General features: G+C 41.5%; 1 long non-coding RNA gene across 1 annotated transcript; it reads left to right on the plus strand.

Annotated features, from left to right (window-relative positions):
* The first annotated feature begins 16,686 nt into the window (after positions 1-16,686).
* LOC117098951 lies at positions 16,687-51,353 on the plus strand. Its single transcript, XR_004443657.1, has 3 exons — positions 16,687-16,770; positions 48,645-48,777; positions 51,268-51,353. It is a non-coding gene; the product is annotated as an uncharacterized LOC117098951 (long non-coding RNA).
* The last annotated feature ends 20,736 nt before the right edge of the window (positions 51,354-72,089 follow it).

The raw sequence follows: 72,089 nt of genomic DNA on the forward strand, positions 1-72,089 counted from the left end.
TAGACCAGATCGGAACGTGACACAAGTGTTTGTCTTTACACGGTATTCAGTTAATCAGTGCTCACATCTTATCCCTTCTTCCTTGAAGTATTTCTCCAGTGTGTGACTTCCTTTCCATTGTCCTGGCGTTAGTTTCCTCCAGATCTTCTCCTTTAGAGGCCTGTATCTCTTAACTAGATTCCTTGGTTTCGCCTTTCCCACCTCCTCTTTCATGCCATTTCCCATTTAATATTCCTAAGATTCTGGGCCGGGGGTGGTGGCTCACGCTTGTAATCCTAGCCCTTTGGGAGGCTGGGCTCCCATTCCCTGGCTTCTCTGTGAATAGAAGAACTTTCACTCTGCTTTGAAAGGGCCCAGTGACTGATACTGAACTCCTATTTGAAAGATTGTCCTTGGGCTTCTGGAGCTTTCTCCACACATGCAGAAACCTGAGACCCCAGGATTTTATATTCACCTGGAGGAGCTTGCAGCCAATGGCTGAGCCATGTGGGAGTTTGAACACTCAGCTTCCTCGCCTCAGGTTGAACAATTCTAAGACATAATTTGCACTCCAGAATTCCCCTGCAGGGTTGGGCTTGGGCTGCTCTCCTGTCTTGGTCTAAACTTATATCCTTTCCTGGCTCCTTCTCTTTCTTGTTCTGCCCACTCTCATTTCCTTGCCACTTTCTCCTGGGAGGACTTTCTTAATAAATGTCTTACATGCAAATTTTCATGTCAGGTTCAGTTTAGGGAGAACTCAAAGATAGTTGGTACTGGGACTAGTGCTTGGAAACCGACTTTGAGGATGCGATTCTAGAGGTAGATCACCTACAAGCCAGATGGTAGCAGGTCCTTTCCACTGGTGGTAAGTGGAGTATTGATCATCTCTGGCATGTGGTAGTGTACCGTTGCAATTCTTAGGAGTTTCATGAGTGATGAATTTAGATGAGATATAGATTACGAGGCTGCATTTACTTTTGTGATATCTCTGTTATTTGAGAGAGATGAGGGAAATGGTCACTTTAAGGATGGGAAATTATTTACAGCTGAGTAACACTAATGGATTGCAGAGAGATCAGCCAAATACAAAGTTAAGGCAGTGAGAGAAAGCTGGAAGGTCTCCACAGAGCATATAAAAGACCTTCGTCTTTGGCTGCCAAGGAGGAGACTGTGCGAATCTCTAAGACCAGGACCCTAAAGAGAACCAGAACCTCAAAGTTGTCTGAATTTTCAGCCTTTGGCCTACACTACTGTTAGAGAGGAAAGGGAACTCTAAAACTTGGGGTGAAGACACATGCATTCTAGAACACCGGGCCCCTGTATTCCCTGAGCTTTCTGTGCCTGCAGAACACTCATTTCTTTTTTTCTTGCAACCCTCTTTGTCTGAAGACTATCGAGGTTTCAGTTGAGGGATATGGCTTGCAGAAATATGCTTGCCCAACCCAAGATCTACCTTAACCTTCCCTCATGACCATTAGAGTCATATTTAGTGTCAAATTGTTTAATGACATGACTGGGGAAGTAGCATCCAGCTAAAGGGAAGAAGAGATTATTCACATGACGACTTGCAGGATTGGCTAAAATATACTGCGAGAAAGTGGTAGCATATGACTGAAATAGACCTCCAGGGATCTGCGTGCATGAGTGGATGTGTGCGTGGAGGGGATGGATATCAAACTGTATACTGTGTAAGGCAGCCTTCATTGATAGGAATCCTTAACTCAGAAACACCCTGGAAAGGACTCCTAGGCCAGTCCTATTGTGCTTCTGGGTTGACTCTAGAAAGTTTAGGAAAAAATGACAGCCTATAATAAGTGGGCTGCCAGAACTACCTTGGCAGGATCTTGAGGAAGGAATCAAAAGAGTCTTAGAAAGGAGCATGCTGCAATGAGTCACTGTAAGACCTGAGAACCCTCCAGCCATTGCTGCTTCTTGAGAAGACACAGAGGACTTTGCTTCCACTGAGGAGGTAAGGAATGCACCAATAGGGAGTTTTGGAACCACTGAGAAGCTCTAGCAGGGCTGATAAGAGGGGTTGCTATAAAATAATCAGGTCTCCTAGTATTATGGAGTTCACAGGATTGCAGAATAGCAGTGGCCAGGAGGCAGCACGTGCCCATCAGAGTCAAGGTGGCCATGATTACCATAACAGACAGCAGGAACAGAAGTCACCATAGAACTTACCTTCAGTTATCTAAGAAAATGGATAATAGACCACCCTCAGTTATCTACGAGAATGAATAATAGATCACCCTCAGTTATCTATAAGGATGGATAGTAGACCACACTCAGTTATCTATGAGGATAGATAATAGACCATAGGCTTCCCACAGACAAGACGTATGTGCAGCTAACAAGAGTATCACTTTACGTAATAAAAAAATCAAGAGTGGATGAGCAGTAAGCTAATGCTAGTGACCCCACTGTAAGACAGGATCCCTCATCCAGTTTCCAAGTCTGAGCCAGTTCTCATTCCCAGAGCTTTGGATGGAAGGAGAAGTGGGGTAACCTCGAAAAAGAACCCTGATCTCTGCTAGGTATGCAGTAGCAGTTTCTGAGGTTCTTCTCCAATGGAACTTTCAGACACTGACCTGAGTAACACACCACTTAGAAAAAAGACAATGCCACGTCTTTCAAGGCCTAGTGAACATGAGGTCTTTCGGGATACCGGCTCCAGGGAACCCAAAGTACCATCACAGCCACCTGTTGGAGGGGGTCAGGTGACATATGAAGTCCTGACTCAGGACTGTCATATGAATGGATCCACGAATTGTCGTTATTCTAGTTCCCAAATGCATAAGTAAGATGGACATTGTTAGCAGGCTGCAGTACCCTCACTGGTTTCTTGATCTGAAGAGTAAAGAGTACCATGATTGGAAAGGCTAAGAAGAAACCCCTTTAGTCCCCAGGCCCCAGTCAAGATAGTGTGGGAGAAAACGGACCTCAGCCTGGGTGGAATGGCAGAGTATTGCCCCTCTCAAAGACTTAACCGATGCAATGTGGTGTTTTCTGTCATATCTACAGTACTGAGTTCATCAGTCTGGCCAGTAAAAAAACCTGATGGATCCTATGAGATCAACATGGACCATCACAAACTTAACCAAATGGCCACTCCAGTCTCAGACTGGAGTGGTAGATGTGGTATCCTTGCTGGACTCTGGTTTGTGGTATGACTATGGAGTTAGTGAATGCATTCGTTCCTATACCCATCATAAAGGAGGGCCGCAATCTGCTTGTATTCACCAGGAAGGTCGGGCGGTTTACACCCACGGTCCTGCTCCATGGTTGTGTTATCTCCATCACAACACAGCCTGAAGGGGCTGGACCTGCTGGGCATTCCAAAGTATCCTGTTGGCCCATTATATTGATGACATGTTTATCGGACATGATTAGCAGAAAGTGGTGACCCCACTGGTTGTGCTTCATAGGGTAGGAGATAAACTCTACAGAATTTGAGGGGCCTGCTATACTGGTGATTTTTCAGGGGTCCAGAGATCTGGGGTGGACCAGGCTTTTCACTCTTAGGTAAAAGACATGTTATGACATCTTGGACCTTCTTCCATTAAGAAAGAAGATGGACTCGAAGGCATATTAAGGTTTTGAATATAGCACATGCCATATTTGGAAATACTCTACTGACTCATTTATCAAACAGCTTGCAAAATGACAGTTTCGAGTGGGCCTAGAGCACGAGAGGCTCTGCAGCAGGTCTGAACTGCAGTCCACACAACACTGCCTCTTGGGCCATATAAGTCATCCTATTCCATGCTGCTGGATGTACCTGCCATACATGTAAATATCATGTGGAGTCGCTGGCTGGGCCCAATATGAGGGCTGCATTGCACATCCCTGGAGTTCTGGATCAAAGCCAGGCCCCCTGCAGCAGAGGGACATGAGGAAAGCATCTCTTGGCTTGGTCCTGGGCCTCGGTGGAGACTGAGTGTCTGGCCATAGGCATCACATGACCACGCAAGCAGAGTTGTTCATCAAGATCTGGCTGTCTTTAGACTCACCAAATCATAAGATTGGACAGGCACGGCAGCAATTTTCATGGGAGCAAAAAGATATGCCCCAATGCATGGAGATGATGAATGTAAGTTATAGTCTTAGACCAATGGCTGCAATGGGAGCTATAGGTCATCCTACTAACTTTCTCCTTGTCAATTTCCCCCAGACATTGTGACTAACAACCACCTTGAAGATGTCATGACAGTATAAAGCAAATGTAATGTGAGTGGATTTGAGCAAAGCAAGGGGTGAAGTGTAATGAATATTGTCAGTGCTTCTCCCATATTCCCTAGAATCCCCTCTCGGTGTCTTTCCCCTTGCCCCCACCCCAGCATCTGGATGTTTTTGCCTTTGATGACTGCTACCTGCAATGCTTCTTTGAAAGATGGCCCTTGGGCTACTGGAGTCACTTTTATTACATGTGCAGAGAGCTGGAAGTACCTAGGAGTTTCTGTTCCCTTGATGCAGACCTTAGCCAATGACTGAGAAGTTCAAGAGTACAGAAACTCAGCTCCATTGATTCAGATCAAGACAACTCCTAGGTATACTTTACACTTTTGAATTATCCTGAAGGACCAGACTGGAACACTTGCTGTAGGATTTTGCCTGAAATCACATCCCTGTTTGGCCTTCCCCCTTCCCCACCCTGCTTCCTTCTTTTTTTTCATTAGTTTTTCCAGGGAACACTTTCTTAATTAATAAGTCATTGCACATGAAGTCTTATCTCAAGTTCTGCTTCTGGTAAAACTGAGCTATGACACTGTTTGTCTCTTCTTCTTAACCAGGATTTAAGATCCTGGAGAGCTGAGATGGTTTCTTATAAATTCTTGAGTTTTCAATCATTATGTGCAGTACAAGACATGGATGTCATAGACAACCATTTGAGTCTCAACAAAATCCTTGAATCACTGTAACAAACTTCAAATGATTATATATTTATATATAATTTACAGGAAATGAAATATTTGCTTACTATATTGAGATGTGATTTGTCTTTTTTTTTTTTTTTTGCAAAATGATGGGAAGCTATTCATTTTTGAAATCTTCATTTTATTTTGACATCTTCCAGCATGATTCAGATACTACTCATTATAAAGGGTCCATCACTTTCTCATCAAGGTGAGGAATGACACAAAAGAAATGCCTCATGGCAATAAAAATTTATTTTTAAAGTAAAGTTTGATTTTCTAAGATCTCACAGCATACAAATGAATTTCCCTTTCCATTTGGCTATCATAATATTCACAGAAAATTACAATAAGATGAATCATTCACATCAGTCAGAAATTCATGATTTTAAGATCTCATACAATGCCTCTGATAAGATAATGTGTAAGGAAAGAACATAATTGAAGTAGCAGACAAGGCTCTCCCTTTGATAAAGATGACAAAACCCTCCCATCAAAAACATGGGACCCCTCATTCCCCATTCTCATTCCAAACGTTTTTAAAAGATATGTTCTTGGCTTACTTTGGTAATATGATATATGTGTGTGATTGAAGAGAAGCTGACCTTCTGAAAAATAACAGTTTCAGAAAGTAATGTGAACAGCAAATGGGGCAATGAACTGAAATGCATTGGAGGGAAAGATGCTCTCCTAAGTGTGAGCAGAACCAAATCCAGACTCTGTGAAGATGGGCAAACACTGAGAAATAGGCAGTGGGTGAATCTTCACTGGCATCGCCATGACATTGTTCTTTCTTCTCACTTTGGGTTCATGCCGTAGATTTGCACCTTCTGTCCCTACCTGAGGTTGGTCCTCACCTGTAAGTTACGGTCAGTGAAATGGGAGCAGAATGCTGTGCCACTTTTGGGCTGGAGCATTTGGTGGCCTGTGGGAGACCCCCTGGAGCTCTCCTTGCTTCTGCCATGACAGCTGGAAATGTGGGAGATTGTGGGGACATTGTCAGCCTGGAACCCAAGGCAGGGACCATGCTGAGCACAGAGCCACCTTTAGCTAAAGTGAGGATATAGTGGGAATAAGAAAAAAAAGAGTTGAGATGTGGGTCAAAGGTACCAAGTTTCAATTAGATGGGAGGAATAAGTTTTAGTGGTCTATTGCACAGCATGGTGACCATAGTTTATAGTAGTTTATTAACTATTTTAAAATTGCTAAAATAGTAGGTTTAAAATATTCTCATCAGAAAGAAAATTAAAAGTAGGTGAGGTGATAGGTATAATTAGCTTGATTTAATCTTTCAACAATGTAGACGTATTTCCAAATATAACATTGTACTGCATAAATATGTACAATTAATCTTTGTCAATTAAGAACTTATAGTTTTAAAAAAAGAAAAAAATATTTGTAATGTTAAGCTACTGAGATAATAAGATTGCTTTCACAGAATACCAGCCCATCTTGCCTGATCTGGAAGGTAATGTTTACCTTCCCCTTGATTTCCTACCATTCTTCCCTAACTTTCTCCCCTTCTACATTTCTTCCAGTCAGTCCTCCAGGCTCCCATGAGTTCTGTCTCTCGTTTCTCCAAACAAAACTTATCGAGAAATTAATTTAGACTAGGGCATAATGAAGCTTAATTTATTGTATCTTTCTGTGGTATTTTTGTAAGTAAGGACAAAACTTAAGGCAAATAAATACATAATGGGTAATTCAGATTCAAGATAGACAAACACATTGTTGGGAAAAGAAGGTCTGGCATTGTGAAATTACCTGCACAAGTCTTCCATCACTCGTCTGCTGTAAGCCCTAGCAGAGCATTAGGATTCAAACATGGTCTCTGGCACTTGGCAGAACTGGGTAGAAATGCTCTTACTGTCATTAGTTTTGTGACATTAGGAAAGTCATATTAATATCCAAGCCTTAGTTCTACATCTGTGAAATGGACAAATACATATGACTTGGGGTTGTTATGAAGATTTAGTGGAAATAATGCATATGTTCTTTGTTGAGTGTCTAATAGTTACAAATAAATCTTTTTATTATTACTCTTCCTATTACATAACAAGCTCTTTCACTCCGCTGTATGGTAAACAACTTAAAAGGTATTATGATTGATATTTTAATTTGTGATCACTTAGGAAATTACCCTGACTTTTCATGGTTAGTTACCATGTGTACTGAGTGCTCTTAGATCTTTAATTTCTCAGAGCTATTCTTCTCCTGTCTAAATGAGGAAAATCAGTCTCATTAAAAAAAAATCCATAGCCTATATGTCTTTTTTTTTTTTTGAGACGGAGTCTCGCTCTGTCGCCCAGGCTGGAGTGCAGTGGCGGGATCTCGGCTCACTGCAAGCTCCGCCTCCCGGGTTCACGCCATTCTCCTGCCTCAGCCTCCCGAGTAGCTGGGACTACAGGCGCCCGCCATCTCGCCCGGCTAGTTTTTTGTATTTTTTAGTAGAGACGGGGTTTCACCGTGTAGACCAGGATGGTCTCGATCTCCTGACCTCGTGATCCACCCGTCTTGGCCTCCCAAAGTGCTGGGATTACAGGCTTGAGCCACCGCGCCCGGCCAGCCTATATGTCTTATAGATGCATTTTTATTCTTTTTTTCTCCATAGAAGGCTAAAGGCTTAGCCCATATATTCCTTGGCATTTTCTAACAATCAAGTGGGTCATGCAGTTTCCCTGGGTCACAAGACAGTTCATGGCAGTGTTGCTCAGTTTTATACCATCCACTAGCCAGATAATGAATTTACATAAGAATCCAAGATGGAGGGAAGAAGGTTTTAATTTCATTCTAAATATACATATACATACACACACACACATACACCCATACATATATATACACACACAGATATATACATATATACACATGTACATACATATACATACAAATATATTGTACTTAATAAAGGGAAGAAAGTTATAGAAGAAAGATATTAAAAGAAGGGTAGGAAGGAAAATGAAAGATAAACACTTCCTTCCATATCAGGCAAGATGGGTTGGTATTTTGTAGAAACAATCTCATATATATATATAAAATATGTATATATGTATATATGGTGTGTATATATATACACACACTATTCTACTAGGTATAGTAGAATATATATTATATATAGTATATATACTAGTGTATATAGTGTATATGTATAGCATACATAGCATATATACTAGTATATATGGCCAGAGTGGCCAGCACTGACCAGAATGAAGTCATGGGATCCAATAAGTGAGAAGACCCAACAGGGAGGAGTGCAGGGCTGGCAGCTCTCAGACGATCAGAAAGTATATGTGGTAATCTTTGGTAATGAGGACAATATGATCATTTGTTGCTTTTTAAAATAAATTTCATAGATACTTTAATTTTTAAAAATTCCTAAAAAAGGCACAGTAGTTCTACCCCATTTTCTTGGTACATCTTTCCAACATCCCATGGGCCCTCAACTTACTAGGCAAGGGCAGTTCATATATCTAAAAGTTTAAACCCCTGGGAAAATGTTTTCCATGCAAATTGTGAAACTATGACAATAAATTATTCTAAAGAGAGTGATTAAATTAAATAAACACATTTTAAAGATGTGACTTTTAAATGGCAAAAACCACAATTACTTTTGCACCAACATTTACTATATATCTAGAGATGGATACAGTAGAATCAGGTCTGACTTCCAAAGTGAGTCTAACTTATCTTTTGGATTAAGATTTTAACCATGATAGGATATGGTGGAGGTTTTCAAAACTTTGAAAACAGGATTGTGAGTCAGAAAAATCTAGGTTTACTCTTCCTTAATGGCCATGTGACCTTGAATAGCTCAGTTTTATGAACGTGAGTTTAGTTTCTTTACTTATTAAAAATGGGAGTAATAGCTGTCTTCTTAATGTTATGGGTTCTTCCCAGGTATCAAATGACATATATATGTGGAATATTATGCAAATGAGGCAACTGTTATCACGCTTATTATCTTGAGGGAAGTCCATGTCATGTACGGAGTAAACATGTGGATTGGCTGAGTGGGATTAAGAGCATGAGAATCTTAAGGCTAGTAATTCCATTTTGGTTGGTTCAAGTCAGAACTTGAGTCAGTGTCTTTAAAATGTACTAGTTTAATCACTCCCTTTAAAAATAATTCATTGACACAGTTTCACAATTTGCACGGAAAACATTTTCCCAGGGACTTAGACTTTTAGATGTATGAACTGCCCTTGCCTAGTGAGTTCTCAGGCCCGTGGGATGTTGGAAACATGTACCAAAAAAATGCAATGGAGCTACTGTGCATTTCTGAAGGTTTTTTAAAAATTAAAATGTCGATGAAATTTATTTTAAAAAGCAACAAATGAGTGTATTGTCCTCATTACCGAGGATTACCACATTCTAAAACGACTTTCCTTCTAGAAGAAAGGCTTTTCATTTCCCCCATCCCCGCTTTCTCTCCCCACACCCACCGTGAGTGTGTTTGTCTAGAATGTTGGCCAAACCAGAGTTTAAACCCGTAAGAGACTGTTCTTTTATTAAGACTTAATTCAATACAGGCTTAACTAATCTAAAACTTTTTTGTTTTTCACAGTAATCCTAATACATGTGCACTGGAGCCAAAACTTTCTACGGTGTTTTCAGCAGAATGCAAAAGAGTGGCACTGATAAAATCTCTTTAAACTGGAAGGGGGCCTAAGGTGGGAACACAAGCCCCTTAGTTGTAGCGACATTGATGATGGCTGGGGAAAGCTTGTCATTTGGCAACTAATAAGAAAAGCAGAGGGTTTCTCAGTCATGGCTTCTTGCTTAGGACTGGATGGAGACTGAGGAGCATCACTCCAACAATGTATGACTGATGAGGACAAATTGAGAAACCGCAGCTTAGTGCCCATCCTCCTGAGAGAAGGCAAAATATAGGCCACATGTCCCCCAAATTCCGGATGCTTGGAAGACAAGAGCCTATAGAAATGCCAAATGGATTCTTAGCATATTTTACAGCAGCTTTGAATAATGTTTTCCTTTTTCATTCCTAATCCATCTAAGCTTTCTTTAAATATATATTTTTCCCTTCTGCATAAAATCTTTCTGAAAGGACTGATGGATGAGAATTCACAGGTAAATTCTTTAAGTTCTTTTTTTTTTCTGATTTTCCTTTCATTCCCTTGCATTTGGAGAGTCCTTCAAACTCCCAATTTGAATGGAAATAGAGTTTGGCAATTCGGGAATTTTCTATTGCCCACAAGAATCCCCAAATGAGTGTTTGCTCTGTCAGACCCTGTATATCACAGCAACCTCAAACATAAAAACGCACTCTTTCCAAAGCTGATGTCCTTCAACATTCATTATGGTGGGTAAACTTTAGTGGTTCAAATGCTCATGATACACATTGTAGAAGAGCTGGCACGCTTGAAGTCATACTCCACCTTGCAAATGCAAACAGAAAATGCCAAAGGGATGTGAGACACAGAATGATCAAAATAATTTTCGTATTATTCACTCCAGGAAAAACAGCTTCTTCGGTTAAAAAACGTAAATTGCCGGTCAGCTTAATCTGCTAAGATTGACGGCAAGTACAGCTGCCACACTGAGTCAGAGAAATAAACTTTGACTCAAACACAAATGTGGTTTTGTCAGTGCATGTTTAGGGTAAGCCACAACTTTCAGTATCTCTGGATAGACACAACCACGCTCCTTTCCAACTCTCTTACTCCGAATTCCTGATTTTTGCAGTTTATTTTCTCTTCATATGACTCAAGAAATACATTTTTAAAAATATAATCACAAAAAGGAGGCAGGAATGTTTAATAAGGTTTTTATTTGTGTTTGTTTTCTCCAGTGTTTGTCCTTTTCCTGTTCCTGACAAGCCGCTGTTAAATTTCTTAAACCAGGGCCTTCTCAAGGGCAAAAGCAGAGAGTTCTGGAAGACATGATGCTTTTTGTCTTTTGTAAAAAGTCTGAACTTGGAACTGAGTACAGAGATCATGAGATGGAAGTGATTGAAAGGAAGCCCCTTCAGATCCAGAGGGAATGAACTTGCATGGCAGCCAGGCCCACCAGGGTGGTGCCGGGCACGTGGCAAGACCTGAAGACACAGAGGCTCCACTTGCTTAGGGAGGCTGGGCCCAGCTCTGCAGATAGTTCCTGGACCCCAGGTTTGACATGGGAGCCACAGAGAGCCTCTTAGGAGACCACACAAGGAGCACAGACCAAAGACCAGAGCTTCCTGGGTGGCACGCCCTGCCCAGGGCCCCTGCACTGCTCCTGTCCTGGGTGGGTGAGGTGGGGACACCCTGGGATGACTGAGGCTGCATAAATGCACTGCAGCTCCCCTCAGTGTCCTGTGTAATCTGGCATTAGGAGAACAAAGGTTTGAGCATTTCTTAAGCATCCTATTATTTAAGAGAAAAGTATGCATATTATTAAAGAAGTTAAAAAACAGTACAAAGCACTTGAAAAAGTCATGAAAGTTAGTGAATGATTAAAATCACCCCTAACTTCACTGCTTAGAGATAGTGATTGTTAATGTTAGGGTGTATTTCTTCCTAGCTTATTTTTCTGTGTATAAATATATGAATATATATATATATTTCTTAATAAGTGAGATTTTACTTGATACATAATTCTGAATCCTCTTCTCACATAATAGGTAACAGGAACTTTTAAATTCATTATTAAAAAGAGGTACCATTAATGGATAAATGCTATTCCATCATGGGTTATATGGGTTAATCTACTTTCTGTCACTCTTTCTTTGGCTGATATTGTAGCTATGTGGGATGACCGCCAATGAGCTGTGTCCATCCTGTGGTGGGATGGGCCAGACAGAGTCCAGTTCCACCAGAGACCGAGCACATCACTGGATGTCAAGGCCATCGTTGTTGAAGGGGAAGAAGGAGCTTCTGGAGTTCCCTCTCCTGGCTGTTCCTCTTAGCCTTCCACAGACCAGTATTTGAGCAATAGCAATGAGATACAGTCCAGGTAGCAGTGCTTCCGCCTATAGCTCTGTGAGACTCAGACAGTAGAGTAGAATACAATCAGGCTGGATTATTATTTTCCCTACCTCTCTCTGGCTCCCTTCCATCAGCTTTGAGAGATTTTGCACAAAAGTGGCTAGGCACAGTGGAAATGGCAGCAGTGGGCTCAGCACTGCACTGTGAATGAGGCCCCCCATTTAGCAGCTGCTCCCCGCTGGGCCATAGCCCCTGGTCAAAGTGATGATGATGCCTGGAGGAACTCCAGTGTTCAAGGGAGTCGTGCTGGGACAACACTCATTGCTGGAAATATGTTGAGGAAGGACCAAGAGAAGAGGAATAAATGAGGATATGCACCAATAATTGATTGGTGTGTTCACAAGCTAATGGCAGATGCTCCTCATGGATGACCCCAGTAACAGGCCCTCTTAGGCACTGGATTCTGCACTAGTGAAGGAGGACACCGGAGAGATAGAACTCTGAAATGAACAGCTTTGCATGACATTTGATTCTTGTGTGAAGGTTCTTAGGAGGGAGGTTATTAGGTCCTAAGATCATGAACACATTTAAAGCTCTTGCATCATCTTACTGATTTGCAGAAAGAAACCAACTCACATCTTTTCAGAATTTTGAGAGATTTAAATTTCACTACATCCTTGCTAGCATTGGCAGCTAGACAGGAGGGACAAAAATGAAAAGGAGCTTCTAAGAATAAAGCTATCAGATAGGAGAATGAGAAGAATGAACTTGAGCCGAAGTTCTGTGGGGAGGATCATGGCAAAGCTAGGGCAAACCTCATTCAGGAGATGGGCATGGCGATGGCTCATTGGGTGGCACTGGCCTATTTTGGGACGGATATCTTGGTGGCACGGGATACTTGAGAGAAGAGGAAGTAAAAAGCTAACTTGTCATGGAAAACCTGCACTCAGGCCATCACTTGCACTGGAATGCAATTTTTAAATTATAAGGTCGGACACTTACTGCAGTTGAAATACTTTGTATACACAGAGTAAAATTTGCAAAGCTGGACATCAAATTAGGGCAGATCTGACTTTACTAAACACATTTGCTTCCCGGGGCTGCCATAACAATGTATCACAACCTGGGTGGCTTAAAACTAAAGAAATGTATCCTTACAGTTTTGGAGGCTGAGAGTCTGAAACCAATCAGGGGTGTCCTCCTATGGCTCTGGGGAACACTTCTTGCCTCTCACTCAGCTCCTGGTGGCTCCCAGCAATGCTCCGCACTCCATGGCCTGTGGCTGCATCCTCCCAACCTCTGTCTCTGCCATCACATGGCTGTCTTCTCTCTGTGTCTGCGTGTCTTTCTCTTTCAATCTTTCAATAAGGCCCACCCTACTCCAGCACGACTTCCTCTTACCTTGACTTCACTGCAGTGACCCTATTTCCAAATAAGATCACATTCACAGGTATCCCAGGTTAGCATTTCAGCATATTTTGTGGGAAAGGGTACACATTTCTACCCACTAAGGCTAATATATATTCATTTCTTTCATTTATAGAATACTTTCACATTTTTTTTTTAGTGTGCAGTCTTTGTAGGCAGGGTCTCCTTTTAAAATGTTATGCTCACATTTTGTTTAGGAGTGCATATTGCATGTGCACGAGAAATCTCATCGTGGGAAGCCCCACAGTCAATGATTTGGTGAGCTTTTCTGTCAGGAATAGCATTTGTGTGCATTCTATTCCCAGCTCTCTCTGTAGAGAGTCTTGCAAGGGATAAAGAGTATCTGTGTGTCTTGCTCTGTACCACACTCAGCAGAATGCTTCATGCACCTGGGCTTTTATTATAAATGTTTAAGACAATGATGATAAAAACTAGTTCTAACAAGGCATGTAATTATCTCTCCCTCATCTTCACCCCATTTATTCAGCACTTTGAGCTGCAGGCATGTTTCTTATGTTTCTGTTGATTTAAACTTTCTTTGCCTTTCTGCATTTTACCATGTTGGTTCTTACTTTTTTCTCCAAATCTGGCAATGTGTCACATCCAAATTCATATCGTGCAATGGACACTTTATCTCATTTACATAACTGACTGCTATCTTTACTGGCAATTCCATCATGAGCTTTATTTGAGTAAGGGGTTGGGAGATAAATTCAAATTGGACTGCCAGCCCCAAATCCCAGGTGGGCATCTGTAGTAACCTGCGACTGGCTCACAGAACATAGGCCTTAGTTGCTTTCAGCCTGTAATGACCGAGCTGCCTTACAATTCTGTTTTCTCCTTTGTCTGTTCGGACAGAGAGTCTTATGCGGAACAGAGCATGACAAATTGTTTTTTTACTATAAATGCAAGGAGATGATCCTCCATGCTTCTCTCTTCCTTTTTCTCAATAAGCGGTATTTTTCAGTGTTTACTGCACGTGTTTTTCACTAAATTCTGGTAGAGCGCCTTTTGACTTTTCACTGCCACTTCAGCAGGGATCTGCATTTGGCTTTGGGAGTGATGTTCTCCTACCTCTGTCTTCCACTTCCTCCCTCCTCTCTCCTCCCCATATGATTTCACTTGCAAATGTTCACCGATATGCTAACTGCAGTGGAGCTCTGAAAAAGCATGAGGCTGGTGTACTGTGCTGATCCTGAGACAATCTAACAGCTTGCTTATGCATCTATTTGGCTTGGATGGAAAATTAGAACAGCTTTAATCTGCTACCAGCATCAAGCAGGGAAGCACTCCCTGGAGTGAGGAGTTGGGAGCATCACAGCAGGCTCTGATGAAGGCGGCTGCTGCGGTGTCAATCCAGGCAGCAGAGCCAGTAGCAAGGAGGGTGCTAGCTTGTTTTAAAGAAAGCATATTATATTTGAGAGGGGAATAATCATTACACTGAACTGTCCCAGAGCTGAGTAGCTGCATCATGAAAAAATACAAACAGGGATTTTTTTGGGTTTGTTTTCGTTTTTGTTTTTTCCTGGGTGCCCATATCAGTGAGGATAATGGAACTGAGGTCTTTAAAAATGGACACATAGTGCAGTTCGGTCAGACGAGCATTTTAGATTTTAGTAATTAGTAGTTAAGGCTTGATGAAGTGTAGGAGGTAGGAGGGAAGCAAGTCTATTTTAGGAGATTAGAGTGATAAGGCCTTTGCATGTTTTTATCAGTTCATGTAGAATTTGACATATGGTAAACAGGAAAAGATAGTGTTTAAAAACCCCATAAATACACAGGGTTGGGGGAAAAAAAGAAGAAGAAGAAAAAAAAACAAAGTAGAGAAAGGAGTACCCGCCAGCAGCACTCCCCCTTGGCTTCAATAGTGGGGTAGCAGGAAAGGGCTACATATCACTGTGTGAACCGGATCCAGCAATACAGAAAGTCAGCAACGTGAGGCTCCTAGATGGCAAGTTAATTAATTCCAGCCAGTTGTGCCCAAGTTCGCCAGGCTCCATTTGGCATCGCCCACTGGTCTCTATATTTGGAATTATGAGCTTCAATAATACTCCCCACTCTCAGGGAAGCCAAATTTTAGGTTGACTTGATTTGTCACATTCCTTTGTTTTATAGCTTTCTGTCAAAACTCCCCAAATTAATGCAATGCTATGTTGACTGTTTTGTTTCTTAATGCAATGATGTCTTGAAATTACAGTTGGATAGAGCTTTTTAGAAATTTACATTGACATCATAATCAGATCATAATAAAACTGTAATTGAGTCTCATAGCTTTGCATGGACATATCTATTGTCAAGGTATGGTATTAAAAGTCTTTTATGTGATTTTTAATGTGATTTTTCTACTGAATTATTTTTTAAAGTGTCAAGGCATACATAGGCATCATAAACAAATGACATTCGCTTCTGTTGCTTAAAAAAATCTAGTTAGATATTGGGTGAGCCTAACTCAGGCTTATTGTAAGGCCAAAAACGATATTTGATGAGAAAGTGCTTTGGAAAGTTAAAAGTATTAAGAAAATATTAAACCCAGAACAAAGTATTTTTGGTAAATGAGTAATAATGGCAGTGTAAAATAGTTCATTTTGACTGGAGCTAATTCAGTATTACAGGAAATTCTAACTATATATCTTCCAAGTAAAAGTTTCCATATTTCTTTGAGACAGGAAATTGTACCACAATGAAATATGGAAAAGAAAAGATTTTATTTTTAGTATAACCAAATCATGTTAAAGTACTGTACTAAAATTGAACAATGTCTTTATATGTGTGTGTGTATGAAAATAGCTCTACTAAATAGCGGGTAAAAACAAACACATACTCACTATTTCTTCACCGAATATAATTGTAGCCAACAGGATCTTTTGTTACTAGTTTCATTTTCCTTTTCCTCCTTTGGAAGGCATTAGCCACATTTTCTTCGGCGAAAATGGAAAAGAACCATCCAGTAAATTGTGCTGTGAGTCTGATGTTGTTTCTGAAGCAGAAACTGGCTGGCGACCCTATCTGCTGCCATCCTTGGGCCTGATGGTGGCTGATGAGAGGCTAATGACGCCTGTAGGAGTGTGGAGCTCGGCCTTGGACCACAGGACCAGGTCGGGGTGTGCTAGACAATTCCACGGGGCCTCGTCCTCTGTACGTGTCTCACGCGTGCTCCAGCTGTGGCCGTTTCCCCAGACAGTCACATCTCAGGTGAAATGGAGGGGGAACACGCGGCTTTCCTCATCTAACTTCTGAATGTTCTGTATCATTATAATCATGCAAGTTATCTAGTTCATCTAAGTTGGCCATCACAGTGTGTAAGAATTCATTTCTACCTTCTTAAGATAAATGATTTGGATCCTGAGTGATAAAAAGAAATCCCTAGTAATTCTGAAGGCCGTGTAAACAGCGAACGAAAGAAGAGAGGGAAAATAATCCCGGCTGCCTGGAAGCGAGAAGCAGCCATAGACACACTGTTCCGGAAATCACGGATGTAACTGGGAAGCCTGGAGCGTGACTAGAACCGGAAACCATTACAGTGTGTAAGAATTAGTTTCTATTTTCTTAAGATAAACAAATGATTTGGATCCCGAGTGATCAAAGAAATCCCCGGTAATTCTGAAGGCCGTGTAAACAGCTAACGAAAGGAGAGAGGTAAAATGATCCCGGCTGCCTGGAAGCGAGAGGCAGCCAGAGACACCCTGTTCCGGAAACCGCGGGATGTAAGTGGGAAGCCCTAGAGGTGGCCATAGACACACTGTTCCAGAAACCGCGGGATGTAAGTGGGAAGCCCTAGAGGTGGCCATAGACACACTGTTCCGGAAACCGCGGGATGTAAGTGGGAAGCCCGAGAGGTGGCCATAGACACACTGTTCCGGAAACCGTGGGATGTAACTGGGAAGTACTAGAGAGTGACTAGAACCGGAAAGGGGGTGGACGCTTTGAGGGAGGCAGGCACGGGAACAAACGGGCTGTAGCCAGCAGGCTGGGCTGAGGTTATAGGGGTGATTTGTCCCCGGTGTTGAAGCAAGCTGGCTCCTGGCTGCTTACCTAGCGTCCTATGAACTCTCACATGGCATCATCAGGGACCAAGCACAGCCATTCAGTCAAAGTGGCCGGCTGGAGAGGGAACAAACAGGTGGAGCTGTAGCCATAATAAGGACCCTCAAGCTTTGAATGATTTGCTGGGCTATAGAAATAAATATCAAAATAGGCCTGTAATCCCAGCACTTTGGGAGAGTGAGGCGGATGGATCCCCTGAAGTCATGAGTTTGAGACCAGCCTGGGCAACATGGAGAAACCTCCCCTCTAGTAAAAATATAAAAATTAGCCTGACATAGTGGCTGCTGCTTGTTGTCCCAGCTACTAGGGAGGCTGAGGAAGGGGAATTGCTTGAACTCCCGAGGCGAAGATTGCAGTGAGCTGAGATGGCCCCACTGCACTCCAGCCTGGGCCACAGAGAGAGAGACTGTGTCAAGAAAGAAAAGAAAAGAAAGAAAGAAACGAAAAGAAGTATAAATCAAAATAGGGAAAATAGGGAGATGAGTTGATTTAATTTAGGGTAAGTAGGTAGAAGTATTATTTGACAATTATCTAACAATAATAGCATTAGGGTTATTGTCAATAACCCAATTATTATTGTCAAATAATACTTAATTTTAAAATACTTTTAATTGTGACATTGTCAAATAATACTTAATTTGTAATGGACAACAGTTTTTTTTGCCTCCAAATTAGATGAACTGATCAGCATTGATATTTTAAGATATAAATTACAATCTCAGGTCATAGCTACATGACACGCAGCAACTGGTTAGTTCCGCACATTCAGATTGATATGATATTACAAACAATTAGTCTAACAATGTATTGTGACCTAACTAGTTTGTCAGCTGGTTTGAAAAGCACCGTTTTTGTTTTGGAAATCAATTAATTGATTCAAAACACTTAAAGCAGTTGTTATCTCCCCCCACAAGGAAATTTACATTCCCTCAAATTAACGACATTCAATTACTCACAACAGTCCTATGAGGTATATGGCCAAGTGCAGGTATTGGAGCATTCATTAATTCAATAAGCAACCTCATATTGAGAGTTCGTCGTATGAGGCACTGAGACAAGCCCTGGATAATTTTTAGGCATCTATGCTTATACCATCATTTCTAAAACTATTATTCACTTGGCAACTATGCTACTGATCTTGTCCTTCTAAACTTAATTCTATGACATTGTCAGATAATACCATATAATTGGAAAAAGCAGCCTATCCAACTACACACAAAATTATGTTACAGTCACAGCTCGTGCAACTTGTTTCCCACGGACCTAGTCTTCATTAATTGTTCTGTTAACAAGAATCAACAAAATCTACTGATTCCTTGATACAATCTTTAAAGTGTCTGTATATTTGATTATATTTCTGATTATTAATATATTTAAACCTAATCAAAATAGAATTGTGTAAAAAACTCCATGTTTATCATTTATCTTCAACAATTATCAAGTTGTGATCCAACTCAGTTCATCCATATCTTCTACCTACTTCCCCACTCCAGATACTTTTGAACTTGTAGAGGAATTATAACATTCACTGTTTACTGTCGTCTACAACGTTTTTGTGCTGAAATATCTATTTAAAAATTTCGGTTAGTGACATACACAATGTTTTGCAACAATCTCGGCTATCTAATTCCAAAACTTTTCATCTCTCTAAAAGGAAGCTCTGCAAGCATTAAGCAATCGCTTCCCATTCCTATCCCCCTCTGGCCCTGAGAATTACAGATATGCTTTATGTCTGTGAATTGGCCACCTCTGGATACTTCATATGGATGAAATCATACCACATATAGCCTTTTGCATCTGCCTTCTTTCACTTAGCATAATGTTTTGAAGGTTCATCCATACTGCAGCATGTATCAGAACTTCCATCCTTTTCATAGCTTAAGAAGGATTCCGTGTACTGTGTTTCATATTTTGTTTATTCATCAGCTGATGGACATTTGGGTTGCTTTGAGTTTTTGGCTGTTGTGATGAGTGCTGCTGTGACATTTGCGTAGAGACTTTAGTTTGAACACCTGTTTCCAATTATTAGGGTGTATACCTAAGAGTGAAACTATTGAGTCATATGGTAATTCTATGTTTAACTTATTGAGGAACTGCCACACCTTTTCAACAGTGGCTGCACCATTTTACATTTCCATCAGAAATGGACAAATGTTCCAGCTTTTCCACGTCCTCACCAACATTTATTTTGCATGATTTTCTGTTATTCTAGCTATCCCCGTGTGTGTAAAGTGGTATCTCATTGTGGTTTTGGTTTACATTTTCTGATGGCTGATGATGTTAAATCTCTTATGTCATTATTGATCAGTTCTATATTTTCCTTAGGGACTTATCTTCTTATTATTGAATTATTAGAGCTTTTTTGTATGTTCTGGATACCCTTGATCAGCATTGATATTTTAAGTTATAAAGTGTTATCAGACACAGAATTTGCAAATGTTTTCTCCCATTCTATCAATTGTCCTTTCACTTTCTTGTGTGTCTTTTAAAGCACAGAAGTTTTAAATTTTGATTAAGTCTATTATTTATGTTTTCTTAAGATACTGATGTTTTTGGTGCAATATCTAAGAAATCATTGCTTAATACAAGGTCATGAAGATTTATGCCTGTTTTTTTCTAAAGGTTGTATAGTTTTAGCTCTTACAATAAGGTCTTTGATTCATTTTGTGTCAATTTTTGTTATATGTTATGAAGCAGGGATCCAAACTAATGCTTTTGCATGTGGATATCCAGCTCTTCCAGCACAATGTTTTGAAAAGGCTATCCTTTCCCCTTTGCACAGTCTTGTCATAATTGTTAAAAATAAATTGACTACAGATGTATTTTTTTTTTTTCTGGATTCTTAATTCTATTCTATTGATCTAATCCTTTGGGGGTGAACATAGCTATAAACATGTATTTTCTTAACAAAATATATCATGAGCTCTCATTAATACTTCCAATTTAAGTTCAGTAGTACAGTGTTCTCACTCAACCTCATGGGCAGCATCTATACCTCTTTCAGCCTATGTTGACAGTTCCAGTTCTTAATGACAACAACATAATTCCTTATTTGCTTTATCTGACATACACATACAAAAGCTTCAGAATAACAATGCAAAATCTACCACCAACAATATAATAACTAAAAAAGTTTTTGAAATATATTTTCACTAAGAACCCTAGGTTGACACTTTTAACCTTCAGTATTCTGAAGATGCTATTCCACTGTCTTCCAGCTTGCATTGTTGTCAGTGAGAAATCTGCTGTCATCTTTATTTTTGTTCTTATTTATGTAATGTGACATTTTTGTCTGTCTCATTTGAAAACTTTATCTCTGGTTTTAAGTAATTTGGTGATGATGTGCCTTGATGTATTTGCTTGGGTTTTCTCAGATTCTTGGGTCTATAGGTTTATAATGTGTGTCAAATTTGGAAAATTTTCATCCATTATTTTTTCAAATATTTTTTCTTCACTCCTCACCATCTCTTTGGGAACTGAAATTACACAAATCTTAGCCACTTGAGGTTGTCTCACAACTCACAACTCTTTTCTTGTTTTTAAATTATTTTTTCTCTGTGTTTCATTTTAGATAGTTTCTATTGCTATGTCTTCAAGTTCACTAATCTTTTCTTCTTCATGTGATATGTTGTTAAACCTATTCAATGTATTTTTAATCTCAGATAATATGTTTTCATCTCTAGCAGTTTAATTTATCTCTTTTTTACATCGTTCATGTTTCAACTTAAGATGTTTAATTTTTCCTGTAATATCCTGAGTACATGGGATAAAATTTTAATTATTGTTTTAATATTCTTATCTACTGACTCTATCATCTGAATAATTTCTGGATTAGTTTTTCTTGATGGGCTTTCTCCTAATTGTGGGCTGTGTGTTTCTTATTCTCTGCACACCTGGGAACTTTTTATTGGATGCCTTTCATTCTGATGGGATTTTTTGGTTTTTTGATTTTTTTTGTTTCTGTTTTTTTGTTTTGTTTGTTTGTTTGTTTTGTCTTTGGCTACTGGATATTTCTTTATTCCAAAAAAAAATTCAGGACCTTTGTTCTGGGAGGTGAGCTACTGGAATTACTGTTATCTTTATGAATCTTGCTTTTAAGCTTTGATTAGGAGGACTAGGGTAGTGATGTGTTTAATCTAGGGTCAATTTTGCCTTACTACTGAGGCAAACCCTTCTAACTACTCTCCCCAATGTCGTTGAATTAAGATATTTCTTCTTAGGCTGACAGGTGCAGATACTACTCTCAAGTCTGTGTGAGCCCCTAGGCTTATTCTCTCTTATTCTATTGATTTCCCCTTCAGTTTTGGAAAGTTTCCTCACATGCAGGCACTGATCATCACTTACTTGAATACTCAAGAGGACTTTTCTGCTGCATACTTGCAGGGCCCCCTCAGATCTGTAGGGCTGTCACTCTGTGACCTTCCATGTTCTGTTTCCTCTGATCCTGTGCCTACAAACTGTAGATGCTTTGGCTTCTGTGACAGGCTAAATAATAGCCACACTCTCCTTTACCATGCAAAAATGTCCACATCCTAAACCCAGGAGCCTGTAAATATTTTACCTTAAATAACAAAAAAAGCACTTTGTAAATGTGACTAAATTAAGGTTCTTAAGATGAGGAGATTATCTTGGATTCTCTGGGTAAGCCCAATATAATACTATGGGTCCTTGTAAGAGGGAGAGAGGCTGGAGAGTCAGAGACAGAGAAATGGATTAGAAGGTGCTATGCTGCTGGTTTACGAGATGGAGGAAGAGGCCAAGAGAAAAGGAATGCAGGAACCTGCTAGAAGCTGCAAAGGACAGGAAAACAGGTGCTTCCTGGGAGTCCCTGGGAGGAACACAGGCCTGCTGATACATTTTCGACTTCCTACTTTCAGAATTGTAGAACATAAATTTGTTTTTTTTTTAAGGCAGTAAATTTATGGTAATTTGTTACCACAACATTAGGGAACTAATACAGTCTCTTTGATCTCCCTGGCTTATCACCTGTTGGGCTCCCCTTCCCTCCCTTACCTTGAATGACTGCCTGGAGATGGTCTCCAGGCAGTAAACTGGACAACTGTAGGGTCTGTCACTTGGTTTCCCACTTCACAGAGGTCAGTGTCCTTTGCTACCAGATGATGTCCAGTGTTTCCAGAATAGTCAATTTCTAAACTGTATCCAGTTTTTTTCAGTTGTTTCAGATAGGAGGGAAAATCCAGTCCCTATTACTCCATCATGGCCATAAAAGGGAAGCCACCTGTAATAGCCACACAGAAAAGGTGTGGCTGTATTAGTCTGTTTTCACACTGCTATAAAGAACCGCCAGAGACTGGGTAATTTATAAAGGAAAGAGGTTTAATTGACTCACAGTTTCTCATGGCTGGGGAGGCCTTAGGACACTTACAATTGTCGTGGAAGATGAAGGAGAAGCCAGTGCCTTCTTCACAAGACAGCAGGAAAGAGAGAAGGGCAGGGGAAATGTCCCCTTATAAAACCAAAAGATCTTATGAGAACTCACTGCCTTAAGAACAGCATGGGGGAATCCAACCTCATGATTCAATCACTTCCCACCAGTTCCCTCCCTTGACACATGGGGATTACAGTTTGAGATGAGATTTGTGTGGGGACACAAAGCCAAACAATATCAGTGCCTGTGCCACAAATTTGATACACAGTGAGATACACATTGAAATGTTATTTTATAATGTTCATTATTTTTAAATTGAATTTAACTTTCCTATGTTGTTAAATATTTTTAAAGTTATTTGATTTTCTAGCTTAGCTTTCCTTGTACAAGGTTAAATCTCTGAATGCAAGAGAAATACTTATTCTCTATCAGATGCCTAAATATCTAGATCAAAGAGAGTAATTTTCTATTGCTGGAAAATACTGACAACATAATATCCTGCTAAAATCTGAACTTGGGAACAAATACCATCCCTTCACAAGAGGTTCATCATTATTATAGCTGTTGAGAAATACACATTTCTGAAAATTTGGGGTGTCTCATTGACAAAATAGTTCTACATTAATAATAGCAGATTTGACTCTCTTTTTCAAAAATGTCAGTATTGGAAGTCTTTTCTTTTCTGCCCTCTACCACCCCAGCATCAGTTTTGTTAGTCTTCCTTTCCTTAGTCTCCATCTACCTTTAGATGCCTAAGAATACTTCAACCACTTTGGTGGAATTATCCATCCTGGTCAGTCCCAGGATCACATTCTCGACTCTGTCACTAAATAAAGCAACACCCTTATGTTGAATAAAGCAACTTACCTACTTATGAAGGTGGCCACAGCCCTCTTGGTTTAGGTGTTAAAGACTTGTAAAGGCAACACCAAGGCATTTGAAAAACTGGTTCATTCTACATCATGGTCCTAGGCTTTAGGAACTAATGGAATTGACAATTATGATGTTAAACTCCATGACTGGGTAAGGAAATAAAGGCTGATTTAGAAGCAAACACAAGCCCTAATCTCCACATGATTTCAAAAGCCAGGTTGTTTCGCTCATAAATTTTTATTGGTATTTCTTTTCCCCACACAATTTTTTTTCTAAGTTTGGAATATTTTCTGATAAAATACATGCCTGTCTATCTTTTATGCCCCATCTAATTTTGGAGAATAGACAGGACCCTCTTGAAGGTACTCTGTCTAAAATTGTGTGTAATAAGAATAAAGAGTTAATGCCATTTTCAGCACACTAAAAAGTTTAAAATGTCCTCAACAAGGCGCAGTGGCACTTTCTATAATTAAATGCCAGAAAGCAGTAAAATGTATTAATTACTGCAGTTGATATAACTGAGAATTTGCTTGCCATCCATTTAAAAATATGGACTATTCATTTGTGCTTTAGGAAGAATTAAAGGAGAACAGTATCGTTTATGGAAAAGAAGTAACAGGGAACCACAGTCTCTGTGTCACGTATGTTTATCTGTATGCCTGCAAACTCCAGCGCAACTGTTTGGGGATCCCTTACACTACAATGAGCTTTATTTATAATCTGATAAAATCCTTAGAAATTAGCTATTCATGCTTTTGTCTTATCATGTGGTTCCCACTCTCATCTTGTTTAAAAGTCAAAGTCAGACCTTCATGGCACGAGAACGAATCTTTGATCTATGCAACTCTTAACTGATGCTGAAATGCATGATATTAATTTCTTTCTTGCATGTGTTTTACTATTCCTGGAAATTTGTTTGACAAATTGTTCTAAGTGTAATTTTCAACCAGAAAGATAAAGTCTTATGTAAGCTATTGGATCAGTCTACATACATTTTTTTGCAAGATCTTAATAAAATATTGTCAAGTGTTATTTTTAAATGCATATTCAAAAATATACACTTAACCTTTTGTACTCTTATTTGGAAAAGAACCAATAAGAGTACTCTCCTTTTTCTTAAAGATATATTTTAAATTATTCGTTACTCTTTTTATGTTTTTGTCTCCTATGATACATTGACTATATTGCTTAAAAATGATTTTTATTTTGGTTTATGATAACTTCTTGTATTTCTCACAAACTTAAAGGCAATTATAACACTTTGGGTTTTTTCCCACCAAAAGTTTCTGCAAGCTAGTTACACAGTATTCAACTTGTATTACTTTGATTATAAAAGCAGAACTTGGTCTGTATTGTATTACACATCCTCTTAGCATTAAACAACTCGTTTATTACTACTAAAAATTTTCATCTTTCTGGAATTTCTAGATTTTCACTTTTATATCATAATACTGAGTTGTGTTCTATGTAAAAATGTGAAATTGAAGAATTTAGAGGAGAACCATAAATATTACTTTATGATTAGGGCTTCCGTAGAAAGCTAAAGAGTAGTGTTATTTTGCATATTAAAGAGGGGAACATTAAGATACCATGACAATTCTGTTAGCATTTTGTTCACAGTCCCACAAATCCACTCCTGTATCACGGCACACACACTCACCAACAGGTTCTCCCTTGTTCTTGTGTGTCATGCACACAGCCAGAGCCGGGTATGGGTACAGCCCTGGCATTTTGGACAATCTGCCATAATTTTGAGTTCCTTTCTGCTACCTATATTTCCCTCCATAATTTCCTCATTATGCCTTTTTTCAGGAATTATTTTAGTTACATACTGACTAATTTTACAATGGTTTCATAGGTAAAATAGAGATATCCACTAGCTTCTGTAAAGAAAGCAGAACTGGTTTAAACAACTGAATATAAATTTTAAGTTATTCGCAAATAAACCTTCCACCCCAGAAGTGCTTTTCTTCCACTTCCTTTAGGATTTTGTTGGCATCCACTCTTATGTGATAGCACATAATTGCCAATGGAGGATGAGAATAAGTTTTCCACCTCATCCTAGAAATTTCCTTTCCAGTTCTTAATTGATTAACTTATCGTCTTGTCCTTGCATTATTCTGGAAATAGGAGAATCAGGGCTGCTGAGTCGCAAAATGTCATTAGAAAATGACAGCTGCTCACATTGGTGGAAACTGGACAGGGGCAGTCCTCCCTCTACAATGTGGGCATTGCCACAATAGCAACAGGGTGCTCTGCTCACTGAAGACAGCGAGAGGCTCTATTTCAGCCCCCGCCTCTCCTCCCCAGGGTACCCGTGTTCAGAGAACAACCTTCACAATATGTGGGAAGTATGGTTTTTTTCTTGTTCTTAATGAGTTTCTATTTTTATGGGCCCATTTTGCCTAATTTATTCATTGTAAATAGGGCCTAAATCCAGCCATGTCCCAAATTAAGGTAAACTTTGCTAGTATTATTCTAGCAATTATTTCCCTTTATTCTCTTCTCTGTTCATGCATCCTCTTCCCTGTGAGTTATTATCAGCAGCTTTAACCTTGGGCCTATGGAGAATTGCATGGAGAAGCTGAGCTGTGATCATCCAGCATACAGTGGGTCTAAAGTGGGAGCCCTCCACCCTAGTCCCACATCTGGATTTCTATTTTCATTTATTTCAAGGGTGAAGAGGCACTAATTAATCCTAAATCCCTCATTTAAAAATTATATAAAGGCCACACCATTACATCTATGATCGTTCTATTATTGTTGAAGCCAAAGTTTGAGTTACAAAGAATAGTATCCATGATCCTTCACCCTCCACCTAGGGTTCATGAGGGTTACACCAAGGAAGAGAAGAAGGAATGCACAGAGCAAGAACAACAGCCGTGCTCCAAATCTGAAGCTTGGGAGCTGATGAGAGACATTACATGAAATATTTTGTTGACCTTTGTTTTTTCTTCCATTGGAAGTAACTTCAGCCTGTTTGCTAAAAATATGTAATGGTTCAAAACTTCAAACAATACAGAGAAGCAAAAAACAATATGTGAGATTAAAATATATCACATGTGAGACTCTGCTGCCATGAGATGACCACTGTGGACAGCCAGGGAGACATTCTTCCAGACCTCTCTGTATAATCACACACATATGTGCTCACATGCATGCCTACACCTGCAAACACACGCACACACACTTACTGAAACGGAGTTACACTGTACATGCAGAGTACATGGACACAACTTTAGGTTTTCATGTCAATAAGTACCTAACTCCTTGAGTTGTGTAAGTATCATATTTACAGGTTTTTTAAATGAAGAGTATTGATCTGTCTATTCCTATGTCGTTATTTTGCTATTTTTTCTCACTAAAGTTTTACAACCTATTTTAATAACCTTATTTTGTTCGAGGCTCTGGATTTTATTAATTCTAAGGACATGTATGGCATAATTTTATGTATACTATCTACTTCATTTGCAATAATCTTAGATCCCTACAAGTTGCACATGGGAACTAAGCATATCTTCAGAAAATGGATCTGTTCCTTTTTTGTCAATATAATATTTCCAATCATTCTTCCTCTATAGACTTCAGAATTGATTATTGCATTTTCTCTCTTTTCTAAGTTTCTGTAAAACCAATAATAATAGAAGATGAATAAAATGGTAAGCAAACAACCAAAATAATCAAACTAAACTAAAATAATGAAAACAAAATATGACTCTATTGTTACAAGTGATCATTAATCAATAGTTTTCTTTTTCTTAGTTGCAAGAGCTATCACCTACTTTGACGATATTTTGTAGTCATTAGTTTAAGAGTGGATTGTATTCCAAAAATAAAAAGCCCAAAGTGATCAATACAGTTGTATTGTAAATAACTTACCAAAGCTTATAAAATTACATAAAGTCAGCGAGAGAGCACTTTTATCAAATGTTTTAAGAATTGAAAGCGAGTCACACCATGTACTTTCCTGCCCTTTTAACAGAATGTAACATTCAGACATACAAAGGGATTCTAATTTAAGCATAGATATATTTTGGTATAAGAGATTTATTTAAAAATAAAGTTGTGTCTGTGGGGCTCAGTGATATCTGCTCTATTACAAAAGGTGGAATACCTCCCAAAGCAAAGAAGAGATATTTCACTCCTCTGTGGAAATCAGACTTGGAAGTTTCCTTTCACTGTTGATACTGGAAACTGACTGGGGCCATGCTCATATCTGGGATGTAGTGAGAATGTGAGGGGCTGAGAGCTCACACGCCTCTTCTCCTAATCTCCTTGTTCAGTTCTGACTTTCATCCTGGGCTGAGCACACACAGGAGACATGATGAAAATTCCCAAGGTGCACTTGAATCCTGTGGATTTGATACGAATGTCAAAGGATTCATATTCTTTTAATATGAATCCTGTGGATGAATGTCTGACCCCTTTAAGATTATCAGACAACCTAGGGTAAGAGAGACTTATGTAAAACTTCATATGGATCCTGAAGGCATTTTTCAGGAGATAAATTAGAATTGAGGATTCTATTGTCAGTCCGAATTCCCATTCTCACTGGTTGCATCTGTTGCATTCTGCTTTAAAATCACAAAGGGGAGCAAAATTAAAGAAACTGTGCAAATATGAAAACAAGTACTCCCATCTTGCTGTGTTCTACATTGCGTTCTTCCTGCGAAACTCAGCTCATATTCTGATCTGCCTCAAAAACTTCTCTATGACACCATCTCTCTAATTTTAAAGTTTCTACCCTAATTACTATCAATATGACAGAGTTTGTCCAAATCTGTTTACCAACTGTTTTAAGTACATTGATTTTATTACTCCACCTGGATTATAAACTTTTAAAGACTGTGACTATGAGCTTTTTTTTTTTTTAATGGCCCATAATGCTCAGTGTAGCACTAGGCAAACAGAGCTCCTTAATATATACTCATTAATGGAAAGATGTGTAGAAACTCCAAGTGTTTATACTTAATGGATACTGGAAGTTCCCAGTCATCAAGAGAAAAAAATCCCAGACATAACTAGAATCATTTGATTGTGACCAGTCAACTAAAATCTGTGCCCAGGACAAATGAATTGATCAATGATGAATTTTTTGGGAAATGCTGTAGCCAGTGGACTCTGTTAGACCTAATTATAAACTGGACTGGTTACCTCTCCTACAGTACTTCTGTCTTCACATTGAGAGTTGCTACCATGTTTTCGGACCCCAAATATAACTGTCAGGCCACACTGAGATTGTAGGTGAGACTGGAGAATTTGTGTTTAGAATGACTTCTATTAAAATGTTAGATTTCTTCCAATAGTCAACAGCCCTATTATAAGAACAGATAAAGCAGATTTCTGAATTGATTCAAATTTTTTATGGGGAAAACTGGCTAGCCATATGTAGAAAGCTGAAACTGGATCCCTTCCTTACACTTTATACAAAAATTAATTCAAGATGGATTAAAGACTTAACTGTTAGACCTAAAACCATAAAAACCCTAGAAGAAAACCTAGGCAATACCACTCAGGACATAGGCATGGGCAAGGACTTCACGACTAAAACACCAAAAGCAATGGCAACAAAAGTCAAAATTGACAAATAGGATCTAACTAAATTAAAGAGCTTCTGCACAGCAAAAGAAAATATCATCAGAGTGAACAGGCAGCCTACAGAATGGGAGAAAATTGTTGGAATCGATCCATCTGACAAAGGGCTAATATCCTGAATCTACAAAGAACTTAAATTTACAAGAAAAAAAACAAACAATCCCATCACAAAGTAGGCAAAGGATATGAACAGACACTTCTCAAAATAAGACATTTATGCAGCCAACGAACATATGAAAAAAAGCTCATTGTCACTGGTCATTAGAGAAATGCAAATCAAAACCAGAATGAGATACCATCTCACGCCAGTTACAATGGCGATCATTAAAAAGTTAGGAAAAAACAGATACTGGAGAGGATGTGGAGAAAACTTTTACACTGTTGGTGGGAGTGTAAATTAGTTCAACCATTGTTGAAGACAGTGTGGTGATTCCTCAAGGATCTAGAACCAGAAATACCATTTGACCCAGCAATCTCTTTACTGGGTATATACCCAAAAGACTATAAATCATTCTACCATAAAGACACATGCACAGGTATGTTTATTGCAGCAATATTTACAATAGCAAAAGCTTGGAACCAACCCAAATGCCCATCAATGATAGACTGGATAAAGAAAATGTGGCACATATACACCATGGAATACTATGCAGTCATAAAAAATGAGTTAATGTCCTTTGCAGGGACATGGATGAAGCTGGAAACCATCATTCTCAGCAAACTAACACAGAAGCAGAAAACTGAACACTGCATATTCTCACTCATAAGTGGGAGTTGAACAATGAGAACACATGGACACAGGGAGGGGAACATCACACACCAAGGCCTGTTGGGGTTAGGGGGGCTGGAGAAGGGAATGCATTAGGAGAAATACCTAATGTAGATGACAGGTTGATGGGTGCAGCAAACCATCATGGCACATGTATACCTATGTAACAAACTTGCATGTTCTGCATGTGTATCCCAGAACTTAAAGTGTAAAAAAAAGAGAAAAGGATATACAATATTAAAAAAAGAATACAAACCCTTAAACTGAATAGCTTTTATAAAAAAATAAATTTTATTTTATGTGTGTATATATATGACAAATATATGATATGCAAAAACATATATATGGTATATATATGAAATATATATGATATAAAAACAAATATATATATATATATATAGCTGCCTTGTGTAGGCTCCATAGGTGAGAAGATGAGGAAGGAAGGGTAATCAAAGAAGTGGACCTTTTAGAGATGTTAAGAACAGGAAAAGTCAGAGCAAATGATCTAAAAGGAGGAAAGGTTGTGGTCAGTGGGTGGAACATTTGAATTTAGGCTTTCAGGGATGGAGCTGGTCTAGGTGAGGACGTGATCCGAATGCGGCAATAGAGCAAGTGAAGGCTGGTGGCTGGCAGGGTTCTTGGGGTGGAGATCCTGACCTGGAGTGGCAGTGTTCCTGTCGTGGGGACAGAGGGTGGTGACAGCAGTGTGCCTCTCTCATGCGAAACATTCTCCCTGCCATCCCCAGGCTCCTGAAATCTGATTCTGTGCTGACAACAAGCTGGAGGTCTCCCTGTGGTCCAGATTCAGAACCTCTTGATCTGCTGACATATGACCCACAAAAACTAGGTCCTTGCTGGCCCCTCCCTTGCCATTCCAACAACAAAAGGTGGCAGAGGGATAAGATACGCATAATTAACACTCCCATACATAAAGGAGAGGGATGGTCTTTAGTAAGTCAGTAAATCTTAGCTTAGCTCACTATTTGAGAGAGATTCTTTAACACTCAAAGTTCATTTTCAGACTCCAAATTCTTTCAGATATTTCAAACTAAAATATTGCTGCTGAAAACTTCCCACCCTCTTGTGAAGTCTTGTGCTTTAAGATTTTTTTTTAAACGTTGTATTTGATGATTACAAAGCAAAGAATTGGTCCATTTTGACCAGGAGAAGTCAGCTGACAGTGTGACTATCTTCGTGGTCTTTTCCCCCAGGGAAATCTATTTGTTTGTCAGTATCTATTTGTTTTTATAATGCTAAAAACATGCATACACACACTTTTTTAAATCATCTTTGATATAAAAGAATTTAGTTTGATACAGAAGTTGCTAATGTAGCTATAAAATATGTTTTAGGAGGAATCTTTAAGATCGGGTTTAAATAGTTCACCTTCAACTCACTCTTGGGATGGCCCTTGCCTGTCATTTACTTTTGGTTGGAGGAACAGTCATTGCTTGGGAGAAAACAAAGTCCATGGGGTCAGTGGAGAGGCAGAGCCCTGGGTCCTAGGGAGAGGGCACAGTCTCCATCCCGGCCCCCCTGTGTCCTCCCTGTTTTCCTTTGAGTATCTCACTCCCAGCACCTCTGCATATCTGCTTGTAGGGAGGGTTTGCACTGAAGCTCAGAGTAAAAGGCCATTAGAGAGAATGGAAAAAAAATCTGCTAAAGCAGATTTTGTTCTTTTCAGATTTATTTATCTCAAATTTCTGATTTGGTGGTAAGTTTTGGCAAAATTTAGGTCTTCCTTGGTAAATGTGTTTTAGTCTCTCCTGGAAATTGGAAACTCATAAATAATGTGTTGAAGTTCTGAAGAAGGGAAGACTTCTCCCTGTTTGATCTGGTGGAAGATAGCTATGAAGAGTTGACATAAATAGTCTACAATGATGAGGACTAACAGTAGCTTTGGAGTGAGGATAGGTCATTTGTGGTTCAGTGGAAAACCACGGATTGTTTAGATGCTAGAGAAGTTTAGAGGCTCATGGAGGGGAACTCTGAGTTAGTAGATGTTTATTCTGCACGGATTATTTTATAACCTTGCAAATTGTAGGTAGTTAATAGCAATGTGAAATAATTCTTGTTTACCGACAAGCTTTGGAGTAAGGATAGGTCATTGCTTTTTCTGACTAGAATTTCCCTCTACAATGCATATATGAGACAGGTCTGGTGAGAGAGGCGAAGGAGGAACTTTTGGGTGATGAGCCCAAAGGCTGTAAGTTGATAAAAGAACCCCATGTATTGACACAACAAAAGTTGTTCCCTGGAAGCTGCAATGTGCCCTTGGAGATTCACAGCAGAGCTGAGGTTTACAAACAGGGTCATGAAAGTTGCTAAACAGTACAGCTCCCTTAGCTTCCACCCTAGTGGAAATAATTGGGCCCAAAGGTGCTAGGGGAAGGGAATGAGGTTTTGATGGTTTACAGGGAATGTGGCCTTTCTAGCCATGAAACATAATCCTAACTGGAAGAATTGTATTGGAAAGTTGGCCATTTTGGAAAGAGCAGGATGCTTAAGAAAGTGGGCACTTTTTAACAGCACTGTCTACAAATGGCTTATTTTCAAGGGGAATAGAAATGAGTAATAGACCCCATCTCTCAAAAGCAGCAACACGTCCTTTTCAGACAGGGATCTTTAAAAAGCAACGGTCTGTTTTTCTTTTTCCCTCCAATAAAGACTCTTTTACCCTAAAAAGGTTTTCTCAAAACTTATCTGCTTATGCTGTTTGGGAACTTTCTTCTGCCTAGCTCCTCCTTGGCTCCTGGTTGGTTCATGGTGGGAAGAAAAAACAGTGGATAAGCAGCCATGTCCCAACCTAGGCATAGCAGGTGGAATGAACTTGCTTCCTGACTCAGAGCTAGTGCTCTCGGCTTCTTTCCTCGCTCTGTTCCCTCACTCTTATTCCTGACTCCAGGTTGTTCGGTGTTCTGAACAACCTTATTGATACTTACATGGATTACATGTTTATGATATTTCCTATTGCTGTTCAGTCTGCAACCTGCACAACTGTACTATGACAGTCTGGGAGGCAAATTTAGGAATTTCCCAACTCTATCAACTGTCCAGAAATAGAGCTTCCCTGAAAGAAAACTTTCATTTGGACCATTTTAATTATAAAATATATACATTTACCCTTTCTTTAAGTAAATATTTATTAAGTGGGCCTACTTTTGACCAAATGAGTTTACAGCTCTGGAAAGAGAGGTGGACTAAATGGTGTAGGGGAAAATTTGTGGTTCAGTGGAAAACCACGGATTGTTTAGATGCTAGAGAAGTTTAGAGGCTCATGGAGGGGAACTCTGAGTTACTAGATCTTTATTCTGCACGGATTATTTTATAACCTTGTAAATTGTAGGTAGTTAATAGCAATGTGAAATAATTCTTGTTTACCGACACGGAATTCTGTCAATAGAGGTTCAATGGAATGATCTCTTCTCCCTGTGGAAAAACCAGTTTTACCTCCATTTGGACATCTCTTCCTACATTTTATTACACTATAAAACTTTGTTCTTTTTTTTTTTAACTTCTCTTTAGAGCTACTTATAACATCCTTTTGGTTCTCTCATTGCTTGAATTAAATAAAATACTCAACATGTCTTCATTTTATATCTTTATATTTTACTTTATAATAGCAATATTTTGTTATAATAGTTATAATAGCAATTTTCAAAAAAATTGCTTTTCACATAGACTATGTCCTCAAGCTTAGAAACAGAAAACTTATAGAACAAAACAAAGCAAAGCAAAAAGCAAAGTAAAAACAGATATTATTTATAACCCTACCATCCACAGGAAAGCTGATAACAAATCAGGGTTCCGTTGTATTTGAATGAGTATGTTTTTTTTTTAATTGAACTTATTCCATATATGTAACGTGTTTTATTTTTATTTTTTAATATAATGGGTAATAAGCATTTTAAAAATATCCACAAGCAGGTCTAGTTCATCTGAACAGCAGTTTGCTTTAGGAATCAGCTAAAATAATTATGAGCATTCTGACAGGCTAAAAAATTTAACTGTAAACCACAAATGTGGTGTAGGCATCATAGCAGCAAAGGGGGACCCGGATATAGACTTAAAAGCATCTAACAGGATACAGTCAAGACAAGAAGTCTGTAGATAAGTGTGGTCTTAGAAAAGATACCAGTAACAAAGCCAGTACTCACCTAGGGGAACCACAACGACTGTTTTCTCTTTTGATTTTTAAAGAGTTGTTGATTGTGTTCACCTGGAAGCTGGGCTTACTTTCTTATTCTTCTTTCAGGATGAATCTTGACAAATATATACATGTGTGTTATATGTGCAATAGATTCGTGTGCATAGGCAGTTTAGGAGTTTCAGCATGTACCATAGTGATTGTTTTATTGTCATTCAAAATTGGACATCTTGCTTCCAATCTGACATCCGCTTGCTATAATGTCTGCTCTGGTAACTATCAATGCAGCAGGGTCCCAGCTGGGAGGGTCTAAATCTGCAACCATGGGTCAGAGCTGTTCTCTGAGTACTCCCAGCTTGCTTTCTAGACACCAACCATAACATATTTGGGCACAGCACCCATGGTTTATGTGGGATAAACCAACAGTGCCTGTTCAATTAAAGGGCAAGATTAGGTCCAAATCTTTGACTTTCTTAGAAAACTAATGTGGATATGTTGTTCAAATAGATCTGCTCTGTTGTTGAAGTTGTTTTCAGCTTTTATTACCTCTTGGAGTCATTGGTCTACGTAGTTTACTTACTATCCAAAGTAATATCACTTTCTATTTTCTCAGCCATTCTTTCAGATTCAACAAATAGTTTGATGCTGCAGTTTTTTTGAATTTAGAGAGTAATCTAAGTTTACTTATCCATTTCTTTTATAGCTTCAAAAATTATATAGTATCCTCTTTTAATCCCTATATTTTATCATCACTCTTTTCTTTGTGTTAGTGAATTGCTAAGATGCAGATAACTTAAGATTCTGTGTTCCTAGAGGGCAGAGGTCACAACAATAATCTGGAATCTTCTGTAAAACTTACACTGACTGCATATAATAGGTGCACAGTAAAGTCTTGTTGATCCATTCAATAACAAATATTGCAAATCTATCTTCCTGTTTCCTCAAATGTTTAACTCATTTTCACAGGGATGTTTCTTTTTTAAAACATACCTATCTAAATTTTGCCACAGGCCACAGTCTGATGGTCCCTGAGGAGTTCACCTCATCCTCATTCCAGTCATTTTTTTTTTCCGAGAGAGTCCCACTCTGTCACCCAGGCTGGAGTGCAGTGGTGTGACCTCGGCTTACTGCAGCCTCCACCTCCCGGGTTCAAGTGACTCTCTTGCCTCAGCCTCCCCAGCAGCTGGGATCACAGGCATGTGCCACCGTGCCTGGCTAATTTTTGTATTTTGAGTAAAGATGGGGTTTCACCATGTGGTCCAGGCTGATCTCGAACTCCTGACCTCAAGTCATCTGCCCACCTTGGCCTCCCAAAGTGCTTGGATTACAGAAGTGAGCCACTGGGCCCAGCCCCAGTCATTCTTTACACACGTTGCAGTAGGGCAGTGGGTGAGGCCACCAGAACCCACTTCAGGCCTTCCCTGTCTGTGCCCAAGCACAGAGAACCAGCATGCTTGGTTGTCCTGGGTGCCCCTGACAGCTCACTCCGCCTGCAGACTACAAAAGGTAGGGCTTGGCATAGTGCAAAACAAAGCATGCTTGGTTTCTTGTTTCTTTGCCTTTAATCCTGCCTTGCAAAATCCTAAAAAGCCTTGACAAAGAACAAAATTATTGGGAATTATCCTAGTACCTCTACAGAAGATTGTTCAATAGACTATTTTCCAAAACAGGAAGATTTCACTGGTCCTAGTCGTGCACTTATTTGAAAAGGATTAGTTTATTTGGAAAGACAGAAGAGAAAACACAAAAAGAATTTAGATTAACTGTTTCTTTTTCTTTTATGTTAGAAAATGATGTGACTACATTTGTTATCTGGACATGAATGAGTGGAGGTCTAAGAATCCCAGGAAGAGACACATCGCGAAAACTTTGTTGTGATCTATTGCTGTTGATAAACACACTTCTAGTTCTCTTCAATGGAATTCACCTTTTTCTGGTGCCTTTGTTGGCTCCTCCACCTGAACACGCGGGTTTGGTACTACTGGGGGCCTCTTGCTTTCACTGGGAATTGGTAAGACGCAGACAGTGGTGGGTTCCAGCCCGGGTTTTGGCACTTTGACAGCCTCTGGGACCATCCCCGTCTCCTCCCAATGTGTGAGCATAGGTAGCCCCAGACAGCATGCTTCCCAAAACCTTGGAACACGGGGATCTCTGACACTCTGGCAACTCTTCTCATTAGTGCACTTTGCAGCCGTGGAACAATCATTTGGCCAAGATGATGCAGACGGAATATCAAACTGTGTCTTGGGGGGGCAAGGCCTGACGTGGCGAGTAGCCCTGTCCAGCACAGCATCAGCAGGCCAGGCACCAGCATCAGGCACATCCAATGCAGTCACCAAAATCCCCTGAGCTGGGCAAGAGTGCTCATTTCTTTGTACTGATGCCTGGGCTGAGAGGAAATGATTTCCATCCTGACTGGTCAATTTCCTCTTTAAGTATTTATGACCTTGAGACCAAACATGATGCCCCAGGCATAGTATGTATATTTAACAGATATATTTTGAACATGTAATAGCACAATCCTAAATCTTCATGGGCCATCCAAGCTTTAGAACTCTGAAGACGCACTTGGCACACTGCACCCTGGAAAGTTACGGCAGATGCAGGCTCCTCGTGGAACCCATTAACTCTAGTGCCCTGGATTCACGTGCTGTCTCCCAGTTGCCTTTCAAAATTCAGCTGCAAAGACCTTTCTCTTGTCTCTTTTCCTTCCAGTCACATAAGGAGGTCACTGGTCCCCGCTCTCTCCTTTCCTTATGGACTTCCAGAAAAAAGAAGGATGGGAGGCAATCGGGTCCTTTGGAAGACACACCCTCTGATCACATCTATCAGCACCCTGCAGACTGAGTACTGAGCGCAGTCACCACTGAAAGCCGCTCTCCTCCCCTCTTTCTCTCTCTCTCAAGTTTTAAATTTCCCCAGCTAGTGCAAAACTTAATGAAAGCCCTGGAGTATACAACAGCATTTTGAAAACAGGAATTTGTGACTGCTGTGAATCATCACTCACAGCAGGGACCCAGAAATGTGAATTGTGGGAGGAACACACGAGCCCCTCTCTTTTTTACTGGGAATTTATTACAGGCGGGTCATTATTTACAATGCACCATTCACATCCTCTAAAGAGCCAATAAACTGGCTGCTGAATATGCATTTTGCTCTGTGGTGAACACAGATGTTTCCAGCTAATATCCATTTCATTTAATTTCTTTTCTCTCTTTTTTTTTTTTTTTTTAAATTCTATCTTGCTATTTCTGTAGCAGCTGGGTAACTATTTGCCCATCTTCGGTTTGGGAATCACTCCTCATATTTATTATCATTGGTGCCATTCACGTTGCTATACTTAAGAGTCTGTCAGCATTTCCATTAAAAGCTGCTGTTTCTGTGAGTTCAAACCCAGTCTGGTAAAGGTTTCTGAGGGTTAAACGTTGGGCAGATGAGGTCCCAGCTTGGGATCACATCCCTTTAACAAAGTGTAGAAATAAAATCAGTTAGGGTGTTTTAGTGTTATGGGTTTACAAGCTGAAAAAAAGGAGATGGAAACATTGATTTCAAAAGCTATTTTGCATTTCTGTAAATGAAATACTGTCTTTTGCAACTTAACTATTTTTAACCATTAATCTTTGAATTTTTCTAATGTTTGCTGGAGAGAGGAAAATTAGCAGTGATCATTCAATAATTCACCCTAGAAGCAGATTTTGCATTATTTAAACTTTGGTTGACAATGATCATGCTCAGTGGTCTCCATCACCTTTGCAATAACATGATATAATAGCATACACATCATATCTCAGTATGGTCTTCAATCTTGTGCCTTCAATATAGTAGACAATGTACAGTGATCCAGTTGAACTCAGTCGTGATTATACTGTCTATAGTATATAGCTTAGCACTTAATTTTATCATTCTATCATGTATATAATTCTATTTTGCATATATGATATATATGTATGTGTGTATATATACATGTGCATATATTTATATATGTACATATGTGTGTGTATATATATGTACATGTACATATGTGAGTATATACACATATAAGCACTACTATCCCATACGTGCAGTAGTATTTTTCCAACTGACCTGAAACCTCTTCCTGGTAAATAACTGCAAAACAACAAACAAACTAACAACAAGTTTTTAAGCACTTGTGAGGTGCCAGCTTAGACTCTGTTTTGTGTTTTCATGAGTATTTTCTCATTTAATCCTCACAACAACATGGTATGATAAATAAGATGACAGCACTCTACTACCTGTTATAGAGACTACCTTCCACCAGGCTGAGCAGTGATGTTTTGTAAATATTTTGAATTATTATTTCAAAAGTTATTTGCAGGTTATATGTGATTTGTTTTTCTAAGACCACCAGAGCGGGCACAAAAGAACCAGCGAGTAGGCAAGTGTAGGAGCAAAACTGCAAGTTTAGGAAGAGGTCTGTCGGCCTCCAGCAAAGAAGGCGGACAGAGTTCCCTGGTGGGGCTCTCGGACGGACGGAGTTCCTACAGTCCTGACATCCCGACAGGAGTGGAGGACTGAAGAAGGCCGCCCGTGGCGTCCCTCCGGAGCGGCTTTTCTAGGAATGGGGGGGCAATAGGCGGGGCAGGGGCGTGTCAGGGGGCGTTCCGCAGGTGCGACCAGGTAAATCTTGGTCTCTTCGGATTGACGTCACCTGGCGCATGCCCAGTTGGTCTGCACCTTCCCGGGCGCCGGCTGCATTTTCGCGCGCGCGGGAAAAGTTGGTGAAGAAGAACCCGGAAGTGCACCATCTTGCCTCCGTTCGTCCAAACAGTCCAACCTTTTATTGGTAAGAGTGATAAGGGGCGCCGTGGTCTGTCTGGCTACTTCCTGCTGTTAAGGGGCGTCGTTAAGGTCGGGGCCCATGGTTGGCATTTGGACGCACGGATGAAGAATAAAATAAGGCACAGTATTAGTACAGGAATGAGGAATGGAAGCATTTGTTGGAATAGGGGCAAAACCCAGAAGGAAGGTCCCAGCAAGGTTGAGGAGTATGAGATAGTTAAGAAAATTTAGTAAGTTTGAGGCGAATGGGGGAAAGCCAAACTGATTTCCACTGATTGCTTTCGGTAGGGGCCCTTTTTAGCTGGGAATGAGGAACGAGTGCACAGAGTAGTTGTTGGCCAGGCAGCAATTAAGGAGTGGAGTTTTTGTGGAGTGGATGGCTTTCCGCTTACTCCTACTACAGAGATATTGGATGGAAGGCTAGGTCCAGAGAAGGACGGCAAAACAGAATAGGTAGCCTCGTTGTTGATTAAAAAACTGATTGTCTTACCTGCTACCAGGAGAGTTACCCGCGGCTCGGCGAGGGTGATGGGGGTCCCCGAGTCTCGGCACCTTCAGTTGTCGTCGTCGTCCAGATGTAGGAGCTGGAAGGAGCTCCCAGGATCCTGGGAAAGGGGGTCACGTGGAGACGCGGCACCTGTTCTCAGGGTGGGGCAATGAGACTTCCAGCGTCCTCCCTGCTGGCAAGCAGGGCAGGGGGTTGCTGGTGGACGAGGGTTAGGACATTCACTGGCCCAATGTCCTGACGCCTTGCACTTATAGCAAGGCTGCGTTGGGGCTCGGGGACCTTGCGGACACCTGTTGGCATAGTGTCCTGCCTTGCCGCACCTATAGCAGGCTCCTTTAGTAGCCTTGGAGTCTGCGGGGTGTGTGCTCTCTGGCCTGGGGTTACAACTGGGCTGTAAAGCTGCTGCTAGGAGCTGTAACTTCTGTTTGAGGCGAGCCTGCCGTGTCCTCTCTGGAGTTATAGACCTTAAAGGCTAATTTAACCAGGTCTTGTATTGGTGTCTGAGGACCATCCTCTACCTTTTGAAGTTTTTTACGAATGTCAGGAGCTGATTGAGAAATGAAATAAGACGCCAAAATGGTGGCCCCTGTGGGGGAGGCCGGATCTAACCGGGTATACTGGGTTAGAACCTCAGTCAGTTTAGGGTAGAGGTTAGGATAACCTGGAGGTTATGCCAAGTTAAGTCATAGGCCTGACAAAGGTATCTAAATTCCTTTATGTATATGGTAGGATTAGCTGAGAAATCACCTAAACACTTCTCAATTTTGGAAAGATCGGCCAATGAAAACGGGACATGTACTCTGACTACCCCCTCCGCCCCAGCCACCTCTCGCAAAGGTGCTAACACTGTAGGAGGGTGTGGGCAGAGATAGGGGACTCAAGACAGCCAGTTGGGGGCCCGGAAGGAGGCACGAGACCGAGTGGATTACTAGTAGATAAGGAGGAGGGAGGAGGAGTCTGGATGGGGGAGGAGGAGGAGTCTGGGCAGGAAGGGAGGGGTTGGAGAGAAGGAGGAGTATAGGGCAGGTCGGGAGGAGAGCATAAGGCCCAAAAGCCTTGTATGTAATTAATTTAAGACCACTTGCCTAGCCACTGGCAGAAATTGCTGAGGTCGATCACGCCACAGTGGAAAGGAAAATTAACCGCTTCCTCCTAAGGTCTTGTTCGACCTGTAAGGTTTTTAAATTGGCTAGGAGGCACCCTAAGGGGGTGCTCTTTGGAAATTTGGACTGGAGGGTTTCCTGTTTGTTTCCTCTTTACTTACACAATGGACACAATGGAAATGGAAGTGGATCTCTGCCTGGCTTCAAAGCGTCCTTTGGAACCAGCAGAGACAGACTGGAGGCTCATGGAGCCAAAGTGGAGATTACCTTCAGGCGGACGTCTCCGTCCTGAACGGGTCTCCCGAGCCACTTAGTGGCTCAAAAGTGGGCCTCGGACCTGCGCAGGATTTCTGGCCGAGGGAGGTAAAGAGGAGACAAGGGCACTTACCCCAGAGAGGCCGTGAGAGTGAGGGAAGCGGGTCTCAGGTCCTGGTCCGTCTGCCGCGTGGGAGCAGGAGGAGGTTCCTCAACCCTTAGAGGCCTGAGGAGGGGTCTCCTCCCGGGTCTTTGGCACCAACTGATTTGTTTTTCTAAGACCACCAGAGCGGGCACAAAAGAACCAGCGAGTAGGCAAGTGTAGGAGCAAGAAGCTATCTCAATTATAAAAAGCAAGGACGAGCCACAAAATTAATGTTATGAAAATTCTTGTTTCTGACTTAAGAAGATATTTCCCTTATTTATGAAGTTTTCTTTTCTTAGAACGTGGCTTGAAGCAAGGAGTGGTGTAGAGTATTCAGCCAAAATGAAATACACATCCAAGAATGAAGCAAAACAGTCTGCCAGAAAAAATTTTAGAAAACCCACTCATCTTGCTGGAGGTGAATTAGTTAAGGAAAAGATAGATTTCTGTTTTCACATAGTTTCTATACTTTATTACCACTTCATTTCCTAACACAAACACCACTTAAGGTTGTCAGTTCTGGCATGAATTCCCTGAGTTCTAAGGTCATCTCTCTATGAGTTTGGTCATATTGTATGAGTTCTGGGATTATTAATGAAGTATTAACAGAGGATTAATGGAGAGTGGTCATGCTAAATACTGAATAGGAAGAGTATATTGTGCAAATTTAGATGCTCTAATTATTCTGGACTTAAGATCATCTTAACATACATTTTCATAGAAAATTGAAATAGCTCTTTTAGCTTGATTAAAAATGGTCAAGCTTATATTTTAAAAACATTTAATTTATAACTTTCTCTGATACTCATTAACCTTGAAAAAGACTTTCAGATTGAATTACGTTTGTGAAAGGTCCTCAAGTGTACGTTTCTGTGGTAATCAGGGCTTTTAAAATCTCTCTTCCATTTCAGCGATGGCCTCTAACTTCTGTCTTTGTGTCTTGGATAGTCTTTTGAGCAGAAATAGTCTTTTGTCTGCACTGCCTCAAATGTCCTCCTCACCTCAGGAAAATTTCTCATACTCTGTCTTTGTTAAGTGAACATCAGAAATAAATGAAAAAAAATTTTCACTCTTATGCCAAAAATAAAGTTAACATCACATTAATGAGGTGGCTTAAACCTATAAGTCCCAGGTCATTCACTGACGCAAAACTGAGACTTCATCCTTCACCACCAGTATATTTCCCAGGATGGAGTTCTCTCAGCGGAGGGTAACTTCACTTCTGGAAGGAAACTTGATATTGCAGGGTGAGACCTGGGAGATCCTCTTTTTCCCCCTCCCTTCCACCCTTTCTCCAGTTCTTTGACCTTCCTTCCTTGCCACTCTTCTTCCTCTTTACTGGATCTTTTATTTTCTTTACGTTCAATTTGTCAAAAAGAGAAAATATGTATTTTGTGACTTCATTAAAGTGTAGATTAAGCGTTAAATGATAGTTTTTCTTGGATTTTTTTTATTCCTTTACACCTTCAACTGATTGGCTTTTAAATGTTTTCACTCTACAAGCCAATAATTAAATCTTAGACCGAATGGCAATAACAACAATGTTGTTTTAAGAATATTATACTTAGGTAAAAACTCAGTAGATGGTAATTGATGGTCTATTTTAGTCTACCACGTAAATAATACAGAATTTCAAGTTATTTTCGCTAAGTTATCTTCTGGCAAAACAGAATGACTCATCTGATTTGTATAGTGTAAACAATCATTGTAACAAAAACAGAGTTTACTGGCTCCTTAATTGTTCTATTGTTTGGTGAAATTGATTTCAGTAACAGGACTATTTTTTTTAAAACCCTGAGTTCAGCTGGGCTGGTGGCTCATACCTGTAATCCCAGCATTTTGGGAGGCTGAGGCAGGTGGATCACCTGAGGTCAGGAGTTTGAGACTAGCATGACCAGCATGGAGAAACCCCCGTCTCTACTAAAAATACACACACAAACACAATTAGCTGGGCATGGTGGTGCACACCTGTAATCCCAGCTACTTGGGAGCCTGAGGCAGGAGAATCGCTTGAACCCAGGAGACGGAGGTTGCGGTGAGCCAAGATTGTGTCATTGTACTCCAGCCTGGGTTACAAGAGTGAAACTCCGTCTCAAAACAAAACAAAAAATCCCCTGGCTTCATAGAAGCGTAATGCAGTATCACCGTGGCTGGGGTTGGGATGGGGACCAGGTTGGAATGGAGATCACTGCCAACTCCACGTCTTCCATTATGCTGCTGAAGTTCTACCAAAAAAAAAAAAAAAAGAGAGAGAGACAAAACCCTAAAACACCAAAATCTAATCAAGTCAGTGGAATATTATCCAGCCCTAAAAATGAAGACAATTCTGACACTTGCTTCAATGTGAATGAAACTTGAGGATGTCATGCTGTGTGAAATAAGCCAGTCACAAAGGGAAACATACTGTCTGATTCCATTTATATGAGGTACCTAGAGTAGTCCAGGTGATAGAGACAGAAAGTAGAAGAACAGGAAACCAGCAAGCATATAAAAGAACTCAAGAACACCACTAACCAACAAGACCTAACTTATATTTATGAAATAATTCACCCCAAACCAGCGGAGTACACGTTCTTTTCCAAGGCCTTTAGAACATAGAGCAAGATGGGCCATGAAAATCCAAAGCAAATTTAAAATAATTGCAATTGTATGCAGTGAGTTCAACAAGGTTTCAGGATACAAGATCAACAGACAAAGATCAACTGTATTTATGTATACTAGCAATACATACTTGAAAGGCAAAATTAAAAATATAATTCCTTTTATAGTTTCTTAATACAAATGAAATACTTAGTCATAAATGTAAAAAAAAAAAAAAGCACAAGCTTATATTCTGAAAACTACAAAACATTGATAAAAGAAACCAAAGAAGATCGAAATAGAAAGAGATACTGTGTTCATGGATTAGAAGACAACGTAGTAAAGAAGTCAATTGATCTATTGACTAAATTGATGTATAGGCTTCATAAAATGTACATTAAAAACCAAGCAAGTTTTTTTTGTAGATACAAGATTATTCCGAAATTTGTTTGGAAAGGCAAAGTAACTAGAATAGCAAAAACAATGTTGAATACAAAGAATACATTTCAAAGGGTCACTCTACTTGAATTCAATACTTCTTATATAGTGACAGTAGCCTAAACTGTGTAGTGCTGATGGAAGGATGGACACATAGATCAGGGGAACAGAACAGAGAAAAAGAAATACCCCTAAACATATGCCAAGCTGATTTTTGACTAAGACGTAAAAGCAGTTCAATGGAGGAATCACTTTCAACAAATATTACTGGAACAACTGGATTTCCATAGGCAAAAAGTAAACTTCAGCCTGAGCCTCACACCTTATACAAAAATTAACTCAAAATAGAGAAAAGATTTAAATGTAAGAATAAAACTAAAATTTTAGAAAGGCACAATTCAAAATTTTCGAGATTAAGACTTGATGCAGAATTCTTAAACATGGCACCAAAAGCACAATCCGTAAAAGGAAAACATCCGTAAATTGGACTTCATCAAGATCAAAAAGGTTTGCTCTGCAAAAGACCCTCGTAGGAGGATCAAAAGACAAGCTACAGACAGGGAGAAAATATTTGCAAATCACATGTCTGAGAAAGGACTCACATCCAGAATACATAAAGGACTCTCAGAACGCAACAGTAAAATCAAGCAATCCAATTAGAAAATGTGCACAAGACATGAGGAGACATTTACTAAACAGAGTGTACCTGGGGCAAATAAATACTTGAAAAGATTTCCAACATCATTAGCTATTAAAGAAATGCAAATTAAGACCACAATGAGAAATCACTACATATGTATTAGAACAAGTAAAATAAAACAGAACAGCAACACCAAATGCTGGCAAGGATGCAAAGAAACTAGATTTATCACATATTGCTGTGCAATGTCAAGTGGTACAGCCCCTCTGGAAAGCAGTTCGACAGTTTCTTAAGAAACGAAACATATACTTATTATATTTCCTAGCAATCATACTCCTGGGCGATTATCTCAGAGAAATGAAATCTTATACCTACACAAAAATCTGCAGTGGTTGTTTATAGCAAGTTTATTTGCAATAGCTAAAAACATGAAAATTACCAACAATAGGTACATGATTAAACAAACTATGGTATGTCCATACCAGAGAATAATACAGCAATAAGGGAAAACAAACTACTTACATATACAACAACTTGCACGCATGGCAAAGGAATTGGGGCGAGTAAACAAGCCAATCTCAAAAGGTCACGTACTATATGATTTATAGAACATTCTTGAAACAGCCAAATTAAAGAGGTGGAGATCAGATCAGTGATTGCCAGTGTTGAGAGATGGTGGGGCTGGATGGCTTGACTTTAAAGGGAAGCACGAAGGATATCTTTGTGATGATGGAGCAGTTACATATCTTGTCTGCAGTGGTGGTTGCAGAAATCTACACATACCACCAACGACACAAAACTATTTGCGTACTGAATGTGTACCAGTTTCCTGGCTTTGAAATTGTAGGGTAGCTACATAAGATGTAGCCAACGGGGTGAACTGGGCAGAGGATTCATAGGATTTCTGTGTACTATTTTTGCAACTTCCTGTGAATGTATAGTTATTTCAAAATAAAAAGGTTAAAAAGAAACAAAAGTCAACATTATACTTAGTGGTGACACGCTGGAAAAATTCTCATTAGAATCAGGAATAAGGCAATTTTATTTGTTATCAACATCATCCTCCTAATTAATGCTGGATGTCTGGCCAGTGTAGGGGAAGGAAGAATTATTATTAGAAAGAGACCTAATAACTCTTTGAAGTTTCTACAATTGTATGCTTCTAATACCAAATGAATCTAAAAGAGTTAAATTAAGCAAAGTGATAGAAGGTTAAATAAATATAAAAATATTTTTCTCTACACTGTAATAATAGGCTGGAAATATTTATGGCAAAAATTACATTAATCAAAAGAAAGTGAGTGGTCTCACCTTAAGAAAGGACTTAGCTAATAAAAATGAAGAATGTGACTCTAGTAACATAAAGACAGTTTAAGAAATAAGAATGCGTATTGTTTTTCTTGATACTAAGTTATTAGTGTAAATATAAGTCTTCCTCAAATTTTAGTGGAATAGTGATTTTGGAAAATTCAATGAATGATCCTAAAATAATCTGAAACAATCCATAGTGAAAATGACTTTGAAAGTTGTATTGAGGTCTAATTTACATGCCACAAAACTCTCTCATTTTAAGTGTACAATACAATGATTTTTAGTAAATTTACAAAATTGTGCAACCATCACCACAATCTAGCTTTAGAATGTCTTCATCACAGCCAAAAAAAAAAAGTGTCATTCCCATATTCAGTCACTGTCTGACACCACCCCAGCCCTGGTAACTACTCATCTACTTTCTATCTTTATGGATGTCTCTAGTCAAAACCATTTGCATAAATGGAATCAGGCAACATGTGGCCTTTGTGTTTGGCTTCTTTTCCTTAGCATACAATCCTAAGGTTCATCCCTGTTGTAATAGGTGTGAAAACTTCGTTCCTTTAGATTGCTGAATAATGCTCCGCCCTGTAGACAGACTGCATCTTGTTTGTTTATGCTACTTGAGTGGACAATTGGGTTGTTTCCATTTTTGGCAATTATGTGAAATGGATGTTTTCATACAGGTGGGAGAGGAGACAGCGTAGGAAGGTTTACTCTCTTTAGATCAACAATTTCATGCCTAAGAAAATATCCTGAAGAAATGATCAGAAATGTGCTCAAAAATGTATGTACAGAGGGAGTCATTCGAGCATGTTCACAAGAGAAAATTAGGAACCTTCTGAAGACCCAAGAATAGAGAAATGGGAAAAGAAATTGTGATACACTCATTAAAAATGTTTTGTAGCTATTAAAAATTATGCTTTCAAAGACTACTTAGTACCATATTAAAGTTCTCACAACATAACATTAAATAAAACAATATGCAGTAGTACATACAGTGTGAAACCACCTTCATACAATAAAATTGTATTCATATTTACCTCGATTGTTCTTTTGGATCAACTATAATAAACATACAAATACATTTTCTAGAATACAACTACGGTTATTTCTGGGAGGAAGAATTGTGGATGGTTTTTACCTTCTTTATATTTTTCTGTATTTTCCAAATTTTGCACAAAAAAGTGTTGCCTTTATAATAGAAATAAAAGAGGCCGGGCGCAGTGGCTTGTACCTGTAATCCCAGCACTTTGAGAGGCCGAGGCGGGCGGATCACGAGGTCAGGAGATCGCGACCATCCTGGCTAACACGGTGAAACCCCGTCTCTACCAAAAATACAAAAACTAGCCAGGCGAGGTGGCGGGCGCCTGTAGTCCCAGCTACTCGGGAGGCTGAGGCAGGAGAATGGCGTAAACCCGGGAGGCAGAGTTTGCAGTGAGCCGAGATTGTGTCACTGCATTCCAGCCTGGGCGACAGAGTGAGACTCCATCTCAAAAGAAAAAAAAAAGAAAAAGAAATAAAAGATTATTGTGGGTACAAAGAAAAATGTTCACTTTGCAAGTTCTTTTTAAGGTATGTATGCTTTTTCCCCTCTCAACTTGTTGGAAAATTACAAAAGAAAACAATATCCCTAAATCCTGACACATAAAGAAAGGTTCAAAGCATGAATATCATGAAAGGGCCAGCTAAGCTCAATGGAAGACTGACCAGAATGGTTAGGAATGAGAAGGCAGGAAGGAGGGACTGATCTCAGTGTGTCTGCAGGTTATACGTTGGGGTATTATGTTATCCCTTGCGGGGCGTGTGTGTGTGTGTGTGTGTGTGTGTGTCTGTGTGTGTGAGAGGGAGAGAGATTTGTGGCTGAGCCTTCCTTCTCTGCTGTTCCTTACACACTTTCCTTCCTTGCGTTCCTCCCTGGTTTTATGCGATCCGTGTGGTTAGAGATTCTTGCTGCTGGCGGCATTTCTTTGGAGTTTGTTTGCACGGCCATTCCCGCGCACGCTCATACCTCTCTTCTCTATCAGCTGGTGACGTGAACATTAGAAACACACTGAGCGTTGGTTTCCATGGGGAAGAGTTGACTTCCTCTATGGATCTTCCTTAGTTCACAGGGACTGGTGTTTTGCGCAATTTGAGTGCTGACCCCACACCATCAGAGCACAGGCTTAGTCCTTCCCTAAGCTAGTCTTACTTAACAAGTCCACAGCACATAACTTAACCAGGTCCCCCAGCTTGCACATCATAGGAACCCCAATAATTTAAGAGGAGGGGTAGGAGAAGCATGCAGAGAGTGGGCTGTGCTTGACACAGGCCCAGGTCGCCCAGCCCAGAAACTAGCCAGTGGACTCTCTCATTTTTTCTGCAGAAAACCAGACTCTGGCCCTGAGAGGACCGGGTGTGATTGCTAGGGCAGGACAGTGTGATGCGGGATGAGCCCTGTACTGTGTCCACTCTCTGAACAGATACTCCTGGCAACCGAACCCACAGCGTCCTGCCTGTGTGCTGAGACTCTCCAGTGTGTGGCCTGGCCTTCAGCCACAGGTGGGGGGTGCATGACTCCCACCGAGGGCATCTTTGATTATTTTATGTAGCCAGCAACCATGAGGCCGAGCAGAGTCAGCGCTTGATCTAGGAACCGTGAAGGTGCGTGTGGGAGCTTGGGGGAATCTCCTGGAAAGGAAGTGAGGGAGAATTCCCCTGGGGCTTGCTGCCCCCAAGGAAACCGGCCCTGCAGGACTCATCCCAGGAAGCCCACAGCATCTCCCCTCCGCCTCCCTCACTTTGTTTTCCATTTTTAGGGCTTGTACCACGCAGGCGTTGATGTTAGGATGCAAAGTGTCTGATTGGAGGGTTTCCTTGTAGCTGCAGTAACAATGGAAATACATTCTGAAAAATCAGTTTTAATAAAGCCCAGGCACTGACCCCAGCCACGTAAGTATTTATATTATTGACTTCTGTATGAGGTGATTTGTTAGGAGAGAAAAAAGTCTTTCTGCTCTTGTCTTGAGACCCGAGGAAAAAAATAACAAAAATTAGAGAAACTGGAGATAAAAACGCAGTGAGTGGAATAACGCCAATGCCCCTGGGAGGCTCGCCTGCCGTGCTCATGCTGCTTCTCATCCGTTATACGAGTGTGATAGCTCTTTCCTGTTTGATGGTGTCATTACGTAGACTCTACACATTCAATTCCATTTACAAGTCAATGGTGTGAGATTTTGTGACAATTCTTTTTTAGTGAGTCGATTCTGTACGATCCTACTCAGTTAAGAAAAAATACATGAAAAGAATTCTTAAATAGTTGCCTTTTGGACCTCTCCCCAGAAAGTCTCAACCCACTAGGCATTTTTTACTGCAGGCCTTTTGGCCTTCTGTTCACGGGAAATGGCCAGAAACCAGGTCCAGGTAGCCTTGCTTTTGAGGCAACAATATTTCATAAATGTAAAGGCTGGAGCTTGCCAGGACAAACATTCTGGATATCACATAGAGGAACTTTAGATCCAATTTTGAAACCAAAAGGAGAAGTGAGAAGCCTGGAAGAAAATCTGGGGGTGGGATAGTCACTAAACCCAGGGTGTGGTTCCCTCTGGGGCAGGGACAAAGGGTCTTGCCAAGGTGTTTAGATACATCTAACAGATGGACCCAGGTATGGGGACTGTAGGTCTCAATGGTGAAAGAGGCATGAGGCGGCTATTAGAAGTTAGATTGTGTCCCTTCCCTAAATCCGTAGGCTGAAGTCCTAACTCCCAGGATCTCTGAATGTGACTCTATTTGGAGACAGGGTCTTTAGAGAAGTCAGTTAAGTTAAAATGAGGTCATTAGGGTGGATCCTAATCCCATATGACTGGTGTTCTTATAAGAAAAGATTTGAACACAAACATGCACAGAGGGAAGAGGGTTTGAGGAGACACAGGGAGAAGGTGGCCACCCACAAGCTAGGGAGTGAGGCTGGGGACAGACTGCTCCCTCAGAGCCTCAAAGGAAGCAGCCTTGTGGACACCCTGATCTCAGGATTCTGGCCTCCAGAGCTGTGAGACATTATACTTCTGTTGTTTAAGGTTCTGGCTTGTGTACTGTGTTATGGCAGCCCTAGTAAAAATCACAGAGTGAGGAGGGAGATGTCTCTTGGGAAGCAGCATGACATCTGAACCCAGCTTTGAAGACAAGGCAGGGCTTTGCTAAGGTGGGGATGTTCATGGGAGGAGGCAGAGAGCGTAAAGACAGCCAGGGGAAAGGCTGTGAGGAATTGGTTTGACTGGAAATGTGCAAGAATGTTCTGGGTGTAGTCTGAGCTGTAGCGGGACACTCAGTAGCCATCCAGCAAGCCCTGATCGGGCACCTGCCCTGTACTTTGCAGCGGGGACAGACACACGAGAAACATGAGCTTTGCTAAGTTCACACTCTCAGGAAGGGCAGGCACGGGAGGGGTTGGGAATTCAGAGTGGCAGGAGCAGCGACTGTGAATCTTCAGAGAAGGGCATGGAAGATTCCACCTCGAAGATGGGACAGGTGACCAGCAAAGGTGGTTGCTGGAGAAATGGACAGGGATAGATGGGGAATGGAGGGGAAATAGGAGTCCAGAGAGAAGGAAGGATGAAAATGAAGGCAGGAGTGCTTGGAAAGAGGAAGTTCCAAGCATGGCCGAGTAGAGGGGCACCCAGGAATAAGGACAGAAAATGAGGGTGAAGATCCCAGAAAGAGGACCCTAGGGTCCAGGCACGAGGACACAGGATTCACAGAGTTTAACCTTCTAATGATGGACAATTTCCATAGTGTTTTCATTTCTCTTCATTGACAATATTGGCCCCAACTTTATTTTTGTGACGTTTAGGTACTTTTTTGGAATGGAAAGAAAATTACATCAAATGAATTCACTCATTGTTTTGCATTTATAGAAAAAAAATTAATAATTTCCACAAAACTGGAATTTAAAACAGATTTTTTTATAGGACTTGGAGTTTTAGTAGAACATTGACATATTTCTCTAATGAAAGATTACAATATTGTTACTTGTGCCAGAAAATATTTATTAAATGAAAGAAGTGAGCACATTATAGAAGTCACATAGTTCTATGTTTCCATGACTAACAAGTTGTTTTACTGATTTACAACTTGGTGGTTATGGTTTTCCATACTCTTTCTAGCCATTTAGCTTTTTTCATTTCCTTTCCACGGGTCTTTTATCTTTGGGTAGTGGAAATTAAACTAACACACTGTCAAAATTCCCGTCATGGAGGCATTTGGGTGGGACGGACAAATTGTTGTTAAAATGTTGCATATTTAGGCGTGGAATATGATCCTTAAAAAGTATCATTAATTGCGTGTATGTTGCTATGTCCTCGATTCTTGTGGGACGTTGTATATTTGGTACGTTTGCCCTTTTAAGGATGTTTCTCACTCAACCGTGCCTCTCCCATCCCCCAGGTAGAGACAGCCTCAGTGCTGGAGGTCAGAGCAGTGGCCCTGGAAATCTGTGCACATCCTTGGCTGAGAGCCTGTGAGGCCACAGCTGTGACTGGGGAGTTTGAGAATAAACTTCCTGGGGCTGAAAAAAAGGACTCTTGGTAGGCGAGTTCCTCAGTCTCCAAATCTCAGTTCTGTCCCTTCTCGAGTAACTATTCTCCTGGCTCACAGCCTTCCAGGATTACAACTTTGGGACATCCCTTGAAGGGAGGAGTGAAGCCTCCAAGGGACACATTTGCCCTTCACATCACCACCTGTCTCTCCCAAGTTCTCCGGTGCTGATCTCACAAAGTGCAGAGATTGCCACATGCATGGTCATCCTGGGTTCAATGATGTCCCCCCAAAATTCCTGTCCACCTAGAACTTCAGAACGTGATCTGATTTGAAAATAGTCTTTGCAAAGGTGATAAATTAGGATGGGGGCATCCTGGGTTAGGGTGGGTCCTTACTCCAGTGACTCATGCCCTTTTAAGAAAAACAGACATGAAGACAGAAGATGGCTATGCGAAGACGGAGACAGGGACTGGAGTAATGTGACCATAAGCCTAGCTCCTGGGGCCACCAGAAGCTGGAAGAAGCAAGGAAGGATTCCCTGCTAGAGTCTTTGTAGGGAGCAAGGCCTTGCTAATGCAATGACTTTGGACTTCTGGCTTCCAGAGCTGTGCAAATGTGGTAATTTGTATGGCAGGCCTAGGAAAGCAGTGAATGGGGTTGGTGATTTTCCTTGTTTCTAGCAGCCATTGTCTGCTCTTTGGTGTGGCATCTTGTGCTCAGTGTCAACCTCAGAGATTAGTGTGTGCCAAGCCCTTCCCCAATGCACTAGGGGTGAGTAACAACAGCAACTCCCTGACTCCACCCCAAACTACCCAGTTCTGTGACCCCCCTCCCCACAGACTCCCCCACTGGCTAATAAGTGCCTTGATCAGAGAATTGAGTGGTGTCAGACTAGAGAAACACCGATTGCACAAGGATAGAACACACTCTCAATTTCTCACTTATCAATTATCAATACCACATAGCCATCCTTACCCTTCCCCACATAAAAATGCTGTTTATGCAACTTTCTGCTTCTGTTTTTTTCAATAGAGATAGGAAAATGCCTGGGGCTCTGCTGTTTATAAACATTTTTGTTTGCATGAGTTACCTTATCTTCTGTGCTTCCATACCCATAGCTGTAAATGGATTAAAAATAACAGGCTGAGTTCACAGCTCTACTAGGACAAAATACATGAATACACATGAAACCCTCAGAAGAATGCTTGGCACATAACAAATGCTCAATAAACATTAGATTTCATCCTTGAAAATTCCAAGATTGCCCTTCCGTGGACTCTCTGTGGGCCTCTGGTCATATCCTGATCACCCTCTGGCAAACCAGGCTGAAGGTATTTGTCTCCATATTAATAAGGCCATGTCATACTTGCTGGCAGCATTATGAAAACTTCTTAGTGGAGCTGGACAACGGTTTGGCAACCCTGAATAATGAGCAATGGTTAGTTGCAGTGCCCACCTACTGCGTGTTGGGCATGACTCCGTTTCCTGTCCCGTCCCCCACTCCCAGTTTTTCCTCTTGGCCGAACACTTTGGCTAAAATGAACTTGCCTCCTGCAACCAGTTCCAGGAAGGATTAACTGGCTCTGTTTGGAATGAGCTGTCCTGCATAGCAGTATGGACAAACTCCCAGATGTAATCATACAACAGTCTGGTTAGAGGGAAAGCTAATCAGAGGCCCACCTCTCACATACCTGAGAGTCCTGACCCCCATGGCAGCACCTCTGGCACTAGTCTGGGGAACAGTCCCCAGGAGTGTGGCCATGCAGTTAGAAGACAGAGCCAGCTGCCCTCCATGTAGCTAAGGCAGCCCACTAGTGCAAGGCCCAGCCATGCTGTTGTAGAAACCTGAGCAGCTGTTTGATGAAATCTCACCCTGCCGGTTCAGCAAGGCTCACCTCTAGGTGCAAACCCTGTGGTGAATTTGGCTGCACCTGATACTCTTAATGGCCATGGGACAGGAAGCCCTTCCTTGGGCAGGTCTTTCGGGAGTGGCTGACCTAGAAATGGCTGTCCCTAATGGGCAGCCTATTCCTGGAGCTCTGTCTTGCAACATCACATTGGTGACCACAGGGAGGTACAGGGAACTCGGGGTCTTGAGAGGAACAGCCTGTCAGTCCAAAGGATATGGACTGAATATAGCAAAAGGCAAACAAACAAACACCATGATGGGTTTTAGGAAAGATAGATTGGGTTTGGATGCAAATTCCAGGGCCAGTACTCTGCCTCTTTGAGCCTTGATTTCCTTATCCATTAAGTTGGAGATGATGATATGGTTCTGCAGTGATGGAGAGGAAAGAGCTCAGTGTAAGACCCAGCACATGGAAAGCAATCTGAGACACTCTGCATCTCCCCTCTTCTATTTCTTCACAATGTTGATGCCACCACCTCACCCGAGGCCACTTGCCACCCATGGGTGCTTAGGGCTGCCTCTTACTTTCTTCCAAATCGAGAGTTTTACCTGATAGTTAGCAAGTGGGAGGTTAAACACCTCCCTGCCTTCTGAGAGGAAACAGAAAAGAAGCAGAGTAGAGCTCAGGAGGCTTTGCCTCCGTCCCCACAGCAATGAGCAGTTACTCTTGTCTCTAAGCCTCAGAGATACTTCATCCGTGAAACAGAGAATAATAATATTATGTTCCAGGCAGTTTTCACAATTATTTGTGGTAACAGATACAGGGGACAAGCACAGTGTCTGCCACATAGTAACTAGTCACAAAAGTAGGCAAAGATAATGATAAAACGTGGGCCATTACTCTCACCTACCAACTCCCTAAATGTCTACTCCCCATCTGAACCTAAAGTACAGATGGAGAACTCTAGTATAAAAACTAAAACTCAACTCATGGGCCCTGCTGCTTTGCCTGCTGGGGCCTCTGCCTGTATCTGGAGAAATCTACAGCAGAAGCTGCACCTCTGTAATGATGACAGATATCTCAGTGTGCACGCAGTTATAGGGCGATCCTGCTGTCTCTGACTCTGGGCCTCTGAGTTCTCACTCTTGTACGTCTGCAGAAAGTCTGCAGCTTTCTGAGCAATGCAAGGGTGTTGCAAACTTGTAAAGGGTATGTAGCTCTGTAGGATGCTGTTTCGACCCTAAAATGTCCACAAACTCTTAGATCTTAGTGTCCTATGAACCACGTATTAGTCTATTCTCACATTACTATAAAGAACTACTTGAGAAGGGTAATTGATAAAGAAAAGAAGTTTAATTGGCTCATAGTTGACACACTGTACAGGAAGCATGGCTGGGGAGGCCTCAGAAAGCTTATAATCATGGTGGAAGGTAAAGAGGAAGCAGGTAGATCCTAATGACTAAAGCAGGAGGAAGAAGGCGAAGAGGGAGGTGGTACAAACTTTTTTAACAACCAGATCTCATGAGAAATCACTCACTATCTTGAGAACAGCAAGGGGGAAATCTGCCCTCATGATCCAATCACCTCCCACCGGGCCCCTCCTCCAATGTTGGGGATTACAATTCAACATGAGATTTGGACAGGGATACAAATGCAGACCATATTGCCAGGTCTCCCATGAACAGAGATCAGAGTTTGGTGCCTAGCCAGGCAGAATCCCCCTCTATTCACACCACCCAGGCCTTCAGGACCAGTGGGCTTGCTTCTGCATGTTTTTGCTATGTTGGGCTCCCTGGTGCCAGGATGGGCTCTGACATAGAACTTTTCCTTATAGCAAATCCAGGAGCTTTTGTCAAGTCCTTTGTTGGAGTGTCAGGCATGTTAATAATAATTTCTACATAGTAATTTCTAATAATATCTGTAATGTGTTAGGCATTTCTATTGCTTTATCTCTCACGTCTTGGGGTTAACCACCCTCTCTACAGAGCTTCAGAAAGAAAGTCAGCCTTTTCAATGTCATTCCCACAGTCAAGGAAGCCTTCTGCAACCTGAAGTTGATTTCATGTGAAAACCATTTTCGCATGGCCTCTGGCAGAGCCTCTTCAAGGAGGGAAACTGCAGCAAACCTTTGTTACTTTTTGCTTCACATCATGGGTTACCCCAGAGCACCAGCACCCAAATTTGGAAACCAATACTTATCCTTTTATTTGACATAAAGTGTATTATATAGCTGAAACCTGGGTTGGGGGCAGGGGTGTCACCTAGACTGAAGTAATCTGGTCTATAGATGGCCCCTGACTTAACAATGGTTTGACTTACAATTTTTCCTCTTTATGATGGCCTGAAAGTGATTCTCATTCAATAGGAATCATTTGATTACCCATATGGACATTCTGTTTTTCACTTTTAGTACAGTATTCAATAAATTATAGCATTTGATAAATAAATCATTTCAATAAATTAAAGATATTCAACATTTTGTTATAAAATGGGGTTTATGTTAGATAATTTTCTCCATTGTGGACTAATGTGTTTTGAACATGTTTAAGGTAGGTAGGCTAAGCTATGATGTTTGGTAGTTTAAGTGTATTCAATTCATTTTTGACTTATAATATTTTCAACTTATTATGGGTTTATCAGGACAAAACCCCACTGTAAGTCAAGGAGTATTTTTATTCTGTTTCTTTCTCCGCGGTAACTGGATTCCAGATGGCTCCATGAACCAAGTTAGATCATGAAAGTCAATGAAAATCATTTCAAGGACTTCAGTTGGAGCTGTGCAGGAAGAAAAATATCCCAGTTTTTCACAGGACTGGGTGCTTAAGTATTGTGGAGAGAGAAAGTAAATGAATTCTTACCCAATTATTGATTAGCTGAGATTTATTTTCATCATGTAAGGATGACACAAAGACCAGGAAGAATTATTGCTGCCCTCTTACAAGATCAAATCCTTAGATATTTGTATTAGTCTGCTTTCACGCTGCTGAAAAAGACAAACCCGAGACTGGGCAGTTTACAAAGGAAATAAGTTTATTGGAGAACTGACAGCTCCACGTGGCTGGGGAAACCTCACAATCATGGCAGAAAGCAAGGAGGAGCAAGTCACATCTTACATGGATGGCGGCAGGCAAAGAGAGAACTTGTGTAAGGAAACTCCTGTTTTAAAAACCATCAGATCTCATGAGACTTATTCACTGTCATGAGAAAAGCATGGGAAAGACCTGCCCTCATGATTTAATTACCTTCCACTAGGTCCCTCTCACAACATGTGGGAATTCAAGATAAGATTTGGGTGGGGACAGAGTCAAACCATATCATTCCACCCTTGGCGCCTCCCAAATCTCATGTCCTCATATTTCAAAACCAATCATGCCTTCCCAACAGTCCCCCAAAATTTTAACTCATTTCAGCATTAACTCAAAAGTCCACAGTCCAAAGTCTCATTTGAGACAAGGACAAGTCCCTTCCACCTATGAGCCAGTAAAATCAAAAGCAAGTTAGTTGCCCCTAGATACAATGGGGGTAAAGGTATTGGGTAAATACAGCCATTCCAAACAGGAGAAATTGGCCAAAATGAAGGGGCTACAGGCCCCAGGCAAGTCTGAAATCCAATGCAGTCTTACAGCTGCAAAATTATCTCCTTTGCCACTACAGGAAGTGGGTTCCCACAGCCTTGGGCAGCTCTCCCCCTGTGGCTTTGCAGGGTATAGACCCTTCCCTGGCTACTTTCACAGGCTGATGTTGAGTGTCTGTGGCTTTTCCAGGTGCATAGTGCAAGCTCTCAGTGGATCTACCATCCTGGTGTCTAGATGACACTAGCCCTCTTCTCACAGCTCCACTAGGCAGTGCCCCAGTAGGGACTTTGTGTGGGGGCTCTGACCCTACATTTTGCTTCTGCACTGCCCTAACAGAAGTTTTCTATGAGGGCTCCACTCCTGCAGTAAACATCTGCCTGAGCATCCAGGCATCCTAGATTATATCCTCTGAAATCTAGGTGGAGGTTCCCAAACCTCAGTTCTTGACTTCTGTGCACCTGTAGGCTCAACACCATGTGGAAGCTGCCAAGGCTTGGGACTTTCACCCTCTGAAGCAACAGCCCAAGCTGTACTTTGGCCCCTTTTAGTCATGGCTCGAGTAGCTGGAATGCAGGGCACCAGGTCTCTAGACTGCATACAGCAGAGGGACCCTGGGCTTGGCCCACAAAACCATTTTTTCCTACTAAACATCTGGGTCGCTGATGGCCACAAAGATCTCTGACATGCTCTGGAGACATTTTCCTCATTGTCTTGGTGATTAACATTTGACTCCTTGTTACTTACGGAAATTTCTGCAGCTGGCTTGAAGTTCTCCTCAGAAAATGGAATTTTCTTTTCCATTGCATTATCAGGCTGCAAATTTTCTGAACTTTTATGCTCTGGTTCCCTTTTAAAACTGAATGCCTTTAACAGCACCCAAGTCATCTCTTGAATGCTTTGCTGCTTAGAAATTTCTTCTGCCAGATACCCTAAATCATCTCTCTCAAGTTCAAGGTTCCAGGAATCTGTAGGGTAGGGGCAAAATGCCACTAGTCTCTTTGATAACACATATTGAGAGTCGCCTTTGCTCCAGTTTCCAACAAGTTCCTTATTTCCATTTGAGACCACCTCAGCCTGGACTTTATTGTCCATTTCGCTATCAGCATTTTGGGCAAAACCATTCAACAAGTCTCTAGGAAGTTCCAGACTTTCCCACATTTTCCTTTCTTCTTCTGAGCCCTCCAAACTGTTCCAACCCCTGCCTGTTACCCAGTTCGAAAGTCACTTCCACATTTTTGGGTATCTTTTCAGCAGCACCCCATTCTAGTGGTACCAATTTACTGTATCAGTTCGTTTTCACACTGCTAATAAAGACATGCCTGAGACAGGGCAATTTCTAAAGGAAAGAGGTTTAATGGAGAACTCACAGTTCTGCATGGCTGGGGAAGCCTCACAATCATGGCAGAAGGGAAGGAGGAGCAAGTCACATCCTACATGGATGGTGGCAGGCAAACAGAAAGCTTGTGTAGGGAAACTCCCATATTAAAGACCATCAGGTCTCATGAGACTTATTCACTAGCATGAGAAAAGCATGGGAAAGGCCTGACCCCATGAATTAATTACTTCCTACCAGGTCCCTCTTAGAACACATAGGAATTCAAGGTGAGATTTGAGTGGGAACATCGCCAAACTATATCAATACTGCTATGGCTTGAATGCTTGTCACCTCCAAAACTCATGTTGAAATATAATTGCCAATGTTATGGTATTAGGAGGTGGGTTCCTTGAGAAGTAATGATGCCATGAGGGTTCCACCCTCATGAATGGATTACTGCTGTTATCACAGGAGTGGGTTTGTTATAAAAGGGAAAATTTGGCCCCCTTTTCTCTTCCTTTCTGGCCCTCTCTCTTCCCTCTTGCTTTTCACTTAGCGAGGACACAGAAAGAAGGCCCTCACCAGTATCTTGATCCTGGACTTCTCAGCCTCCTGAACTGTGAGCCAATAAATTCACATTCATTACAAATTACCCAGTCTCATACATTCTGTTACTACAGCACAAAACTGAGTAAGACAGACACGAGTGACAATCCAGAGTCTCCTTGAATTTGCACAAGCCCTTGATCATTCAGGCTTAGATTGTGTGCAGTCCTTTTTCCCATTCCCTAGAGTCCAGGTCTGGGGCTAAATGGATCTCCATAGCTTCTGTTCTACTCCTGCCTCTCCTGTTGTCTTCCTTGATCCTCTCCTGTGATTACACAGTGACTCAAGGCAAGAAGTCAAGGTAATGCACAAATAGTATCATCAACCACTTTTTACAGATGAGGAAACTGAAGCTTGAGAGGTAACTTCTTACATTAAGCCAATAGTTTCCAAATGCTGAGCAGTGTTTCCTATACTACAGTTCATGCTATGGTGCACCATGCTAGACGTAGTCTTTGTGGCATTGCTGTCTGATTTGGGAAATATGTTTAAAATGTCAGCAACTGTGCCATACATCTTATATCTAAAGCTAACTGGGTCCCATGCTAAGTTTTGAGATCTTTGTGTTCAATTTATTGTGCTTGGCAACTTCTTGGTTGAGTAAAGCATGACAAATCTTAGCAGAACAAAATGATATAAGGAAATATATCATTAATAAGTCTACCACAAATAAACCTTTTTATAGATTTATCTATCTGTAACTGAACTCTAACTTAGTTGATTTGTAAGAATGCTTTTTTTCTTTCATAAGACTGAGTGTGACATAAAAACACTGAAGAAGTGAAAAATGAAAAACGTAGATTCTTTTTCTATACTCCTGCCATATCTGTATGTTCTGGGAATACCCAGATAGACTAAGATTTTCATTGTCCTTTCAGATAATTTTGCAAGTGGTTTGTTTAATCCCGTATTGTACAAAAGTTTACATTTAGTTTACAGCCTCAAATTAAACATTTTTGACATTTTTTTGCATTTGAAAACCCAAATAAGATAACTATAAATTAGATAACTTAATTACCTTTAATATCTTGTATATTTTTAAAGAGCCATTCTGTTTGGGTATGCAACTTAGCACAGGTCAAACTGAATTTTTCCTCTTCATTGCCCCAGATGTTGGTATTTTCAGAAAGACTGGGTAGCATATACATGAGAAGAAATTTCTTAGGCATATAAAGGTCAATGTCATGAGAACCAAAATTGTCTAACCCACATACTGCCTGGACTGCCTGGACACTGAGGACAAAGCCACCTCTTTCTGTTTACATTACTGTGACTTTGCTGTTTTCACAGCTTCACTGTCCCTTCTTTACCTTTGCAGGACTGTTCTGCCCACACAAATGGTGTGATTACTCATAACAGGAACCTCCTTAAAATCTTCCAACTCTTCAATGTACTGCACCATTTGGAGTCCTGAGATGCTTTCAGTCTTTCACCTCAGAATCCTCACCTTGTGATTCCCACAAATCCATGACTATTGTATTGGGATTCTTATTCAATCTTCGCCAGTTTCCTGTGGTGAAAGGCCTGCCTTAAGCCAAATTTTCACCTCTCAACAAATTCTGAACTTATTTTCCTATTTCTAAGATCCAAAGCTTTGCAGAGATGGTGCCTTCCTTTATAATGGTGCCTTTCCTGAATAATGAATTCAGCCTTGTCTTATAAACAGGTCGTGTTGGTCCTTTTTGGGTGTTGGTTCATTTTCAGTATAGAGGTTCACTTTTTCAGATGTCCAGAGAGACCCTCAGAGCTGACTCCCTGCCTGCCTCCCAGCCTTGTGTGCCTGGCCTGCTGGCCTCCTTGCACTAGCAACATGAGCCACTCAGCTTCCCTGGGACACCATGCTCTTCAGTATCTCCACACCTATGCCTGTCCTGTTTCCTCTGCATACCCAGGAATCTTCATTTATGCTTAAGTTCCAGAAAAAGCATCAATTCCCTTATGAGAACTTCTCTGATTGACTCCACCCTCAGAAAGAGGTAATCATTTCCTTTTCATTCCCACTGCTATTTTGTGCCCATGTATTTGCTATCAGATGAATGCAAAACTCACTCTCACACTGTATTGTAATTACACATTTTCATATCCTTGAGGTACTTGAGATCTGAGAGTGTATGTGTGTGTGTTTAATACCTGTGTCCTTAATAGCAGGTACAGGAAGGCCACTTGGATCAGTGATTCAAGAGAAAGCAAAAACAAAAGAAATAAATACATAAATGGAGAAACCAAGAGAAGTAGAAGCAAACAAAAGGAAAAAAGGGAATATGATTTGCCTAAAATCCAGTTTCTCCAACACTCATTGACTCATTTCATGTATCTGCCAACATGGTCAGAACTTTTGCTATTTTTGTTTATTTACTCTTCATAGCAAGCCTGTGTGTTATCTACTTTACACTTTTACTTTATTCTGTTTTGCAAATAAAGCAGATGTAAAACCTAGGGACAGTAAAGTAAAATGTTCAAGGTCACAAATCAGTAGGTGGTTTAATAGGATTTCAGTCAAACAGCTTTTGCACATAGGTAGCAAATAGTGGGCCTTTGCCCATTAGTATCTTTGTGGAGACTCCACAAAGACTGAAGTAAGTTTTCAAAGATATAAGCTGCACAGCATGCTATGGAGATAAAGGAGGACACACACACATTTATTTCCAAATTGACTATTGGACAATGAAAGAATGACATTTGAACCATTAAAAAAAAGACAATATCTAAAAATCAAAGCAACATACATGCTCCAAAGAAGCACTGCATTTCTGACACTAAGAGTAGAAAGAAGGTCCCTGAGTCCCCCAGTCTGTCCAGCATCCTCACAAAGAAACAGTAAGTGCTCTACACCCAGCACTTTTCTGACGTCAGTGCAGCAAGGTGATCCCTGGATTCTAGATTACAAGGGATCTCAATGCTGTTTAAAAGCATCAACCCCAAAATGTAATTTAAACCATAACCAGGGAGTGGGAGAGAAAATGCAGTCCAGGTTCAAAGATCTAGAATAGATGTTCTTAATAGAGGTGCAGAATTTAGGTCATCTGGAGAAATGGACACACTGCAATTCCTGCACGTATGAGATTGAGAAATTTAATTCCATAGAGCTCCTCTTGGAGATGGAAAATGTTTGGCAAGCTGTTTGAGATCAGAGACAGTTCCCCCAGGACATGCTCATTTAATAAAACATGGTCACTAAGCTACTTTTCAAGAACGAGTCTTGCTATTTAAATAGTTCTTGGTTTTGTGAAGCACTGAACACATTTGGTGTCTAGAAGCTATGGCTTCAAGAACTACTCCCTGGTAAGTAATCTATGCCGCCAGTTAAATGAAGACCATATGCGTTTACCATCTGCCAAAGTGGGGTAAAACAACAGTATAAGTGCCATATGCTTAGTGCCAACTGAGTGACAGAGAAGAGGTCAGACAAAGGAATGCAGTAAGGACAGATTGCTCCAAGTGAGTGCTTTAAGTGGGACATGGGTGGACTGGAAATACAAGTCATCCATAACAAATAGAATACTTTAGGGTGAGGTTTGGATAGTTCACACATGTCCAAGGGCTGTACATTTATTTCATGCAATGTATCTAGTCTGGATAACCAGTGTCTATTCTTTATGTTACACTTAGATCTGGAACAGTACATTACCATATCCATATATTTATTTTGGAAGCATATAATCAAGAAAAGAGTTTGGAAATGCAATTCAATTGACCCCACATCCCACTGGTGGCTAGAAAACACACAGAACACTGTAATTGTGTTTCCTAGCCCTAGAGGCCCATGGCACGTGTTTTGACTAAACTTCACAGTCCTGCCATGACTCATGTCTGCAAGCTCAATATGCTACACACAAAGGGCATGGAAAATATGGTGTAAGGCTACACATGATCATCTGCAGGTAGGCAGGGGTGCGGGTCTGGCTCTATGATGTGACACTCTTTCGACTTTGTTATTAAAGGATAAAATTTGGCCCTCCCATTGTATATGTAACAGTCATGACACATAACTTCTTTGTAACGCTTTGGGTCTCCCACACTGTTGTAATCATGAACATGCCCAACATGTTTTCCAGAGAGTCACTCTAGTACGATTGTTCCCACACTGAGGGAATTTCTACATGGGTAAGAGCCATAGAGAGTGAAAAATGTCCAAGGAGGATGAATTTGGATGACAGAGGCTCAGGTCTGCTCTGCTAAGTAGTAACTTTAGGAGAGTTACTCAATGGCTTACCCTCATTTCTTAACCTCTAAAAAGAAGTTAGCAATATATGCTCTGACCACCTCAGAAGATATTATGAGAATCAAACTAATGTCATGTCAATGAGATTTTTAAAGCTATAAAATACAAGTCCAAAGCAAGATTCTTCAGTGCCATGATTTTTTAAACAAATCTAATACATTTGGTCAGATAGCCGCTCCATTAAGAAATTCATTTGAAACAATTTTGGGTTTGATTGACTTATTTGATTGAATTGGCAGATTGACTGCATTGCTTCAATGGACATAGTTCATGTGATCAACCAAGTGTCTTGGACAAGCTGAGCAGGTGTGTGATGAAATGGTGTCTTGCTTTTGAAGGAGCATGGCCCACCCACACCCCACTGAGCTGCCCATCCAGACATCAGTTATTCTCTTGAGCCTCTTTTGAACTGTATTCCAGGGCTCTATATTCTCTTTCCCTACAGATGTTTCTATGGAGGGAGAAGTTGGAAGAGAGGATACTCCAGCTACAAGATAAAAATGGTGCATCTTCCTGGAGATTTAATTTTACACAAAAGTTTTTGAGGGAAAAACCCTACAAACATTATATTTATTATATACACATGTAAGTATACAAAATGTATGACTTCATAGAATAAACACTGAAGACATTTCATACGTAGAGAAATCTGTCCAGACTGTAGAGCCCACTCCATAGTCCTCTCATAACAGAGTGATGTCAGGGTGTGTAACTATAAGGCTGTCCCATTTGGCCCATCTTTGTTTGGTTGAGGCTTCCCTTCACACAGCTTTGAGATAATAAGATAACTGATATGGTTGGGCTCCGTGTCCTCACTCCAATCTCATGTGGAATTGTAATCCCATTGTGGGGGGAGGGACCTGATGGGAGGTGATGAGTTCATGGGGGCAGATTTCCTCTATGCTGTTCTCATGATAGTGAGTGAGCTCTCATGAGATCTGGTGGTTTGAAAGTGTGTGGCACTTCTCCCCTTGTTCTCTCTCTCTCTCCTGCCACCATGTGCAGAAGGTGCTTGCTTTCCCTTTGCCCTTTCACCATGATTGTAAGTTTCCTGAGACTTCGCCAGCCATGTTTTCTGTATAGCCTGCAGGACTGTGAGTCAATTAAACCTTTTTCCCCCCCAAATTACTCACTCTCAGATGGTTCTTTATAGCAGTGTGAGAACGGACTAATAAAATAGCCAAGTCCCTTAACTTCATTGCCGGGACTTAATAATTTCCAGGACCTGGGACAGTATGTTGTTCTCTTGGGAGGGTGTCCTGGGAGTCTGTGCTGAGCAGGTCCAAATGCTGATGGGTGTCTGGATGCACGGTGGGCTCCTTGAGAGGACACTGGAAGGCTGTGCTAGACAGGTCCAGAGCCCTGATGAGTGTCCTCAAACCTGACTCTCTGTGAGCGCATGGCTGATGATGCGAGCTTTTGGACAGCAGCATAGCCTTGTCTGTTGGGTAATGACTTGGTTTCTTTGCAGCCCCCAAGTACTCCCGGTGGAAAGTCCTTTCCCCTGGAGCTCTCCCAGGCCTTTATTCTCCCTAGGGGCCACATGGTCTCTCTCACCAGCTGGCACTGCTCTCCAGCCTCTGGGGGCACAGGAACCTCTCTTTGTCAGGCTGCATCTGATCCTCTCCATCATGTGGTGCTGCCAGTCTCTCAGTGTGTCTTAGACCATTTGTGCTGTTATAGCAAAATACCTGAGACTGAATAATTTTTAACAAATAGAAATTTATTTTCTCACAGCCCTGGAGGCTAGGACATCCAAAGATCAAGGAGCCACTAGGTTCACCTGTCTGATGGGGATGATCTGTGCTTCCAAGATGTTGCCTTGTTGCCCTTGTTGCCCCTCCTCTGCAGGCGAGGAATGAAGAAGAGAAAGTGAGCCAAACACTGCCTGCAGCCTCTTTAATAAGGGCCTTAATGTCATTTACGAGGAAAGAAGCTCATGTGGCCTGTTCACCTCTTAAAGACCCCATCTCCTAATACCATCAGAGAGGCCATTTAATTTCAACACTTGAATTTTGGAGGGAACACATTCCAACTATCGCATTTTCTTTCTTTTTCTGTTCTGTATTCCTGGAACTGAGGAGGAGGGAAGAGGTCTTTGGGGTACAGGTGCAAGAATTTAGTGAGTGGGCTGGAGGCATATGGTAATACCTAGAAATATGATCCACAATGAGTGATGATATTTCAGAACTCCTTTTTACAATGTTTAGTAGTGTCTCTATTTGAAGATTTCTATATTTTAAAATATAAAACTTCTTTACACTATTCTAAATTATTATCCACTTCAGCCAACATTACTGAGGAGCCCCCACAGGGTAAGTGCTGAGTGAGGGTCCCCTGGGATGACAGAGGTGGGAAGGTCGAGTCCCTGCCTAAGGGACTGCCCTTGTGGAAGGGCAGGAAGTACACACCTAAGCAGTGTATGAATCAGTGCGGTGGGGCCACAAGGACCTCAGAGTCCAGGTCTGGACAGGATGCCCAGGGAATGGTCAATGTTCAGAAGGGCTCCAAGGAGGAAGTGTCTTGAGATGTGGCCCATAGTTGGAGCAAGATTTCTCCAAAGTCTTTATCCCCTTTCATTTCTTCTTCTCATGCACAGCATGCAGTGTCCCTGTGGACTGGCATCCATTGCCTCACATGCTCCCTTCACTCACTGCCTTCACATGCTCTTGCCACCATCTCACCTGTTCTAGGGTGAATATTTCCCTCTAAAATGAGTCATTTCTACAGGCAGAGCCTGCTCTGTCCACAGCAGAGTTAGACTAATAGGCTTCTCTGTCTTTAGTTTTGACTGGGTGAGAATTCACTGGTTTATCACATGGTGATCTGATTTGCTGAGGAATTCACCAGAAATACCCATGGGCATATCACCACTGAGGTGGTAGAGGCATTGCCTCCTGTGGAGAACCACACCAGGAGCATGTAGGTTCCCACACAAGCTGATTTGTGAAGTTCTTCTCTTTCTCTTTCTTTCTCAATTAAATTCAATGAAACAAGCTTGGGGAAATGTTTCAAGCTAAGCAGCAGTAAGTGTTTTTGAACGATGTCATTGATGATTGGGGTCTCTGAAATCTAGGACACTAGTTCTACTTCTAGTGTCCCACTGACATCTCCCAGAAGAGGAGTGAGCAGCACACAGTGCACGGTGGGCTCTGCAGGCCAAGGCTGGCGAGTCTCAGGGCCCTGCCTCACGACAGGCAGACATGCAGCATGGATGGCATTCTGAGCATGTGCAAAGTTCCAGGCAATGAAAGAAGTCCCCTGCTCAGGACTCATTTCCCGGGTGGACATGCAGCGTGAACGGCATTCTGAGCAGGTGCGAAGTTCCAGGCAATGAAAGAATTCCCCTGCCCAGGACTCAATTCCCAGGGGGATGTCCATGGACAGTGTGCATGGGAGCAAGAAAACCTGAGAGGGAAGTGGTAAGATGCCCAATGCGATCCTTACGGTCAGATCCGGGGCAGAAGCCCCACCTCACAGGGCGCTGCGAGGGCCCCTATGTCAGGAGCCCGGCTATGGCTCACAGGTCTTATGATGCAGTTGCGATCCATGGGTCCCTGGACGGCTTGCTGCGGAGTTTCCTCGTGCAGCGGGGATCGACAGGGAAGGGTCAGAGACCAGCTGTCCCGCCTTGGACACCTTGCTGTGAGGCCTCAGGCTACGTGCATCAGGAACTTTCCTGGCCTTACTTCTGATTTTCTTCCCTTCACTTTATTGTCCCCAACATTTTCCTAACTGCTTGATAACTAACCAAAAAAAAAAAGATCACTTTGGATCATTTCTCATTTCCACTCTTATGAAGTCTAGGCCATAAAAATTCAAACCTACATTTGCTTGGGATGGCAAAGCTGTAGTAAATTATGTAGATTTAAAAAACAAAAGGAATTTAACAAAACAGCCTGTATTTACTTTCTTGAATTGTGAAGACTGTCATTTGCTATTAGTTTGGAAATATACCCTGATTGCTTTAGTCCTAGAACATTTCATATCTACGTCAGTTTCAGCCTTTAATGACTACAGAACAGGAGAGCCATTTTGTGCACACATGCTCCATCAATGTGCAGAATTGTCTAATGCACCCAAGGGTTATGGGTGTGTAGTTTTAAAATACAACTACAGGCTACTCCGCAAAGACAAGTATTTTATATCCTTGGCTTGATATGTGCTAGAAAGATACACAGTTTTTAAAAGAGATAAATATAGTTGGGAATTCTGTTTTTATGCTAAGGTTGTCCTGGAACAAGACTCAGGATGACAATGTGGAAGTTATAATAATATAAGCGATAGTGCTAGCCCTGACACTTATTTCCAAAATCAAGATGGCATTAATTTCGATCAGGCCTTTGAAAACTTTAGGATATTTATATTTCACAGCCCAGGAACATCTGCCACTCAGATAGGAAAAAGGTGCAGATTCTTTTGACATAGAGAAAATAACGGCCTTAAAAAAATCGATGAACAGAGACAGGAGACCGAGAAAGGAAGTTATAATATCCAAGAAAAACGAACACTTTGGATCTGGCTGCACAGAAAGATCTGGACAAAATATGAAATCCCCTGGCTGCCGACAGGACAGAATTCCTCGAGTTACTCACTTTCCAGGGCTCGTTTCAGTAGTCAGAGGACCAATGAATAAGAATAATTCTCTTTTAAGAAATTCCAAAGCATGCAACTCAGCTGAGGTGACTGCAGCTGTTGAGGAATAAGGCATGGGCTCTTTTTCAGCTGGTGGGGGTGGCAAAAATGCATTTCATACATGTCATCTACAAATCCCGTCAACACCCATGCTGCCGTGCATGGAGCTTTGCATTTCACCAGGAGCGGCGAAACCCACTGCCCTCCCTGGGCCCTCTTACTCTGTGTATCCCCAGCATTCCTGGGGTTTCCAGGCTGCACCCCGCTCTGTAACTCATGCCTGTGTGCAGCATGTGGACGGCTCAATAGGGAGAGTGAGGGAAAGAAGAAAAAAAGCATTTGGCTGGCGGTCAGAGCAGCAGGAGCAGTTGCAGATGCTGCTATTTATACTATTTTCACATTCTGGAGAACAAAGAGCAGGAGGCTGCCAACAAATCTCAGGAACTCAGCGTTGCCCCGCACAGCAGCTCAGCCAGTTCAAGAGCGTGGGACCCACAGGCCATGGCGGCACAGACACGGGGCATCTCTATCCTGATGGTGCACTCTGCCAGCCAGCTCTGCGCGAGGCCCAAGGAGGAAGGACGACAGTACTCTCCACTTGTCACTGCTTCAAATCTTCTTTGGGAGACAGTGCTGGAAGCGCCGGCTCTCGCCCAGCCGGGATGAGAGCACTGGGACAGATTGATGACGTCAGCCCTCATCGCTCCTTTGAATTGTAGATGCACCGAGTGGGCCTCTCCTCCGTCCTGCACTGAGCGCCTGTTGTCGGGGCTGCATCTTGCTCCCTGTGAAACCCAAGGCAACGTAGAGAGACAAAAGTTATTTATTTTGGGACCAGATTAGCACAAATTAATTCCTGGACCAAATCCAAGAGAGCCTGTGCAAGAGACCGGGAGGAGGAACGGGGCTATTACTCACCATCAATGGCACTATTCTGAGGACACGTGCTATATTTAGCCCAACGATAGCACATCCTAGGAGACTGGTATATTATCGCGAAACCTCGAAACTGCCTGGTCTGGTTGCGAAACACTCACCAAAGTGGAACCATCCCAGCTCGACTGGAGAGATGAATGGGGGCCCAGGGAATTGTGCTGGGTCCTGTTCACCAGTCATATCACTGGGCAGAGCCCGTTTGCTTTCCCTGTTAGGAGATCTGTTGAAAGCATTACAATAAAAGTTATTTAAGTCACATAGTCTTTAATCTTCCAGCACAATATTGCGCCCATGCCAGCAATGAATCATATTGCATTGTTATGCCTTTTTATAGTCTGATAATCTGTATTGTGTGTTTATAACCCTTGTATGCTGTATTTTATGAGGGGAAACATTTCTACAACTCGCAATCCACAACCCATGAATTTACCACCTTGACTACTTGGGTTGATGGTGAGACGTGGAAGAAAGATTCAAATGCACAGAGTTAAAAGTCGTCTCTACATCACAGTGACTTAGCTCAGGGCCTTCTCACCTTCTCTTTATTCCTACACAGTGGTTACCTGAAAGGAATGCTTACCCAACATTAAGCCCTTGGAAAGGGTGGGATGGGTGAACTAGACAGAAATCAGCATCTTTTGACAGTAAACCCAAGGCAATTTTGTCTTTGAACCTCCCCTCCAGATACGGGCAATCTTACTGCTCTAGATGCTTATACAGAAGCCACTTGTTTGACAAGCAGAATGTCTACTTTTCCCCAGATCTCGGTGGTCTGTGTCCCCGGCTGGTACCTGGGAGCCTGTGCTGCCCTGGCCCTAGGATGCCATTCAACCTCCATGTGTGATTGTGTTTCCAGGCAAACATGACTGCACACAGACCTGCCTGCCCACTCTTTTCTCTGTAGCCTTGGCAGTGGAAAAATAGGCTGTTCTCACCCAGTTCCTGGGGGAGACTGGGACCCCACCAATCACAGTGCCCTCCAGGCCTTGGTGCAGAGAGTGGCCGGCAAGAGGTGGTGGAGTGCGGGTCTCCTGTGAGTGCAAGCCCAGGGTATGGATCAGCTGGGGTCCTCCTGCCTGGCAACTTTGGAGTTCTTTCAATGCCCCAGATTGCTGGCCTGTCCCTTCTTGTCCCTCCTGCTCTGCTGTAAAATGGTGACTGGGAAGAGCCTGGTGTTCCACGCCCAGCATTGGGTATATTCTGGTGACATGACCATCATTCGTCCCTCCTCCATGCCCCTAGAAGGCTTCATGAAGCCGCTCTTAGAAGCCTTGGCCTAGTCTGGGCCTCCTTAGCCAGCTCCCCTGAATAAAATAGCTAGCAAGTCAAACACTAACTCACTCGCTTCCTATAAGTCTCTCTCCAGGGTTTGGGTTTTTGCCTGCTGATGCCCTGATGCTGACAAACACTAGTCCCACTCCCCCACCCATCCCAGAAGCCCACGGATGGAAGTTTTGCATTTTTGGTTATGAATCCCAGTTTCGATCAGTCCATTTTCCCTAGACTCAGCCTCACGGTGGTCTTGGCTTGGCTTCAGCTCTCCTTTCTGGAGCATTGTCCCAGCATAAAGCTTCTAAATCATGGGCCCTACCAAGATCCCCCGCCCAGGACTCCAGACTCTATCCACCTGCTTCTTTATCCACAACTACTGCTGCCTCTCATTGGTGTCCTTCTTCTCTTTCCTTCCATTTAAACCTTACAGGGAAATATTCACCACTACAGAACATGGTGGCTGTTTTGTGCACTAAGGACGGTGTTCATATCCATTCACCTACAGAGGTGTTTGTCCAGTTGTATTCATTATCAATGGAGCCGTCGCTGTGCTACAGACACCCTGCTACACATGCAGTAGTTGATGTGAATGGTAAGATGTGGGCCCCGTAGTCCTTCAGGGCAAGCACAGTGCATGTGATGGGGTGCATTCGTGGAAGTGGCAGGGGTGGGCAATTCAAGGAAATCTGATGTCTGACAGAGGAGGCTTTAACGACAGGAAACAGTCCTTCAAACTAAAAGGGACTCAAGAAATGGGGGTTATGATCCCACCTGATAAGGAATCTGTAAATAAACAATGTGAGGGTTGGCTCAGGAGCACAATGATGCTGTCAGGGACCCCGCGTTTCTCTTTCCTTCCCTGCACTCAGCAATCTCCACCTGGTTAGCTTGGCCCGTAGGCTTGTCAGCTTTGGTCACCAAGTGGTCATCATGGCTTAAACATCCTGCGCTCCGTAGCCTTGTGGAAAAGGGGAAGGAGGGGCACTTTGCTCGGAGAATGCTTTTTCCTAATTGTGAGACAACAAAAACATCCTCAGGGGCTCCCCACACAGGTCAATTCAGGCCTCCGTAGCCGGGGTTAGAGCAGATCTCCATGCTTCTAACATGACCACAAGGTAGGCATGTCCTGTGGCTCTGACAGCTGAGACTGCTTTACAGGGGACTATCCCAGGCATTGGATGGGCAGAAGGCAGGGAACATTGTATGTGTGTGTGTGTGTGTGTGTGTGTATGTATGTGTGAGCACATGTGTGTGTGTGTGTGTGTGCTCGAGGAAACAGGATCTGTAGGGGAAACTCAAGAGGTGTGGGTGTAGCAGCCTCCCAAGTCTTGCAGCCACACCTACAGCTGTGGAAGGAAGAGAGGAGGCGTCTGGGAGTCTCCAGGACTGACAGCGGGGTGTCCAGATGAGGAAGAAGCTCTGAACTGCCTAGTGCTGGGGCACGCAATTTGGTAAGTCACTTCATGTTGTGTTGTCTTTCTTCCCTTGGTCAGCTCTCAAACAGAGTTAGTGGAGCAGAGATGAACTGAGGGACAGCAGTGAATTTTTGTGCTGCTTTTATTGGTTAGAAGTAGATTAAAGTATGTATTCTTCTCTTCTCACCCAGCTCCCTAACTCCTCCGTCGACTACCTGAACACTTGCCATTTAATTGATTAATTAGTTTTTGAAAATCATCTTATTGTTTTTATAAAAATGATATCCTGCTTACTGTAAAACTTTCAAACAATACAATATAGAACATAAAATAATATTGGAAGCAACTTAAATCTAACCAGTTAATTTCAACATTTTGGTGGATATCATTTAAGAAATCTCCATCTATGTATCTACACATAGAAATTGATTGATTCAATGAACACATATTTATTGATCACCTATCATGATCAGGCACCATGAAGCTCTGGGGATAATGTCGCAGGAAAACCCACACACAGCATAGGCCCTGCTGTTGTGAGGTAACCCGGTCTTCATAGAAGCCATACATTATTCAGATAATTACTAACATGGGGCTATCATTGAAAAGCAAATTAAGAGCCACGAGAAATGGGGGATGTTCCATGGCAACACAAAACAATATTATCTAAGCTAGGCTTGAGATCAAAAGAGAAGGGAAGCTAACTGGGTAGATGGGTTAGGGTTAGGGCACAGCCTCTAAGGGAGGGGAAAATTCGCACTAAGGCACATGGCAGGGAGGAGCTGGCCACGGCTGGAGCCTGGAGAAAAGGCAGCGAGGCTGGAGTAGACCCAGCAAGGTGGAGAGGACTGGAAAGTGAGGCTGGAAATTGGACAAATGCAAGGCCAGTCAGGGCTCTCCAGG

The sequence above is a fragment of the Trachypithecus francoisi genome, unplaced genomic scaffold (assembly GCF_009764315.1).
Source record: "Trachypithecus francoisi isolate TF-2019V2 unplaced genomic scaffold, Tfra_2.0 Contig01474, whole genome shotgun sequence".
Classification (NCBI taxonomy): Eukaryota; Metazoa; Chordata; class Mammalia; order Primates; family Cercopithecidae; genus Trachypithecus; species Trachypithecus francoisi.